We start from the raw sequence: 72,089 nt of genomic DNA on the forward strand, positions 1-72,089 counted from the left end.
TAACCAAGCCCATTTACAAATGACAAACATATATCACTGGTAGAATAAATAAAATTTATTACAAACCATGAATACTCTTGGTTAGGATTTTGTTTTAAAGAATTTACCATCTAAATATTTTCTCAACTTATCTAAATATAAACACTGAATTTTATTGGATTTTGAGGTATTTTTCAAGATAAAATTAGTCAGGGTTTGAAACTTCTGTGATTGAATAATACTATTTAAGGCAGTCTCCTGAAATGAACGAAAAACAAGTTTAATAAACTGATCATACTTTGTGACAACCATCAAATAACACTTTAAATTATTTCCTAGCATTTCACCTATTCACAAAATGAGTTCTTTAAAGATTGCCATATAGGGGAGAATTTTGTAATATTTGTTTAAATTAAATATATTTATTATTTGTACAGGCTTTTTTTATTTTTAGAAGGGAAAACATTTTATCAGAACACATTTATGATTCTCCGTTTATTTTGTGATATAGGTTAATAAATTAACCTTCCTTTCATATCTGGAGGTGGATGTTTAGGCAACTTAAATTTTAATGTTACTTGCTTCCTGTTTTATGTCCTATTAATGGGGTCTTGTAAATATTAAAGCCTTTATTTTTTAACATGGTTTCTAGGATATGCTATTTCCTCATACCATAATTCTAACCATGTGGACTTACCATGGCAAATCCTTTTAACATTCCCTAACAATATCTTAAGTAGTGGAGCATAACAAAAATTTGCTGCTAGGGAAATGCTCACTTTCTGGCATGAGTATATAGGAAGGATTTTCTTTTCTGTGACTTTTTCCAGCATTTATAAGTATGGTTATCCTGGTTCAATTAATTTGAATGATGATGGACTTAAAGTCCAATGAAACATTTTTCTCCTGAAAGAATTCAAGTAAGTTACTCACTTTCCAATCCATTTTGCCTATAGAATGCTGGTCTTTTAGAATTTTTTTGTACCAAAAGCAATACCTCTGTAATGCCCCAAATAGTGTTTGTTCAGTTCATGTTGATTGTGGATTAAACTCAATATTAGAATACTAAGTACTATTATAAATATAAGGATTTGGCTTATGGAGGAATTAGGGAAGTACAAGAAGAAACACCTTTATCTCAAAATAAATACTTCTAACAGCAATATTTTCTAATGGGATATGGACTGTATGATAATCCTATAATACAAGTGTTACCCTGGAAAGTAGAAATCTGTGCTGCTGAGTCAGTACATTGCCATATGTTTGAATCTAATAAAGGCACAGTTTGTTCAAATATATATGAGTATTTAAGACATAGCCTATATAATCAATAGCCTGAGTGATGTCAAATAATCATTGTACATTACTTCTCCTTTGGCTCTGATATCTTGTGTTAACATTATAAATTCAGATAATCTCAGAGATGGATACCCGTTTACTGGATAACACTCTTGATAAATTTAAATCAATTTCAAAATGATGAATATTATCCATTTGGATATTATTGTTAGGCCATTTATAAAATATCAAATTATGTTTATCTGACTTCAATAACTCTAATGCTTGCATATTAAGAAAGCAGTCAATGGAACGTTAATTCCCTCTGTGTTACATAATCAAAATTAAAACATTTGTGTATTCCCTCAATTTCCATCATGCTCAAGTGTGAACTAAGCTGACATTACAAAGTGCTTTAATCCCTTTAGAATAACATTTTGAATAAAAGTCTAAAATTCTTAAAAGTATTCACGAGGGATTATATTTCTAATAGTGGAAGCTAAATTGCTTAGGTGAAAGCAAAAATAGTATGCTGTATTAAATATAAAATAGCTGGGTGCCTGGGTGGCTTAGTTGGTTAAGTGTCTGACTTCTGCTCTGGTCATGATCTCGCAGTTTGTGAGTTGGAGCCCCACTGACATGCACTGACAATGAGGAGTCTGATTGGGATTCTCTCTCTCCCTCTCTCTCTGCCCCTCACCCTGTCTCTTTCTCTCTCTCTCTCTCTCAAAATAAACAGTAAAAAGTATATAAATTAGCAGATATTTGAGATCTTTAGTATTTTGAAAAAGATAGTAGGAAACCCCTGGGTGTTTTTTTTTTTTTTTTTTTTTTTTTTTTTGTCTTTTTTTAAATAAAACCTATAGTAAGAAAAGGGGGAAATAAACTGTTTACTAAAGATACATTTACCCCCATGGGGTGCCTGGCTGGCTCAATCAGTTAATTGTCTGACTGATGATTTCTGCTCAGGTCATGATCTCATGGTTTGTGGTTTTGAGCCTGCTTGGGATTCTCTCTCTCCCCCTCTCTCTGTTTCTTCCCTGTTTGTTCTCTCTCTCTCTCTCTCTCTCTCTTTCTCTCTTTCTCTCTCTCTTAAATAAATAAACTTTAAAAAAAAAGAGAGCGAGAGGGATACATTTGCCCTCATGGCATTTACCCATACTTCAATCATCTATATTTGGTTTGCTGGTTGAAGCAGAACAAAGATAGAGATTACAGTCCCAAATGTTGTCACTTTTCCTTACCCTGAGCTAAAGAGCTAATCTTCAAGTAAAAGTGAATATGTGTTGAGAAATGCAGGGAGAGTTTCCTTGCCACAAAGTGGAAAAGAAGAGAATAATAAAAAAAAATCGTCTTGGGGAATTTATGATCGCAGACTTGACCTTGTCTTGTATGAGTACGCTCAGCCTGGGTGAGTCAGGGACTTTTGCATCTTCAGTTTGGTTTAGGATTTTCTCAAACCTCTGGTAGCAGAAAAGAAGGAAAAGAGAGAGGGAACGGGCAACTCCCTTTGACTTCAGAGAATACTAATTATCATTTAAAGACAATGGCCAGTAAGCTATAAAATATTACAAAGGATACAAGGAAATAAGAAATGCCAAACCTGAGTGAGAATCAACAGAAAGTATATACCAGCCGTGCGTAGTCTACAGGTAATAGATTTATATGATGTGGTGGTTAAAATAATTCATTCTCCTCCTGTTTAAAGAAACATATTTTAAAAATATTGGAAGCTCTAAATAATGACATAGTGGATTTTCAAAAACAACCAAACAGACAAGTATAAACTTTAACTTCTAGCCTTGTTGGAGTACCTAGTACGAGACTTCTCATTTCTTTTTCATTTTTATTTTTTAAGCATTTTAATGTATTCTTTTTTCATCATGGTAAGTGTACTCTTTGATACTCATCCCCTGTTTCCCCCATCCATCCCCCCTACCACCCCTCCGGTAACCATCAGTTTGTTCACTAGGTTAAAACTCTGTTTCTTGGTTTGTCTCTCTCTATTTTTTTCCCTTTGCTCATTTGTTTTGTTTCTTAGATTCCACATATGAGTGGAATCATATGGTATTTGTCTTTCTCTGACTGACTTATTTCACTTAGCATAATACTCTCTAGCAACATTTGTTTTTGCAAATGGCAAGATTTAATTCTATTTTTATGGCTGAATAAAGAAGATACATATATCTTTATCCATTCATCTGTTGATGGACACTTGAGCTGCTTCCATAGTTTGGGTGTTGTAAACAATGCTGCAAAACAGCAATAAATATAGGGATGCACGTATCCCTTTTAATTAGTGTGTTTGTATTTTGGGGGTAAATACCCAGTAGGGTGATTACTGGATCTATTTTTAATCTTTTCTGTTTTCCAGGGAGGCTGCACCTAGTTGCATTCATTTCATTTTTAAATAGGAAGGATACTGAAAATATACAAGAAAATAGGAAAGCAAATAGCACAGGACTGTGCTCTGCAATTGATAGAAAACAAATGAAGTGAGCTTTAATACAACCTCAAGTGTCCTGTGAAAAGGCTTTCCTGGCAGGGTATAAAAATGAGTAACCCAAGCCAAGCACAACGACTAGAGTGAGTTGAACAAGAAATAAGAATTTTTGGTAGCTGAGGCAGCTGTGATTTGAAGGGAAAAATTACAAAACGGAGAGATATACCAAGAAAAAATTTACAAGTACATTCATGGCATCTCCTTTAGTCTCTTGTTGGATACCAATATTCATATTCATATGGTGAAAACCCAAAAGGTTGATGAACATATTTCAGAGACTACTCATAGCTGAGAGACTATGAATTCCTACTCCCCAAATATGGATATAAGATTCAACATATGTATTCAGCAGAGCCATCTAAAGGATAAGGATATACAGTAGGTCTTAAACTACTCTTGACGAAAGGCTACAACATAAAACTTAAAAGAAGCCTGAAAATGTTAGCTCTAGTTGTAGGTAAGTTACCTTTCCCAAATAATAATAATAATAATAATAATAATAATAATAATATTCTTTGAATGTAGAAAATAAAGTATGGATACTTGTGCAATAGAAAATGCCAAATTTCCAATTAAAAAAATACTAGACTTTAGAAGAAACAGATGAAATGACAGGAAAAAAAATAAATTCAGGTCCCAAAATGACAGACATGATAGATTAGCTGACAATTGCTGTAAAATAACTATGATAAATAAAATCGACCTTTTAAGGGAAAGCATGATTATAATGAGTAGAGAATTGGAAGCTGAACAATAGAGTCTCTGAAATGAAAAATTCACAAGCTCAACGTATGAGAAATTTAAATAATGTAAAATATCAGTGAACCTAAGGCATAATAACAATTATCTGGCAAGATTAAGAACAGTGTGGAGAAGAAGTATACAACAAATATGATCAATAAAAATGGGACAGGGTAGAAATGCTTCAGACAACAAGAAATAAGATTATATTGTCATAAATAATATATCCAATAAATTTGGAAGAACATGAGATAGAAAAAATTTTAGAAAAATATAATTCACCAAAACTACCTCAAAAAAATTAAAAACATATTCATGTTACTTTAAAATTAAACTATTTTATAATTATATATTTATACATGATATATACTTTAATTATAACTATTTATAATCTTATTTATAATCTTATTTATAATCTTATTTACATTATATTCCAAAATATAATTTATATATTTGCATTTATAAATTATTTATGAATAATAACTTATAAGTTATAAGTCATAAACCAAGTTATTAAATTAAATGTATATATGTATATTTTAAGTTTATTCTTTTGAGAGAGAACATGAACATGGGAGGGACAGAGAGAGAGGGAGAGAATAAATCCCTAGTAAGCTCCCTGCTCATATCTCAGAGCGTGACATGGGGCTTGAACTTACAAACTATGAGATAATGACCTGAGCTGCAACCAAGAGCCAGATGCTTAAATGACTGAGCTTCCCAGGTGCCTCAATATTTAAATATAATTTTTAAAAACTATTCTCAAAAAATATGATTGTGTACCCAGAGATTTCATAAATGTCTGCATATAAACGATTAGAATTATGATTTTGACAAAGTCACTAGATATATTATTATACAAAATTTAGTTGCCTTTTGATATTCTAGAAGCATAATAATATTTTAGATTGATACAATTTAGAATAACACCAAAAATATGAAATATCTGTGTAAACCTAAATGATGATGTGTAAAAGTTATATGGAAAATGTAAAATTCCACTAGGTATGTTAAAGGAGATATAATGTATTTTGTATAGCATATTTACAGTTTTAATACATTTAATACATATTTAACCATTTTAGAAATTGTAAAGATATCAGTTGCTATCAAATTATTTAATAGATTCATTTGGAAACCAACAACCAAAAATTGTTATGGAAATTGGCAAGCATCCTCTAACATATATTGAGATATAAGGAGTGAGTATAGTGAAGACTATAATATAAGACTGAGGATTTGGGGTTATATATGTGTGTTACAAAACTGTAATAAAGCTTCAGTATTCATATATATAATATATTGGTATAGGAATAGAAATATATATACTTGAGTTTCAACTATTGTATTGCTTGAGGTTCATAAATTTTAAAACTTCGATTACTTTTTTAAGATATTTTTCATTTTCCAACTCTGTACCTTAAAGGACCAGTTCAAAGTGAAGCCTTATTCTCTAATAGTTGCCAAAACCAAATTCAGGCTAAAACATGAATCCAATTTGAAGGAAGCCATGTATTTCATTTTAGTTGCATATATACAAAGTTATATAAAAATACAAAGACATTCTTTTACAGTTGTTCCTTGACTTACATGGATTTATATTTGAAAGAATGCTCATCCTTAACAAAACAAATACAAGGTTTGGCAATCCCATTAGTAGAACAGGGGTTATTTCAAAGTTGAAGTGAAAAAAAAAAATGGAAATCATTTTACTAGCCCCGCTCTTACTGATTTATTTCAAGATTAACATTCTCTAAGACACTATAGGTTTAGAATTCATAATTCCTTCTCAAATAATTCTCAATCAGACCTCTTACTAAATGCAAACCATTGGACAAGTCCATGTAAAAATCTAATCTGACAATATAGGTGATACAGATACTGGCAGGAGAGCACACAATATTTATTTACTTAAAGTTACTTGATTAATTCCCCCTACCTCCCCCCACATTTTATACATATTTGAAGGAAAAAATAATAGTAGCAAAAATGAAAGTAGACACTAATGTTAAATAGGCTAGCAGAAATCAGATATCTATGACTAAGAGACATGTAGGTTTAACAAGAAAGACATAAACAATTTTTAATAAAAGACAAGAAAAATCTGTTACAATACTAGGTGCCATTTAAGGTGAGGTTTTGGGTGTTTGGATTGGGGGGAGGTAGAAGTGTCAGCAATAATTCTTGTGGTTCACTACAATTAAGCCAACCATGTATCTTCTCTCTCCCTCGCATTTAGAAAGGAGGAGGTGTAGGAAAGAGTTCATGTTTACAGACCATTCCTGCCTGTTTCTGTAGCTATTCCATTCCATCTGTAAACTAATTTCTTCAGGTAGTTTGCAGCAGCATGTGGCTGGAAAATACTTTTCGGTGACTCGTTTAGCAGGTTGAAAATGGGGGTTATCACCTGAACACATCAAGATTGCATGCTCTGTCTAGCTTCTGCAGCATGTGTCCGGGTGGCCACATGCCTTTCCTTGCCGTTTTTCTATTTTATTTAAATATCTATATAATCAATTCCAAAGCAAAGATTATTATCAGTTGTAAAGATGACAAAATCAGCTTTTTATTATCTGATAATATATACTCTTCTGTAAGTAAATATGGCTGGGACCTAAGGTATTATCATACTACTATTTTACACCAAAAATAATTCTTTTGACATTGTGAAGTAGCTTTTTTAATAGACTGAGTAAAGTAAAAAAGCATTTTTATTATGTGAGTGTCATCTTCCAGAAACTATTGTAATTTTTCACTTTTATATACCTTTAGTCTTGTATAGAAGGATATGTTATGACATAAACCTCTTTGACTGAAATCTAATTCAAGTTTACATTTAGTACTTATCTCAGATACATAGCACTGTAGAGTATGTGACAACTTTCCTTATTTAAACAAGATTCTGTCAAATGTCAGCACACAAAGTACAGATGTGGATTTATCTGCAGTAGGTGCCATCTTCTGCTTCAGTGTGCAGTCTTTTTTTTTCTTTGTTCCTGTTTTTAGATAGCTTCATAGTTTTGTGGGGTGTCTGGGTGGCTCAGCCAGTTAAGTGTCTGGCTCTTGATCTCGGCTCAGGTCATGATCTCACAGTTCGTGGGTTTGAGCCCTGCATCGAGCTCTGTGCTGACAGGCCAGAGCCTGCTTGGGATTCTCAATCTCTCTCTCTCTCTCTCTCTCTCTCTCTCTCTCTGCCCCTCCTCTGCTGTCTCTCTATTTCAAAATAAATAAATAAATGTTAGATACCTTCATAGTTTTGCAACTATTAGTCACAGAATTGAGGAAAGAACGTGAACTCAGAGATCTGGGCTCAAAGCTTTGTGTGTGGTTGAACATGACATTTCTCCGTTTTATAATTTTTTAACCTTTGTTCTTGCATCTAACAAATATATAGGAAATTACACATATAATCAATTAATGTTTAGCTCACTAAATTTACACAAACTGAATGCCCCAGTGTAGCCAGCATGCAGATCAATAAACAGAAGATTGCTAGTGCCACTGTGACCTCCATTGCTCCTTCTCAGTCTCTAAATACTCCCTCCAGGATATGAATACTTACTTGTAACATCATGGAATAGTCTTGGCTATTTTTATATTCTATATAAAGAAAATCATATATTATTAATCATTTATATCTGACTTCTTTATTTTTTAAAGATTTAAAAAAATTAATGTTTATTTATTTTGAGAGAGAGAGAGAGGGAGAGAGAGCGCAAGTGTGAGTGGGGGAGGGGGAGAGAGAGAATCCCAAGCTGACATGATGCTGTCATCACAGAGCCTTCAGCATGAAGCCCAACACAGGCTCAACCAAGGGTTCGACCTCACAAACCATGAGATCATGACCTGAGCTGAAATCAAGAGACGGACACTTAACCCACTGAGCCACCCAGGTGCCCCAAGATTTGTCTTTTAAAATGTAGTTTGCTCATTCATAGCACTATCATGGTGTAGTCTTTTTTACGGTTTTCCTTCTTACGTTAAAATTGTTTTAAACAATTAGTTCCTTAGCCAGGCAAGCAAGGTGTATTTTGCTTAGGCTGAAGATTTGCAGGCCCGTCTCCTTGAAGGAAGCACTGAATTGCAGAAAGAACAGTGATGTTTCCAGACATACTATAATTAAAACCTATCTGAGAAATTATCAGGACACCAATGTGCATGAATTTGTTCTACTTCATGAAAGAGTCTTATGTCTACCAACCTCAACACATAGATTTGTGGGGCTTATATTAAATGGGATATCATGTGAAAGACCTCCATAATCTGATTTGTAATGCTCTCTTAAAATAAGCAGTTAGCTCCTCACATGTCTTCCAGAATGTTCCTATCTCATTTGCCATATCAGGATACTTCAGAACAATGAGTGGATGATGCTTTAAATCTCTCCATGTCTTTGTTCATGCTATCTCATATTTCTCGTATATAATTCTTGATTTCGCGGGGAATTAAGGAGGCTGGCAAATTCATGGTCTTTTTTTTTAATTTGTTTTAATGTTTATTTATTATTGAGAGACAAAGACAGAGCACAAGCAGGAGAGGGGCAGAGAGAGAAGGAGACACAGAATCCTAAGCAGGCTCCAGGCTCTGAGCTGTCAGCACAGAGCCCGACACGGGGCTGGAACCCACAGACCATGCAGTCATGACCTGAGCCGAAGTCGAATGCTTAACTGATTGAGCCACCCAGGCGCCCCTCATATTTTTTGATCAAAGAATAACTCAGTGTCATTTCTTTTGCGATTTTATAATTTGTTGTTAGTAATGAAGTTTTTTTATTGAAGTATAGTTGACATACAATATTAATTTTTGGTATACAACATAGTGACTTGACATTTATATATGTTACAAAATGATCAGCATGATAAGACAGTTACCATCCATCACCATACAAACCTATTACAATATTTTGGACTATATTCCCTATGCTGTACTATACATCCCAGTGATTTATTTATTTACAGCCACAGTCTTTGTTCCATGCAGTTTTGCTCATTTTCCATGTTCTACATAACTAGCAGCTTCTGATTCACAACTGTGTCCAAAATTTAAAAAAAGGGAATAATTACACTAGCCTATTAGTTCATCATATACAGAAGAATGAATTTATTTAACTCTAGGACAGAAGTACTTACCAATATGTCTGGCACCTTATAAGTTCAATATATATGTAATTAAAAATTGACAATATTTTACTGATTGACCTAATGAATAAATTAATGAGTGGGTTATTGAATTTTATATTAATTTAGAAGTTAGAAAAAAGTGATTTGAAAATATATTACTTTGGGGCACCTGGGTGGCTCAGTTGGTCGAGTGTCTGACTCTTGGTTTCGGCTTAGATCATGATCCCAGGGTCATGGGATTGAGTCCTGCATCAGGCTCTTCACTGAGCATGGACCCTGGTTAAGTTTCTTTCTCTCTCTTCCTGTGCCCCTCTCCTCAGCTCTGTCTCTCTAAAATAATTTTTAAAAATGTATTACATAACCATATTCAATGTAAAATGTTATCATTTATCTATAGAGCTTAATGCTTTCTTCTTAAATCCATAATAATTTGCATTGGTTATATGTTCACTTAGGATAACTATTCCATTCTTAAATACTTGAATCGTGATTGAAAGTTAGTTTAATTTGGTGGACTGATTCATGGGACAAAAATTCATTGGGCACTAATATATTCAGTGTGGTATCAAGCAATAATGGGCAAATAATTTAGTTTAATCATTGCATCCCATGTATCTCTCTAGATACTATAATAACTGGTTCCTAGTGTTTAAATGATAAAATATTTTGTTCATTAGAATATATTTCTGATTTAATGTTGAAGTGATATGAGGGGCACCTGGGTGGCTCAGTCGGTTAAGCGTCCGACGTCATCTCAGGTCATGTTCTCACAGCTTGTGAGTTTGTGCCCCACATCAGGCCTTGTGCTAGCAGCTCAGAACCTGGAGCCTGCTTTAGATTCTGTGTCTCCCTCTCTCTCTGCCCCTCCCCCATTCACACTCTGTCTCTGTCTCTCTCTCTCTCTCCCTCAAAAATAAACAAACATTTTAAAAAGTCTTTAAAAATAAAAATAAAAAAAGAAAGTGATATGAAAGCCATAAATGCTATATTGAATTTTATAATAGCTAATTTTTTTTGCAAGAAGTATGGGATGTGTATATCTAAAAGTATTTTAAGGCCATCTACTTAATATCACTGTTATTTTTACTTAAAACCTGACCAAAAATAGGTTCAATTATATGCAAATATCTCCATATTTGATCTTTAGAAATTTTAACATATCCCAAGATAAACAGATTTAAGCAAAGAATATTGCTTACTTTTAAAATATTCATAAGGCATGAGACATTTCTTGTGAACTATGGATATAGGAGTTTTTAAAAAAGAATACCTTCCAGCAGAATTGCAATGCATTTTTCAAACATCTAGTTTCTTATGACAGCAGCTACCTTCACGATGAGCCAAAGGGATTTCCAAATCAGAGATAGGAGTCTGACACTTCAGTTAAAGCTTCTATTTGTAATGCAGTTTTAGATCACATTTGGGGTTTGATAATCCTCCAGAACGTCAAGTTTCTATATGCTTTGTGTTCATCTGAATTCAAGTGAAAAAATAAAACCTTTTAATGGAAAAAATACTAATGAGAAACATGGAAGTAATTCACTTTGAATCTTTTGGAGAATGTAAGTTTTTTATTTGGGTTAATTTTCATCAAGCATCAGTTTGAACAAAGATAATTTTGCCATCGTTGCATACACTTAAAATTATCATTTCATATCATTCACTTTTATTTATACTTTATATATCTTCTGTCCTTATTTTTTAATAAATTATATTCCATACGAAGTAAGCCTTTTTTTCTAGATTTATAAGTGAAATTGCATCCTTTGAAATTGTCTTCAAAATTATCAGTAAAACCCTCTTTGTTGCTATTACAGACATTGTACATGTTTGACCATTAGTGTCTAGTTTGGCCTCTCCACTGCAAAAATACTCTTTAAAGTCTTTGATTTATGCAAAAAGAGTCTTCTGAAATGACAGTCCAAATATATTTTGACAAGACTATTATCATTGCAAGGAATAAGTACTGTCTTCAAAGTAATTAAAGGAGATTTTGAGAGTTGTTTTATAAAGTTAGTTGTTTGTCCTATGTACTTTGTGGATTTGGCAAAGATACCAACTTCCATGAATTTTTTTAATGTTTACTTATATTTGAGAAAGGGGGGGGGGGAATGCATGGGTGGGGGAGGGGCAGAGAGAGACAGAGATGCAGAATCTGAAGAAGGCTCCTGGCTCTGAGCTGTCAGCACAGAGCCCGATGCGGGGCTCAAACCCAGGAGCAGTCAGATCATGACCTGAGGTGAAGTCGACCCTTAACCAACTGAGCCACACAGGTGCCCCAAAGATACCAACTTGTAAAACAAACAAAACAAACAAAAATCTGTAAGTATACACAAATGAACATTAGGTTTCACTGGAGACACAGCATGGAGATGGGGCAAGGGATACACTCTAGCATTATTAACAGGATTTTCTGTATTCATTGTACCTGGTCATATAATTAAGATATAAAATGAGAAGATATATGACACTTAGCATAAGTATTATATACAAGAATAAATATGTTGGCAGCATAGAGTTACTATAAAACCATGTTTGAGAAGAGTAGACTACCTAGGTTTTTCCAGGGAAGAAAATTGTTAAGAATAGATGCCAAAAAAATTAAATACGCTCTTCAGAACAAGGGAAAAGGATGGACATCCTGTAATAACTGTTGTTATTTTTAAAATTAAAGGACCAATGTATGGGGCGCCTGGGTGGATCACTCGGTTGAGCATCCGACTTTGGCTCAGGTCATGATCTCGCCGTCTGTGAGTTCAAGCCCCGTGTTGGGCTCTGTGCTGACAGCTCAGAGTCTGGACCCTGTTTCAGATTCTGTGTCTTCCTCTCTCTCTGCCCCTCCCCCGCTCATGCTCTGTCTCTCTCTCTCTGTCAAAAATAAATAAAGCATTAAATTTTTTTTTTTAAATAAAGAAAATTAAAGGACCAATGTAACAAATAGCTGATATTACACATATTTCCCACTTAAGTAGTACATTTCTTTTGTTGATAATAAAAACTTGTTTTCTAAAAGGTTTCCAGTAAGAAAATATGAAGATTTGCTGAAATTAACCCTTCACATTTCCCCAGTGATAATATTTATTGTTCTGCCATCCTATTAAAATTTATCTTGCCAGTGCAAATAGTAACGGTGCATTTCTTCAGTTTATTATTTGTTCATTTTGTCTTCACATTTTTATAGATTTATGGGAATGACTTAAATTATTTTTATTTTTTGTAATCTAAGCTTAAATATTCTAAAATTATTACTCCCAATTTGTATTTATAATCATTATTGCTTATTTGATCAATAAATATCACTAATATTTCATAACTTGTATTATAAAATATTTTCAGGTATAAAAATATTTTCGGATATTTGTGAGAGAAGTGAATGTCTTCAGCCCAGAACAGGTATTTTTCTAATCTGAATTCTTTTTCCTTTTTTTAATAGTCCCTTTTTTGGAAGAATGAGTGTACTCCACCTTATTTAGAAAATTCTGGATCGTGGGGTTCCTGGGTGGCTCAGTTAGTTTAGTGACCAGCTCTTGATTTTGGCTCAGGTCGATCTCATGGTTGGGGGATTGGACCCATGCTTGGAATACTCTCTCTCTCTCCCTCTACCCCTCTCCACTCATGCTGGCTCACATTCTCTCTCTCTCTCTCTCTCTCTCTCTCTCTCTCTCTCAATACAAACCAAAAAAAAAAAAAAAACACTAGAAAATTCTGGATCATTGATTGTTTAGGTTATTCATTGGTGTATTAAAAACTACATTGGAAGTTTGTGGTTTAAAGCAACAATGTAATTTTGCTTAACACTTTATGAGTCAGAAATTCAAGAAGGACTTCACTTGACACTTTATCTCTGTTCTATGTGGCATCAGATGAGGAGGCTGACTGAGGCGAGAGAATTTCCTGAATCTGGCTCACTCACAAAACTGGCAACTTTGTATTAGTTGTCAGCTCAGAGTTCAGCTTAGAAACTCAAGGACCTCTCCACTGGAATGCATAAACTTTCTCAGAGAATGGAAGCTGGGTTTCAACACCTAATAAGAGGTAGTAGGTTGCCATTCTCTTAAATCATGAGTCTAGAGATTGGCAATATTGTAACATCTTCCATGTTCTATTGGTCAAAGCATTCTTAGGACCCACTCAGATTCAAACAGAGGAGGCACAGATCTTACAGCTAATGGAAAGAATGTTAGATTCTGTCCAGTTTCATAGAGATCATACATGGATGAGAACCAACGTAATTCTCACATCATTCTGATTTCAAACAAAAAACTTGTGTCACCGGATATAAAAATATTTGAATGATCAGCAAAAAATTATTGAACATGTCTACCTTGCAACACTCTTTAAATTGGATCACTGACATCAATCAGTGACAGTGCCCTTGATGAAACTTCCTTTTTTTTCTCTTTTGGTGAGCCTTAGAGCACTTTTAAGATACATTAAAGCAGAGAGATCTAGACATAAGAGACATAAAAGAAGAATCAATGCCTGTGAAGAGAAACTGAGAATGCTAAAGAAGAAATACCTTCCTTTCTTCTTTATTGCTTAGAATGTTAACATATTTCTGAGACAGGACGAGACTTTTAACCCAAGACCTGAGCAGAGAGGTTAGCATTTAGACCATGCCTTCTGACCCAGAGAGACTAAATATGCATTTGGTAAGCTACTAGGTCTGTGGTAATTCATTACATAACAATATAAAATGAATATAGTGATATATTTCAATGAACAGTAGCTCTCATTTTCAACTCAGGTCAGTATATTTATGTTTTCCTTACTGTTAATGTTCTGTTCTGTTTAAGAAATTATTGGCTATTGCAAGATCCTGGAGATTTGTTACTATTCTCTTTTCTAGAAGATGTATTATTTTACCTTCTGCAAATTATCTATTTAGGATTGGTTTGGTGTATGGTAGATGGTAGAGTTCATAGTTTATTGTTTTTCATAGAACTATTTAGTTGATCCAATACCAGGGTTTAAAAAGGCTGTGCATTTTGCACTGCTCTGCATTGCTCTGCTCTGCTTTTTCAATGTATGAAGGCACATTTAAATAAGGATCTCTTTAGAATCCTGAATCTATTCCATTGGTTTAAATATATATCTTATAATATTAATATAATATTTTACATTAATTATAAATTAATATACAGCAAACGTCTTTAATTTTGTTTTCATTATTTCTCTGCTTTTCATGTCCATATTAATTTTAATATCATTTTGTCAATTTCTATACTCATACACATAATTTGAACACAATTTTCATTCATATGAATACACACACATGCACATACACACATATTGAGTGCATTTGGGCTGTTAACCCATCTAGACATTTGAAACTTCTAAACTTATTCAGGTCATTGTCAAAATCTCATTCTTAGGGATTTCAACTGCATGGCTGGGCTCTAGCTCTTTGCTGGATGTTTCCTGAAGGTTTTCCTCAAGTCCTAAGGCCATCTGGTTTATTGCGCATGGGCTTCCTCAACATGGCAGCTCACTTCATCAAGCCAGCAAAAGTGATGTATTCCACACTGCTTCAAGTGTCTTTTATAACTTAACATATTCACTGGAGTAACATCTTAACTCCATTGCCATGCATCCTAACCACAGGAATAATATCCTTTCTGCTTTGCTATATTATATTGGTTAAAAACAAGTTACAGCCTCTGCATACAATGGGAAGGGTCATCCAAAGCCATGGACACCAAGAAGTGGAGTAGTCATTGGGGGTTGCCTGAGAATCTGTCCACTGCAAACCTTAAGGAAATGAAAGTGCAGACTCTAGAGGGTGAGACAAATTTGCAATTATTACAATTGACAAGGAGATTATATCCAGGAAATACAAGTAATACCTACAAATGCATAGCAAAAAGATAGAGATCGTAAGGATACAGTGGGGAAAAGATTGACTGGAACAAAGAAATCATCAAAAGGAAAATACAATATAATTTATACATATGAAAGGTGCTCAGTGTATCACTTATGAAGGAAGTGAATTTATAATCACACTGAAAATCCACTATACAAAAACTAGAATGGCTATTTAAAAAAAAACAGATTGCAAGGATATAAATATTAGAATGCTCAAACTCTGCTAACAGGAGTAAAAATTTATATAACTACTGTTAGTCTGCATAACTGATCATAAAAAGCTTCCAATTGAGTGTATACACCCAAATAATTTGCATATATATTCATTACAAGTCTAATGTCAATATACTTTCATCAAATTATGGTCCCAGATGACTAGAAAGTGGTCAAATATTCCTCAAAAGTAATTTGAACAAACATATTGCATTATATGTATAAAGTAGAATCTCAAATAATGTTGAAAATAAGTGGAATATTGTTACATGCAATAATATAGGGTTGACTCACACATGCCAGAAACCAAAAAAGGATACATTAGATTATTTTCTTCACATAAATTTCAGAAGGATGAAAATGAACCCATGGAAGTATAATTAAACACTAATTACTTTAGAGAAGAAAGTAGTTAGGCTGTTGTAGTGTTGGTATTATTTTTTCTTAATTTTTATGTTGGTTATATAGTTGTATTAATTTTTTTGATAGTTCACTGAGATCATTACATAAGATTGGTACATTCTTCATTATGTTTCTTGTACTTCAACAAAATATTTTTAAAGTAATTATAATTCAAGATTATGCTCTCCAAGTTATTAAATAATGTTTTAGTTTATGTCACTATATTTAAAAAAAAAACTTCCAGGGGTCTAATGATTTATTTGTTGATATTTTAAATATGTTAATGAAAGCAACATGATTAATTTATAGAAATAACATTTATATTATTTTGGATAAGTAGACCCATGAGTTAATTTACAAAATATATTGGTGTCTTTTCAAAAACACCTGAATCTATCCCACTATGTTAAAAGCTATCCATATTATTTTTCCAGGAAGCCAATGCCATTACTTTATACATGCCTTTTTAGGTAAATAAATTACTCTTAAAGAAGGTTCCTGATGACAAAAGTACAGTGGAAATAATTTTTGTAGCAAAAGAATGCTAAAAAGAAGTAGAAGTTCCTAGATCTGATATATAATGAATAAATATGTGCAATTTACTTTGCTTTAGAAATTAAACTTAATAGTTGTTTTCAAAATTAATATCTACAAAGTTGATAATTAGAAACCCATGGGATTTTAACAGAAAGTTTTCAATAGATATATGGAAATGCCCTTTTATAATTAGTATCATAACTTCAAAGATGTAGTAATAAAATGCATTACTTTTAATATCATAGTTTTAAATTAAAATGTATATGAGTTTTAAGAAAAATTATTCATTTGTTCAGAAATTTCAAAAAGACAGATGTAAAAATTGGCTTCATATATAGTGCCTTTCTTTTTCAAAATTAACATGTATTGAATTTTTATTGACCTTGTATTTCAAATGTACTGACTCAGTTCTCATGACAACCCTATGAATTAGATGTTATGATTGTCCACATAGATGTAGAAACTAAGGCTTAGAGGAATTTAGTAACTTGCCCTAAGTTATACAGTTTAGGAATAGAACTGTTCTCTGAAGCCAGACTAACACTATATACTAGTGATCTTAATCATTCTACAACTTCCTTAGCTGGTAAACATCATTAATTATATATTCTTTGCATCCTGGTTTTCTATACTTGTGGGAGATTTCTGATATTCACAATAAAGAATATTCTTAAAATAATCTTAAAATAATATTCTCTGTTCTTAAATATACCACGTAAAATTAATAACTAATATAAGATAGAAAGGATTGTGCATTAACTCAGTCATATATGTGACTAGGTGAAGACAGCTTATTTTCATCTGGCTAGTTTCTATGAATCTAAATCTTAAACCAAATGCCAAGTTCTCTGATCACTTTTGCCACATTAGATGAGGTAAAGGAGATTGAAAATGTTTAGGGTTTGGCTTGGAAAGGCAAATACCTAGAATAATATTTGCAGGGGCGCCTGGGTGGCGCAGTCGGTTAAGCGTCCGACTTCAGCCAGGTCACGATCTCGCGGTCCGTGAGTTCGAGCCCCGCGTCGGGCTCTGGGCTGATGGCTCAGAGCCTGGAGCCTGTTTCCGATTCTGTCTCCCTCTCTCTCTGCCCCTCCCCCGTTCATGCTCTGTCTCTCTCTGTCCCAAAAATAAATAAACGTTGAAAAAAAAAAAAAAAAAAAGTCTAGCAGATTCTTAAAAAAAAAAAAAAAAAAAATATTTGCTAACATTGTTTGGCAGACTAATAAAGAGAATATGGTAAAATTATTAGTAGATCCATAAGACGGTATGGTAAGCAGAATAGTGTAGTGAATCCCACTTCCCCTCTGCCACCAAAAGAAGTTCATGCCCTAAGGATATGTGGTAATGTTATGTTACCTGGCCAAAAGACAATGCAGATGTGATCAAGGTTATGGATTTAAGATGAAGAGATTACTGTGGATTATCTGGGAGGAAGGGATCAATATAATCACATGAGTTCTTAAAAGTAGAGAATCTTTCCTTGGCCCTGAAGAGAGAGATAATGATAGAAAACTGGCCAGAGAAGTGGCAGCAAGATAAGGATTTGGCACCATGTTGATTAGGAGACTTAAGTGTTTTATAAAAGGAATGCAGAAGTTTGAAGGGCTCAAAGGTGGTCTCCAATAGATAGCCAGCAATGAAACAGAGACCTGAGCTCTGAAACCACACAGAAGTGAATTCGGTCAACACATGAATGAGCTTTGAATTTCTTTCTGCTAGAGCCTCCAGAAAATATCGGTGCTGCTGACCCCTTGACATTAGCCTGTTGAGATCCACGTGAGACTTCTGACCTCCAGAACTGTAAGATAATAAATTTGTGTTGTTATATGGTGCTATGTTTGGGGCAATTTTTTAAAGTAACTTAAATATATAGATATATATAAATAATAATATTAATTAATTAATTAATTTTGAGAGAGAACACAAGCAGGGGAGGGGCAGAGAGAGAGGGAAGGAGAGAATCCCAAGCAGTCTGCACACTGTCAACACAGAGCTCGATGTTGGGCTCAAGCTCACTGAAAGATCATGACCTGAACTGAAATCAAGAGTCGGATGACTCCCAGGCACCCCTGGGGAATTATTTTTTTATTGAAGCAATAGAAAACTAATATATTGGGCAATATAGTTTTCCAGGCATTATAAGCAAGGTACAGAATTGTGTATGTTCCTAGGGACATAAGATGGATGGTGAGATTGAACAAGGTGGATTACATTTATAAAAATGAATGGAAAGATGGCTGAAAAGTCTTCCAAAGGAAAAGACAAAAATGAATAAAAAGAACTCCACCATATTAATCTCAATTACATCCCTTGAATGGTAACAGCATTTGTTACTTCTAATTCATTTATTCCTCACAATGTTGTCGAATAAATATTCTCTATCTAAAATTAAAATTTTTCAAAACCATAGTGCTTTGCATTGACTGCGGTGAAATATGCATGGAATAGGTTCATTAAATACATTAGAATAGCAAACACTTTTGCTGCTTTACTTTTACCTTATAACAGAAACTTTTCCTCATTGTTGTGGCATCTACTCTCCACTTCTGTTTTTGTTCATTATATCTTCTTTCCTTTCATTCAAACAGTAATGTGATTTTGACCCAGTCTTTTTTATTGACAAAACATTATAACGTAGGGCTCATTTCAGTTCCTGAATCACTAGACACAATTAAACAGCAATAATGTTCAAATAAAATAATTGGAATTAGAAGTTCAAAAAGAGGGGCGCCTGGGTGGCGCAGTCGGTTAAGCGTCCGACTTCAGCCAGGTCACGATCTCGCGGTCCGTGAGTTCGAGCCCCGCATCAGGCTCTGGGCTGATGGCTCAGAGCCTGGAGACTGTTTCCGATTCTGTGTCTCCCTCTCTCTCTGCCCCTCCCCCGTTCATGCTCTGTCTCTCTCTGTCCCAAAAATAAATAAACGTTGAAAAAAAAAAAAAAAAAAGAAGTTCAAAAAGAAAATAATCATACTCAACTAAGTATATAACATTTTTGAAACCAGTTGGGCATTCATTATTGGAAAGAAATAGTCAACTTATGTGATAGTAAGTGATACATATGTGTGAACCCCCCCACGCACATTTACATTTACATATGTATATTCATATATGCAATTTATATATATACATATATATATATGTATATACACACATATGTGTACATATTTATTTTTATGTTTTTACTGAATTACCTAAAAGAAAACATAATTTTCAGTACCATTTTATACGAATGGTATCACAATTTGAAGATAATTTGGTAAATTGATTTATTTTCAAAATATGCCTAATACTCCATATATATGAGTGCATGTATTTTTCATCAATCATATAATACAATTTCTAGTGTCTTATACTATAATTATGTTTCATTGTTGCATATTCTAATTTATATTAAGGTTTATAATTTCTTTTCAACAGAAATATCGATTTTGGGTTATGTTGATTGGCCAAGTTAGTGATAAAAATGGGAAAAAAAGAATTCAAATTATTAAAAATATATTATTAATATTATTAAATTTTCACATTTTACTTAGCACTATTTAAGAATAATCTTACTCTCCACACACTTTGATTTGTCATTCACCCTTTGTGCTGAACATTAATAAGGGATAGCAGAATGGAGTGATACAGGTGGCAAAAAGTGTCAGGAGTATTTCAGTTCTTGTGAAAAGTAATTGTAAGAGAAGTATTTTTAAGATTTTAGACAATTAGATTTTATTCTTCAGTGATCACTCTTTGTCAATGCCATAAGAAAACCTATATAGAACAAAATTGATAACCCAGCATTTTTCCCAATTCTTCAACCATTTCTTCATGTCAACCCCGCATTTCCACAGTCTAAATACTTTAGGGATTAATTTTCTCTTCCAGTTCATAAATCCAAATTAAAGAAGCATCCCTTCAGAGGAAAACAGCTCTGTTAGAAATTCCAGCAGCAACCGATTTTATTGTTCATGTATTTGTCATGTGTCCTTTAATAGTTAGAAAGAAGAACTTGTGATGGGTCAGTAAGATGTTATATTGCTGTAATTGATTTATTACATTGTTATTACCTTGTTTCAATAAGTGCCCTTCTCTAATTGCCATAAACAGCATTCATTACCATTAATTTGAGATTATTCTTGGGTTCATGTGAATTATTGAAAAGAAAGAGATCTGGGTGTAGGGTTAAGAACACATAAAGCACTCTATTCTCAGATTTTATCTCTGTGGGATTTACGTAAAGTACATTGAACTTAGCACATAAGGTAAAAACCAAAATGGTACTTAGCCTTCAGCTAATAAAAAAAAAAAAAAAAATATCCTAGAAGATTTCTCAGTTAAAAATAAGGAGTTTGGACTTTCAAATCAGAGTAAGACAAACACATTTTCTCCACAAGATTCATATGATGCAATAGTGGCAGACTTTTAGACATGTTTTCAATGTTGGTATCAGTAGGCTATCAAATTAATGGACAGTGAAGATTATTTTCTATATTCACAATTTGCTGAAGGGCTTATATAGGGAAACTTTTGCAGATGGGATTTTAATAATCAGATAAGTATATTTATACAAGAAAGATTTATAAGTATGTATAAAGGGGTGAAGAGGCAATAGAGTCAAAAGTATTAACCATTCAACTTGAATACATAGAATAATGAAAACTGTTGGGTCAAAAAGACTTCAAATTTTCTTGGTTAGAACATCAAAGAAAGTCTGTTATTGCCTAATCAGGTGAAAAAAATTGTGAACCTGAATAAAATGTTTAGGGCATTAAGACCTCTATGTCAAGAGGTCTTTATTGGTCAAGAACCAATTCAATAAAGTGGAATTCAGACACAAGTGTAATTTTTGAGAAAAAAATTTTTTTTTCAAATGGGCAATAATATAGAGTATTTATCCAATGTTTTTCATTTTTATTGTCATATCTGATTAAAAATAATTATGGTTTAGGAGCTATAATTAATTTAACCCCACTTATCCAGAGTTATCCAGAACTTCTTGATCTGCATGGTCTCTTCCCTTGTAAGATTGTTTTAGATCAAATTTAGTCCAACATTTAGAAAACTAAATAAAAATAACTATTTCTATATTACTTAAAAAATTCTCTCAATAAGGAAATTAGGGGTAATATTTTTGTTTCCTTTTTAATGTGGCATTCAATTAAGAATCCTTTCATTTCTATATAATTCATCAGTTTAAGGAGCTGAACATCCTTAGTATGATGAGAGCACTACTTACTGTTCACAGGCTTGTTTTTCAATCTATTTTACTGAAGACAGGACAAAGAGATGAATAAAATGTACATTCAAAATAAATAATTCCTTCAGCTATATAAATGTGCCAAAATGCCATGGTGATTTTTATAATACAATTGCTGCAAAGGGTGCTGAGATTATTCTCCCCCCTTCTTTTTGTCCTACTCACATAGTCCTGTTCAATTTATTCTGTCAGCAAGTTAACAAAAATCAAATGAACAAGAACCTGATGTTCTGAAGAGAGCATTTAGAAAGAGACTGAAGGTTTTGCTGTCTCAGCTGGGAGGTGTGGCATATACCCTTCTCCAGTGATCTCTGACTGCATTTGGACTGTCAAGATAGTGGTGGAAGCCAGGAACATCTTCACCATCTGTGCTTGGCATCCGCTTTATAGAGTGACTGCCAAAGGAGAAACAGCTTCTTTTAGTACACACCTCAGTGCCATTTTCCTACCTTTTAACTCCCCATGAGGTTACATTACAGAAGACTTGGCAGCAGAGTAGTGCACCAATTGAAAATGTAAGAATTGTACAAAATTCAGCAAATCTCCATTTTAGAGGAAGTATTTGGTGTCTGGACACTTCCAGGCATAATCCATTTGCTAAACTTCATACATTTACCTAAATCAGATACTGTAGTTTGACAAAAATATTCTTTTCTTGAAATGCCGTGAATAAAATTTATGCATGAGAAGGGATAGGTTTAAAGCCTAAATTAGAAAAAAAAAATCTGAAATAGTCTGAATGCAACAATTTTAATAATTATGGGTACTGAATGGAAGGGACTGATTTCATTATATCATTTTGCTTTATTGGATAACTTCTAGTATTCTATAATGTAGATGGTGTACATAGAAATAGTGAATAAAAATGAGGAAAAAAAGCTAGATAAACCTTGAGGTAAGGAAGAACATAAAAGTATATAAATGAAAAAGCCTAAAGCCTATTTTTACCCTATATATATTCAAATCAAAATCTATTCATATGCACCTATGAATGTTTATGTAAATATATTAACATTGAATATTCACTGTGCTTAAGACATTGTGTCTGATGTTGCCATTGACACAAGCTCTCCTTGTACACACTTGAATGGGTCTATAGTCTGTGATGGGAGAAGCCTTTTGTATGAAATGATTACTGAAACATTATTTAGAGTTGTTTGCACCCATTGTGTGCTGGATAAATATTTTTGAACGACTATACATAAGTTGATAACTGCTCTCAGGTAGCTTACAACCTTATAAAGGAAATACATATATAAATAAACTTAACACAATCAACTTTTGAAAGTTATTACTAAATCACAAAAACTTCCTATTATGTTTTAAAAAGTTAGAAAATTCATATATACTTGAAGTAATCAGAAAGGTAGTATTTTAGATATAATTAAAGAATGTATTAGAAAAAGACAATAGGAAATATTGGGAGTATCTTGTGTACTGAAGGAATTAGAAATATTTAATAATAACTCGCCTGATTTGACTGATGCATTACATATGGTAATGCATTGGGGAATGGCAGTAAATAATACAGGGAAGCTAATGTTGTATTATACACTGTCCTCAGTACCTGGATTAGGAATTGTATATGATTAGATGAGGAAAGAAGGGACATAATGAATCAATAGCTGAACCAGAAAAGTATTATTAGTAGCACTTAAAGATTAAGTCATATATACAGGACAAATTGGAGAAAAGATACTGCATGCAGGAAGACTGATTGAAAGAGATAAAAGCAATGATAATGAGGGATCACACTAAGGTGGTGGCTTTGGGAATAAGGTGGATTCAATAGAAGTTATTTTGTAAGTGGAATAATACTGGATCCCCTTGAGGTCTTTCTTGTCCTACCAACATATCTAAGCACTTATATAATTCCAAAACTCTTGAATATTTTTTTGAGTTAACAGAAAAGGGAAATCACCCCATCAAAATAAAAATATTTAAAAATATGTTTTGGGGCTCCTGGGTGGCTTAATAGTTTAGGCGTACAACTCTTGATTTCTGTTCAGGTCATGATCTCACGGTTTGTGATCTAGAGCCCTGCACTGGACTCCGCACTGGCGGATTTGAGCCTGCTTGGGATTCTCTCTCCTTCTCTCTCTGCCCCTACCTGCTCATGCTTGCTCTCTCTCTCTCTCTCTCTCTCAAAATAAATAAATAAACTTAAAAAAATAAAAATCCTTTTTAAGCATCTTACCTTCCCTCTTATGTTTCACAGTACATATTTCTTTTATCTCTCTTCTTTCTTTACTGTTGTCAGATCATCTTTTTCCAAAAAAAAAAATATTGTTTTCACAAATAAAACTGTTTTAAAGGTATGTAACTTCAGGGGAAGTATAGTACTTTTATAGTTCTATTTGTCTCATGAAAAGAAACTTCTCCCTCCAATCCCTGATCCCAGAATTTTGGTGAATGAATTTCTACATTTACAAATATATAAGGGCAGCCTTCATATGAGGTTGATGCAAATAGAAAGGAAAATCTGTCACCTGTATAACCACTTGATTGTCTATATTACTCCACTCCAGTATCTAATGAATGAGCTACCAGGGTTATTGTGTTGCCAGATATTCTGATGAGTTGTATTTTAGGATTCAAAAAGTTATTGGACAAAGTTCAAAGCACATACTAAGTACTTAATAATTATTAACTATTATAACCATTTGAATTCCTTCTCTTATTGTTAGAGCCAATTCTCTTAACTAGCTTTTTCCAAATATGAAAGTAGTTAACTCTATGCTCATCTCCCTTCAGTTTATTTGCTGTAATATTTATTTGGTCTAATCCTGGAACTGTTTCCCTAAGAATTTTATTTGATGTTTTTATTTGTATTTTCCCCAAGAATTTTAAACAATGTTAGTAAGATGTTCAAATTGAAATGCCCGTAAATCAATAATATAAGAAAAACATGTAGAAAATTGCATAAGGAAAACTCAAAAGAGATATTGGCTGTGAAAGCATTTGCACAGACAGTGGGAGCAGTGGATGGGCTTGCCAGGGAAAGTGCAGCTACATGTAAAAGAAGGAGGGAGGGAGAGCTAACAAGTAGAGAGAATACTGAATTTTTGAAAATGTCTAGATTTGAGTAAAAAGAATGAAGCTAATGAGGAGAGTTATGATCAAAGGAAAACCAAGAAAGCACAGTGATTAGAGAACCTGGAGTAAAAATAGGTAGTTGTTATGATACATGGCAGAAGAGTGGATGGGAAAATAGATATATTGAGGAATATTGCTTTGATTTTTCCCCCACTATTATAGAGAGGTCTGAAACCGGATATCTATGAGTAAGTTAATTAAGAACTGAGCTGTAGGTTGTTGCTGCTATTTAAAGAGGTTAGGAAGCAGGTAAGAGGAACACTACCACGAGATGTGAGTTCCAAGTCACATGATTTAAGCCACACAGAATCTGCATTACCACTGATGAGGAGGAATAGAGGGCACTGGTCCAAACACAGGTGAGCTTTTAAACTACATGGCCTTTAATATTTTTCTTATCATAATACTGTATAATTCTATTCAATAAGGTCACAAGCTAAAAGTGTGAATATGTAGTAAGTTCAAAGGTCATGATGTTTCCCTGAAGTGTGTTCATTCTAGAAATACTTGCTATGGAAGAATTACTTGAGTCAGACTCTATTCAAGAAACTGTGAATATGGTGGCAAATAATATGAATAATGTATGTGTCTTAACGGAATTTACATGACAGTTGGGAGGCATTTCCAGAAAGAAAAGTAGTAAAATTACATATTAACAACATTTTGGATATCAATATGTGATATGAAGCACATGAAAACAACAGTATGACAAAAAAAAAAAAAGACTTGGATGAATAGAATCCTACTTTTATGTAGATAATTGAAAAATACCTTTGAAAAAGGTTTATTTTTGAGAAAGAGAACACATGTAAACAGGAGCAAGGTGGAGGGGGGAGGGGGGAGGGGGGTATTGAGAATCTGAAGCAGAGAAGCCCAATGCAGGGCTTGAACTCTGAGTCATCATGACATGAGCTGAAGTCAGATGCTTAACCCACCTGAAGTCGAATGCTTAACCCACTGAACCATCCAGGCGTGCCTAAAAAATGACTTTCTTGAATGGTGACCCCACGTAGAAACTTGAAGCTGGGAAGGGAGCTAGCTGTGAAAAGAGTTGTAGGAGGAGAGTTTCTATCTGTGTAATCTGCACATGGAATGACCCTGAGCTCGGTTTGTGGGAAATAGATAAGAGCCAATGCTGTGGATAGTCATAAGTAAAGGAGAAAGTGGTAGAATATTTGTATAGTACTGATTAGACCATTAAAGAGGAGAGATAGGAGATGTCTGCAAGGGTAGAAATAATTGATGAGAAAAATGCAAGAAAAAATCAGGTGGGTATTGAGTGAGACTAACCTTTAACCTATAAAGATATGAGGAACATTTAATTGATACAAAAGTGCTTTTGAAAGAAGGATTGAGGATTTGAAGATCAGTATTCATATCATAAACCCAGTTATATACCCAGTGGAATACCCAGTAAAATAGGGAGCAGTCTCTGAGAAGGAGGGGAATAAAGTGAGATTGGCTACCTAGAAAGGGAAAGTAAAACACATTTGGATCATTTTCTCAGAAAATGAAAAAGTAAATAAAAAGTTATATATTTCCATCACCAATTAAAATTAATTTGTACATTACATAAACACTTATTAAGCATTTGCTGTATATGAGATTAGGGATGAGACACTGGGAATATGAGAAATAATGTGACCCCTCCCATTGAAGTTCATACTTGGGTAAGAGATAGCACAGTCTGGAGTACCGTGAGTCTGTAGTAGATTCATCAACATAAATTTATAAATGTATCCCATAAGTCATAATCACATAAATAACAATAAATATCTTTGTTTCATTCTGTTCCACTAATAACAAAATCTTTAGTGTGTGCACTCTGGAATTTTGCATTAATAACAGTTTGGAGAGTAATACATAACCATAAATTGTCCTTAGGCCTGTAATTTGCTGTGTTGACAAACATAGAAACTGATAATGCAGAGTGAATCATAAACATTATCTTGAATTAATGCAGCTGCTTGCTTTGATATGCAATTATTTGTATTCAGTTATCTTACTAAGACCTATTAAAATATGTAGAAACATATGGAGTTTTCTTTGATCCTCAATGTCTATGTGTGCAATGCCAGTAAACACTAAATTAATGTACAGATAGATACATAGGACTAACTCTGAACTCTGATGTCTTAAGAAGTTGAGCTGTACTCTTTGTCAGCTAAGATGCAGTGATACTAAATGTCAAATATTTTGTGCAAAGTTGTATTACTGTTCATCCTTGGCTGGGTCAAGAGTAAATTGTTAGCCAACACCTTGTAGGGCCTCCTAATTAAATTCTTGAATTAATTAGTGTGCAGTAAAGATGTTGGTATTTCTGTATGAATCCATCACTACAATTTTGGCTTCCAATGTGCATTTTATTAAGTTATTTAAATATTTTAAAATATTGGAAATGGGCTTACATAGACTACACATATCCAACTAATTATGTCCAAAATAATCTTTTTCCCCAACATTTTTTTTCTTGCCAGATCCCTCTCTACCATTTGTTTATCCAAAACTATAAAGGCATAAGAGATTTAAAAAAACCAAAAAAACATTTTAAGCTTACTAAAAAGCAGTGAGTCTTTTGCCAAAATCCCAAATTTCTAGCTCCAGAATTTTCTCCTGTGGTTCAGTAGTTCCAATTTTCAGTTGGACACCAAGATGTTTATATCATGAAGCACTTTAAATTTGTCCTGTACAGAATCTGATTAAATTATCCCTTTACCCAATAAAACACAAAATATATAAAAGTCCTGATTTATCTCCTGTATATTCTTTCTTGTCAAACTTCTTATTAGGTAGCTACACAGCACATGCAACTACAAACCTAAAAGTCATTTCTATATTTTCTTTATTATATCTCATTCAACCAATTAATTGTCAAGGGGTTTGAATGTAGTTTCAAATGTTTACTCAAATGCCCTTTGCTTATAGGTACACTTGTCTCTATTTTAATGCAAACCCCAGGCCTTTTTGGATCCTGATGATAGCACCCTATCCTGTATCTTTTTTAGCTTCCAATCTCAGTCCTGTTTGATTATTAGTTTTATCTTATGAAAAAAAACTTAATTCTTGATTTAATAATTCCAAATTTTGCTTATAATAGTCAAGAGTCAACAATTCCCTTAATTATTAAATCCGAATTTGTCTACATGGATTTGTGTTACATTGGAAACCTAGTGTTTTGTACACTTACTATTGCAAATAAGATCAGTTTCTGGAAACTGATTTTCTTTCCTATGTAATTTTTGTTTTAATCTTCTGTTGATTCTTAGAAGGGTATGGAGACCATATAGGAACCATTTGGGGTAGGTTTGTCAAAAATAATACTTATATTACTTTATTCTTGTTGCTATAAAAAATTACCACAAACTTAATGGCTCAGAACAATACAGATATATTTCTACGGTGAGATTCCTAAAATCAACATGTTGGCAGGGCTGCATTTCTTTTGTTTTATTTATTTTTGAGAGAGAGTGCATGTGGGAGGGACAGAGAGAGAGAGAGAGAGAGAGAGAGAGAGAGAGAGAATACCAAGTGCAGAGCAAGAGAATACTGATAGTGCAGAGCCCATGTGGGGCTTAAGCTCACAAACCATGAGATCATGACCTGAGCCTAAATAAAGAGTCACTTTCTCAACTGCCTTAGGCACCCAAGTGCCCCAGAAGGGCTGCATTTCTTCTGGAGGCTCTACAGGAGAATCTGTGTCCTTGTCTTTTTCAGCTACTAGAAGCCACCTACATTACCTGTCTTCAAAGCCAGTAGTGTAAAAACCCCAAATCTTCTCTTCCTGTCAACCTTTCTTTCCCTCACTCTGTCTTTGTCTCTCCTTTCATCATCAATTTTTTTCCAACTCTGTCCACTCTGCCTACCTTTAATAAGGACATATGTGATTATATTATGTCCATCCAGATTATACAGGGCAGTTTTTCCATCTTAAAACCTTTAATCATATCTGCAAAGTACTTTTGACATGTAAAGTAACATAATCACTGGTTGCAAGGATTAGGACATAGGTAGCTTTGGAGAGGAAGCATTATTCTAATTTAAAAAACTATATTACAACACTCCAGTAATCAAAAGTCTGGTGCTGGCATAAAACCAGACATATAAATCAATGGAACTGGATAGAGAACCCAAATAGTCACAAATATATGGTCAGCTGAAGCCTTACAAGAGTGTCAAGAATTCACAATGGGGAAAATATAGTTTCTGATAAATAGTGTTGGATGAACTGAATATTCACATCAAAAAATTGAAACTGGACCCTTATTATACTACATATTTTATTTTTTTAAAGCATTTTTTTATAATTTTTTAACGTTTATTTATTTTTGGGACAGAGAGAGACAGAGCATGAACGGGGGAGGGGCAGAGAGAGAGGGAGACACAGAATCGGAAGCAGGCTCCAGGCTCTGAGCCATCAGCCCAGAGCCCGACGCGGGGCTCGAACTCACGGACCGTGAGATCGTGACCTGAGCTGAAGTCGGACGCTTAACCGACTGAGCCACCCAGGCGCCCCTATACTACATATTTTAAAAATGAATTCAAAATGGATAAAAGACTAAAAAGTAAAAGCTTAAACAATACAACTCTTAGAAGAAACGTGGCTTCTAGACACCAGATTTGGCAATGATTTCTTGGCTATAACACAAAAAGCATAGTTAAGAAAAGCAAAAATAGACAAATGAGACTATATCAAACTAAAAAGCTTCTGCACAACAAAGGAAACAGTCAACAAGATGAAAAGGCAACTTACAGCATGGGAGAAAATATTTGCAGGCCATATATCTGATAAGGAGTTAATATCCAAAATAAATAGAATCTCATCCAAATCAGTAAAAAAAAATAAAATAAATAAATAAAAATAAAAGAAAAAAAAACGATTAAAAAATGGGCAAAGGATCTGAACAGACATTTCACCAAAGAAATCTTCCAAATGTCCATCAGATTTTGAAAAGGTGCTCAGTATCACTGGTCATCGGGGAAATGTAAATCAAAACCACATGAGCTATTACTTCACACCTATTAAAATGACTGTTATCAAAGAGAGAGAGAAGTGTTGACAAGGATGTGGAGAAAGAGAAATCTTTGTGCACTGTTCGTGGGAAATTAAATTGGTGGAGCCACTATTGAAAACAGTATGGAGATTCCTCAAAAATTTTTAGATAGAATTACCATTCAATCCAGTAATCCCACTTCTGTCTACCAAAATGATCCTGAGGAATTCACTTCACACTATAGAATCAGACTCTGAATTTGAAACGCCAAATCTACATGTTAACCCTCCTATGACTCTTGAAGACTTAATCAAAAACATTTGAAAACAAGGATGAAAACTTGGAATATGCAAAAGAAAGAAAGAAAAGAAGAAAGGGAATCCTGATGGCATTCCAACATTTAATTTTAATTCATTTTAATGCATTTCTGGCATCTGGATACTTTTTAAAATGTCTATTTTTGAGAGAGAGAGAGAGAGAGAGAGAGAGAGAGAGAGAGAGAGAGAGAGAGAGATGGCCGGGGGGCAGAGAGAGAGAAAAGGATACAGAGAATCCCAAGCAGGCTCCACACTGTTAGCACCGACCCTGATGTGGGGCTCAAATTCATGAACCATGAGATCATGACCTGAACTGAGATCAAGAGTTGGACACTTAACAGACTGAGCCACTCAGGCACCCTGAGCATCTGGATATTTTGTAGAGCTGAGTTTTACAAACAAAAACTTGAAACTAATAAAAAACACTATAATTTCTCTTTAAACTAAATTTTCTACCATAATTTACTTTCTTCCTTTTCATTCAATCTATATTTAATCCATTTTGGATGTCTTGCCATACTGCAAAAATGCCATTCACTTTTATACATCCATACCTTTGTTCTTGTTAGAAGGCTATTCATTCAACTTGAAAATTTCTTTTTACCAATGCCATTTCAATGTCACTTTACTTTTGAGTATCTCCTAAATCCTCTGGAACATAAACAGTAGGCCCATTTTGTATTCTCTTATGTTTTTCTGTTGCCTTTAGTTCTCCAACAGAGTATCTTCTCAGGGTTTCTAATAGTTTCTATAACTTCTTCTATAAGAATATAGGATGTTTCTTTGCAGCTCTCCTTTTTTTTAATGTAAAAGATTAATACATACTTTTATTTTGAGAGGGAGTGAGAGAGGAGAGGTAGAGAGAGAGGAAGAGAGAGAATCCTAAGCAGGCTCTGCGCGGTCAGTGTGGTGCCTAACTCAGGGCTTGATCCCATGATCCATGGAAATCGTGATCTGGGCCAAAATGAAGAGTTGGACACTTAACCAACTGAGCCACCCAGGCGCCCCTCCCCTCTTTTCTTTGTGAACCCTCACCAGAACTTCCCTTAACGTCCATATTACCTGCATGCCCTTCAAAACTCCACTAGCCTCTACTCCATCCTAAAGCCACTTCCATATTTTTAGGCATTTTTTATAGCAGTACCTGGCTCTTGGTTCCAAAATCTGTGTTGGTCTGTGAGGGCTGCCACAGCAAAACAGACAAAAGCATAGACAAAAGTGGGTGAAGCAGCTTACGTCATCAAAATGTATTTTCTCACAGTTCTGGAGATTAAACATCCAAGAGTAGGGGTGCCAGCACTATTAGTTCTGGTGGGAGTTCTCTTCCTGGCTTGCAGACAACCACCTTCTTCCTGTGTCCTCACTTGGCCCTTCCTCAGAGTGTGTGCAGAGAGAGAAAGAGAGGATCTCTTTTTTTTCCTATAGGCCAAACGATCCTGTTGGATGAGGACCCTGCTTTTGTGACTTCATTTAACTTTACCTCTTAGAAGACCTCTAAATACAATCATGTTGGGGTTCAGGTGGGCATAATAGAGTCCACAGCATAATAAATACATCTCTCATGGCATATTAAATTTTTTAATATAATTAGTTAGCCTTGTACCTATCCTAGATTATGTGCTAAGAATTCTAGTTATCCCAGTTAATCCTTACAACTTATTTTCTTTGTGGTGGTCCTCAATTGAGGATCACTTAAATTATCCCATTCTATGAGTCATGCATTATTAACTTCATTTGGCAGCTTTAGATACTGAGATTTAGAAAGATTAAATTTTTCCATAGTCACATAGAAGGTATATAACAAAGCAACATATCAATCCAAATATCTGACACCAAAGCCCACCTCTTAAAAACTTGATCATACTGGAGAACAGAATGAATGATGCAGCCACAGGGTTCATATGAATACGTTTTATCTTTGACCACATTCAAATCACTGAGTCATATTTGCAAAAAATATCAATAAAGATAAATGATTGAAATAGTGTTAAAATGAATTCCTTTAAATGCCTGTGGAAAACCAAAGAATCTAATTTTGCAAATTAGAAGATTCAACAAAGATGGAGATATCTTTGCAGCATGTCAGGGATAATTCCACGTATGTATCCACCAAATACTCTATAAAGTAGTTTTCATATGTTGCATGGTTATATGAAAAAAGGAAAGATGAAATTGTTTTGCTTCAGAGCCAAACACGTAATTTTATATTATTATCTATGCATTCTCATTCATCTTCTCTGATTTAACCAAAGTTGAATGAAATATTAGCATGACAAAATGTATCACTACATAAATTACCACCTTGTTAATGAAGTATGCAAACAACTACGAGAAGATGTTTTATGACATTACTCACTTTACTCGTCAAGTAGCAAACATGTGGTCCACCCAGTTAGTTACAGTTAGAAGAAGAAAAGATAAGAAATCACCAAGTTGAGTTTTGGTAACAGATTATGGTTTCATACCTAGTAATATAGTGCCAGTGGCATTTTGTGACTCATCAAGCAGGAGATTTAAAAAAGGAAAACTTCTTTCTCAAAGGCTGATGGTATATGTTTATGTGTGTGTGTGTGTGTCGTGTGTGTGTGTGTGCATGCACACATGCATGAGTTTATTTTACTTTAACTTGTAAGATGAAGAAAAGTAATGCTTAAAAACAGTATGGATAAAAAAAGATGAGAATGATCGCAGATCTGAGAATGTGTTAAAAGGAAAGCAGTGTGGGGGCACCTGGATAGCTCAGTCAGTTAGACATCTGACTCTTGATCTCAGCTCAGGTCTTGATCTCAGGGTTGTGAGTTCAAGTCCTGCATTGGGCTCCACGGTGGGCGTGAAACCAACTTAAAAAAAATAGAAAGGAAAAGAAGAGAAAAGAAAAAAGAAAATAAAAGAATTGTGGTTTAGAGGCAGGAGGTGGTTGAGAGGCAAGACCAACCATTACAGATTGTAAAAACCTTATTGTGAGTCTAAACTTTCACTTTTATAAGATACTGGGATTTTCATACCTTCTGTAACTCTCAAAAGAGTGTCTTGAGACATGAATTAAAACAAGTAATGAGAACATTTTAAAACATATAAACCATAATAGAAGTGTAGGTAATGTAATTATTGTTTAACCAAAATAGTATGGTTAAGATCATGGACCCCAGGTTAACTGAGTTACTTTAACTGAATTAACTGAGGTTATTGAAGTTTAAATTTTGGCTCTGCCTCTTCCTAGCCTTCTCTTTCTTGCTTATATTTATGCTTATGTCTCCTCATCTATTAAATGGGGTCATGAGTGAAGCTGTCTCAGAAGCACCTGGTGAGGATTAATATTCTAAATAGATGTATATAGCACTTGTAATAATGCCTAGAAAATAATGAGAACTTTTGAAGTGTCTTAAGTAATCATTATTTGTTATCATGGCCCTGTTCTCTTTTGTTTCTGGATCACACTGAGTAACAGAAATAAAATTTTATTTTGCATATCTCATAAGCAAAATGAAACTTTAACTCTAAATCACAATTAATACAGTGTTATAAAAATTCAGAGATGGTTTTCTTTACATTATTTAGTAAAAGTCAGGAGATCTTTTTATACTAACATACTCTTTCTGTGACGAACTAAATTTCTTTGGAGAGGACATAGGTTATTTCAATTTATAGATTTATAAGTTTAAACAATAAAAATTAATAAACTAGTTGAATTACCAATTAGAGAAAACTCTTTTAAAATTTAGGAACATGTATATCATCCATAACACACAGTGTTGCATTTAAAATACTAATGTTCCATGTTTGTGCTCAATGAATTACAATCAAGAAACTATTAAAACCTACCAGCCAATTGATACCACATTGTTGAGGGAATGAATCATGGAAAATTTCCTACAAACTTAACAAAAGATGATTCCAGTTTCCGTACAGGGAAACATTTCTTAGAAGATGTAGCCTTTTATACACCAGCGATTAATTGCCTGAAGTATTTACATTTAATGAAATTTCCAATTTATCTAGTAATTTTTATCAGTATTAATTTATGTTAGAGAAATGAAGAGAAGATCTTCAAAGATATCTTGAATTAGATATTATCCCACTTACTTATTGCTGCGTAAACAGTCACCCCAAAATTCGATGGTTTAAAGAAACAACATATGTTTTACCCATGAATATGCAAGTTGGGAAGAAGCAAGCAGGGGTGGTTCCTCATTGCCTCATTCTGCAAGAGGCGAATTGCCTCAAAGGCTGGGACTAGAATCAGCGGACAGCATGGTTAGGGAGTCGATGCTGATTGTCAGTCGAAAGGCAGAAGATGCTAAAATGAAGATAATGACTTGTAGGCAACATTAAATCTAAGGCATTGTTCTCTCCCCTTGATTTGAGTGGTAACAATATGAAGCCTAGGTGATTAATCTAAAACCTTTAGCTAAGAACTCAGAAAGAACTAAGGCAGTACTGCATAGACTATTTCGAGTAGGAAAAAAAAGGCCCTTTAAGAAACTTAAGCCTCTCTGTTAAATCATAGGTCATCCAAATTGTAAGGACATTGCCCTACAGTAGCTTGACAGGGACTTAAGCAAGAGGTGGCTCATTTCAAGAAAATCTGTGGATGCGGTTTTCATCTAATTTTATACAATTGGAGGTGGGAGGGCTGAGTCAGAAAACTATGTCCTAAGGAGCAAACAAGCCAAAGGAATATTTTTGTGAGTAAAGATTCACAGGCACACTGCCACACTCATCCATTTATATACTGTCTTTGCCTGCATTTGCACAACCACTGAAGAGTTGAGTAGTTGTGATGGAGAACCACATGGCCGAAAAATGAAAAACATTTACTTTTTGGCCCTTTACAGAAAATAGTTTGCTAACCCCTAGTATAGAGCATTCATTAATTTGTAAGCAACCTAAATAGCCCTCAAAGGAATTGTATCAGCTTGAACTTAAAGGAGCAGGAACAGCACCAAGTGGACAGAGGCTTTTGGACCCTCCTACTCTGTGGACAATAAGACTGAAGAAACTACCTAACTACAGGCAAAGGGTGTTTTATGTAAAGGAAAGGTTTAACCAGAAGTTGAATAAAAGACTCATAGGGTTAAGCCAAGAACTGTAAAAAACGTCTTTCCTAGGTGTAATTTCCAGTGAAGCTATCCTATAATTAAATAAAGGACAACACATGCCTGACTGGATTTCAGAATTGCTATGGCTTAGTGATACTTATTTTCTCCCCTTGTCACTTGGGAGTATCTAGAGCACTTATCTTATATCTATTTCCCTGGTATATGGGGTGTGTGTGTGTGTGTGTGTGTGTGTGTACTCATATATAAAGCAGTAGTTAAATCAGGTGATACTGACTTGAAATCAGACTACTTTAGTTCAAATCTCTACACTTTCTTTTATAATTTGTGTGGCCCCTGGCCCCTCAGTTTCCCTTTTATAAAGTAATGATAATTCCAATTTTATCATTTGTCTTCAAGGATATTTAATGAAATAATCCATCTGAGGCACATAGAAAATTGATTGCAATGTAATAAAATCTTAGTAATTTTATATTCCTTTTTTTACCATCATTATATCATTATTATTTTGGAAAGATAATATTCTACATTCAGTCTTTCTATATAATAATAAAACTGATGAGGTTATATTTAGGATACTTTACAAAAGTACTGACATTATCTTGGTAATATGCACTTTAACTGTTATATTAAATTAATCATGAACATTCATATATATGTTAGCCTACTAGAAATCATATGCACATTGAGTTAACTAATAATTTTTTTACTTTGCCTCTGTGTAATCCAATCATAATGGGTTTATTAAACATCATGAATTGAAGATAATCACATATTTAGTTATACATTTATTCAGTGCTACTGATTTTAGCTTCAAAGTCATATTTTCTTTCTTATAGTCTTGACCTATTTTTTCTAAGTGTAATGTGCAAATCTAAAATTAAACTATTGTTAACTTACTGATTAGATTCTTTATTGAGGTACTTTTCTTCTATGGCCTTGTTTTTAAAAATCACAATCATTTTTTATACTGTTTTCATACATTTGGTACATCTTATTATTCACTTCATATCCCTATTTCATTCAGCATAAATTATGCTGCAGTAAATGATCCTATAATATCAATGGCTTATGACAAACAGTTTATTTCTTACTCATGTTGCATGTCCGTGGTGGGTCCACTGTCTTGGCTCCATGTCTGTTCACTCAGAGAGTTAGCTTAAGAGAGTAGTCACAATTTGGTTAAAACTTGTCTTGTGACAAAGAGAAAGTAACTTGTCATAGCCACAAGTTGGCACATTTAATTGACAGAGCAACTTATGTGGCACTTTTTGAGTTCAGTGGAAAGGTAATGTATCTCCTCTGGTATCACCACAATTCACACAATTACACCTAATTTTTATACATGGGTAGAGGGTGGGGCAGAATATTTTTTCACAGTTATTCAGTGTACCACTTCCCCTGTCTGCACACAAAGTACATACCATCCCTTCTCCAGGAGCACAACACAAAAGTGCCATCAGCATTCAGCATGGGATCAAAATCTGGGATCTCATGAATGGATATATATGTGTTTCCTCTAACTAGGCTAACTGTATCTTAGGAGGTAGGGTATATCAAACCAGAGTCATGGAATAATGAGTTACTTGCTACTTTCATTGTCCCATCCTTCAGTTTCAGATGCTTATTGTAAAGGTGGGGTTTTTTTTTGTTCGAATTTTGGTTTTGTTTTGTTTTGTTTTTCTGAATATAAGGATGTAGCCATGATAAAAGGAAGAGGATATAGCCGCATCACTCCATGATGTAGATATGCTGAGTAATATTCAGTGGATTATTTTTGGAAAGGTTTGTAAATAGAATCTGACTTGAAGAGTCCACTGTGCTCCTAGCCCGCAGCTCTTACCATCACATTAGCTCTGAGTTTTCAGTTTGCTGCCTTGGATGTCATAGTTGGAATCAGAGACAAACTGATGAATATTATAAGATCCTTGTTTTCATCATTCCTAGAAATTTGAATAGTTCACATTTTGTTCTTTAAAAATTTTATATTTATTTTCACACTACAACAGGTACTTTTTAGTCTTTTCCTTTGTATACCACTTCCACTTCTGTTTTCCAAAAAACAGTCAATGATATCTTATTCAAAGAGTAAACATTCCAGAATCCATCTCTTGCCTCAGACTTGCCTTAGAGTCTCAAGATGTTGTGCTATATATGCTACTTTATATGTGTAGAAATTCTTGGTTTCAGGCACAGGAATACGTTAGGATGATATATCAGGAAAATGAGGCAATTTAGTTTCATAGAAAGGAAGTGAGGTTTAGACCCAGACAGTCCAGAGTTTAAATTCTGATTCTAGTATTTCTGAACTGTGTGCCTGTCTCATGGACATTCCCTGCAGCATAGCAGGGATTTAATGTGCAAAAATAGTTATCGCCCTATCTTATAATAGAAGAATAGTTATTACCCTTGTGGATTTAGGTAAACAAAAGTAGCAATTATATAGGAACTTAGCAGAATGAGATAATGTAATTAAACAAGAAACACTGTACCTAAATTATCAAAAACACTTGACCTACTTGTCTATGCTGGCTTCTCCATAATATTCATATTTTTTCAGATGTGTGCATTTTCTCTGAGTCCAGATATTCCTATCTTCCTAGCATCATCGATGAAGTTCCCGAAATTAAACTTCTTTTATTAAGGAATTCACCCACATTAGTCTCCTAATCAGGTGATTCTAGTGAAGTTTTCTAAATTTCAAGTTGCAGTTTTATGGAAGTTGTTGCTGCTTCCCTAGATGAATGTCAGCTCCTCCTTCATTGGGTAGAAACCAGGTCTTGCAGCTACTCCTCAGTTGCTAACAAGTGGGGAAGAGTTGACAGTGCCATCAGCTGGATTGACATTAGGTCTTGACAGGGATGTAGAGAGTCTGGAATTTGTGCTGCTGACCTCTTGGCAGCAACAGTTTGCAGCAATTTACCCACATAGCACACAAGCTACACCTGATGACCAGGCTCAGGTTCTACTATCCCAACTTCTGAAGGATGCACAGCTAATGAAAGGAACAGGACTCCTTATCCAAGCCACAGAAGAGTTTAGTGACAACTACTCATGTCATTTTTTTAATGTATTTTGCTTAAGAAAATCACTCAACAAAGTCTGATGCTTCTGCCCTGAGGCCATTTCGCTTTGCTAACAGGTTCTCCCACAAGGGCAGTAGGGCACAAAATGGTGGTCATTTAATGGCAAACTGTAAGTTGTATCTTGGATGAGAGGGGCAATGGAAATTATTTGTGCTAAGAGGAATCAATAAGGCATCAACAAATAAGCTCCATGTATATAATCATTCATTTAATTGCTTCATTTGTTCTTTGAAACCCTTTATAGGGATATGAAGCTACCTTTGCCCGGGGAAAATAATGGCAAAAGGGTGAGAGACAAATTATTAATCATTTTGGCAAAAAATTCAGAACAGCTAAAAATAGTCTTAATTCAAGTACAAGAATATAGGTATCTGTAATTGGATAGCTAAGAAGATTTACCATTGGCAAATTCATCGAGGGTTCTATACAGCTAAGTGATGAGTTGGCAAGGCAAATGGTTTCCTGACTAATTAAACACTGAGCAGGGAGGGACCCAGAAGTGCCCCAAATTTGTGATAAAAGAAGCTTGGATCATAAAAATAAAAGAAGGACCAAAAAGGAAATATTTCCATGTATTCTAACATAGTACATAACCACATGAAAGAATATACTGCACACCTTGGATTATATCACCTTAGGACAGAACATTATGGCAAGCTGGAGCACTACCATTCCTACTGTCACAAAACCAACTTGGTCTACAAGGTGATCTAAACTGGCATAGAAAAACATGAATTTTTTTTAAATTAAAAATAAATGTACTTAGGGGCGCCTGGGTGGCTCAGTCGGTTAAGCGGCCGACTTCGGCTCAGGTCATGATCTCACGGTCTGTGAGTTCGAGCCCCACGTCGGGCTCTGTGCTGACAGCTCAGAGCCTGGAGCCTGTTTCAGATTCTGTGTCTCCCTCTCTCTGACCCTCCCCCGTTCATGCTCTGTCTCTTTCTGTCTCAAAAATAAATAAAACGTTAAAAATTAAAAAATAAATAAATAAATAAATGTACTTATTGGTTGGAAGTCTACATGGTCAAGGAAAAAAAAGGAGGTGTCATTAGGAGAATTCACAGCCCATATCCATTTATAATGTTTAGAGTTTGAAGCATTGTTTTTATATTAACTACCTGGTTGCTAAAGCAAAGTAGGAAATATGATCAAGTGATAAAATGTGTAAGATTTATATTGAGACTAGTAGACATTTAAAAAAATTAAAAAAAAAAAGGCGGGGGGCGCCTGAGTGGCTCAGTCAGTTAAGCATCTGACTTCAGCTTAGGTCATGATCTCACAGTTCCTGAGTTGGAGCCTTGCATCGTGCTCTGTGCTGAAGGCTCAGAGCCTGGAGCCTGCTTCAGAGTCTGTGTCTCCCTCTCTCTCTGCCCCTACCCCACTCATGCTCTGTCTCTCTCTGTCTCTCTCAAAAAATAATAATAAATAATAAAATAGTTTAAAAAAATTTAAAAAGAGTAATAGAAAAAAAACCCTCCATAAAGATTTATAAATTTCTCAGTAGATTAAAAGTGCTGTCCTTATTCTCTTCCTACACACACTCACTCACACACACACACACACACACACTCACACACACACAAATGTATGTTCTGTATAACTCACATGATTTTGTGCTAGACTCAAAATTCATGTAGTCTATTCAATAGAATGAAAATTACAAGATCCAGGCAATTTTGACATGGTGTTTAAAAAGTGATTTAAAACACCAAGTTTGTAGAAGTTGGTTTAAAAAGGTCAATTTATTAGATTCTCATCTCTTTTAAATGGGAAGTCTCATAAAAAACCCCACGGCAAAATGGCTCTACAAGGACATTATTACTTAGTGATAATGCATAGTCATGTATTAATTTATTTTTTCATTCATTCAGCATTAATTGTCAGTATGAAATATGCAGAGATTTATGCTCAAAATAAATTTATATGTATAACCATAAATTAGAAATGTGCCATTTTTAAAGATGGCCCTTTGGATGCAGGAGACTAGTAGAAAAAATTACAAGACTTTGTCATATGTGTTAGGATGAAAATATGGAGTTAGTTGTAGGGCCTGAGACTTGATACTTAGTCTGAGAATGAGGGAAAGATATTTGACAATGATCAATATATTAATGTGTTCTGTGTTTAACTTAGGATTCTTAAAGTTTAGCATTCAATTTGATTATTATATTAGTTCATATATTTTATTTTTATTAAGTATTTGTACTTTCTTCATAATGACTTTTACATGCTGTTAGGTTAAAATTTTTTTTGAAATTTTATTTTGTTTATTAAAGATTTTACGTGCAGTAACAAAATATAAAATAAAACAAAACAAATACTATCCCACTATTTCTTTAATCAATTCATGATTGCTTTCATTCAGTAAGTTTCTCAAGCTACAAAGGTGAACAGGGCTGGTCTTGAGTTGGATGGCAAAGGAAGAAAGGAAGGAGCCACTTGGTATAATCAGGGAGTTTTACATGGTTAGCAATGTTGAACCTTTAAAAGGAGTAAAAGTTTGCCAGATGACAAATGTAGAGAGTATGTTCCAGGAGAGTAAAGCCTTACAATAACATTATGTTTTCACCATAATCCCATTTTTCTTATTTATGACAGTGTTTTGACAAAGCTTTTTATTCAATACCTCATGATACTCTAGGGAACAGACGTACTGTATTAGCAAAGCTACCACTCTCATCTGCCTACACTGATGTAATGCTAACATGTTTCTATTTTTGAAAGATTTAATTAAGTTTAATTCATCTGAAAAATAAATAGTTTTTTTAAATGATAATCTTTCAAAGTAATATATCCATTTTACTGCTGCAAAGTAGATTGGTGGCTTCCTGTAATGATGACAAAATAAAGCACATCGAGGCTGTTGAATACATGATATTAAATGAGGTTGTATTTAAGCCCCGTGGGCTGGTGTTACTTTTAGGACTAGTGTAGATGTCAGCAAAATAACATTCTGAGGTTCCAATATTTCAAATATATCGTGGGACAGAAAAATCATACATAATGAAAACTAATGGAATTCTATATAACTGAAAACAAATTCTATATGTTTAACATTGGATATATAAATGTGTATATATATATATGTGTATAAATATGTATGTAAAATAAAACAGAAAACAAATACTATCCCACTATTTCTTTAATCAATTCATGATGTGTATAAATGTGTGTGTTTGTATATATATATATATACACATATAAATGAAATAAAAAGAAGAAGGGCTCTAAAATACGTAGTCATTAGGAGAGGGAACTGCTTAAAAAAAAGTTACAGAAGTGTTTCTTAGCTGTCCTACTGCTTCCTTGGGTAGAGAATATTTCAAAGCCAATTATTAGAAATAGTAGAGAGTATTTTCTACATATTTTGTGTGGATTCAGCATCACTTAAGTATTACTGAAAACTTGGGTAAAATGTTTTCAAACTTAGAAGAAAATGCTGTACATCCTAATTAATAATAGCTTATCATTATTAATGTATCTTTCCATTCTCCCCCTTTGTGGAAAATAATTTTTATCTGCTTTATTATTCAAAATAAAAACTTTGCCATTCACTAATACATCTTTCTTCCAGATGAATTGTATGTTGTATAAATTTTTTTTTCAATTTTATGGAAGAAGAAAAATATTTTTGGTCATGTTTATAAATCCATTTTGTCATGGAGTAAACACCTTTTTAACCTCTTTTAAATGTTTATTTACCTTTGAGAGAGAGGGGAGAGGCCGGAAGGGCAGAGAGAGAGAGGAAGACACAGACTCCAAAGCAGGCTCCAGGCTCTGAGCTGTCAGCACAGAGCCTGATGTGGGGCTCGAACCTACAAACTGTGAGATCATGACCTGAGCCGAAGTCAGAAGCTCAACCAGCTGAGCCACCCAGGCACCCCAAGTCATGACTTTTTAAATCTGAATATACAAGCCTAAAGTAAATGAAAGAGTAACAGTTAGTTTTCTACTAATATAATCTATATGTCATATATGACCTGTATATTCCATATGTCACCTTGCCTGGTAACTCCAAAAATTTGCAACTATGAAAAAAGCGGTGTAAGTATCTTTTAGTTTACCAGAAACTAAAGACATAATATAAACAATTTTGTCTAGACTTTGAACAAAAAGACAGCTCTAAAGTATATTTTGGGTGAAAATTGGTTCTGATATCTGACAACATATTATAATGTCTCATAATAAGATTTCTTTGTTTTATTGGATGTGGTTTTTTAATTACAATTGTAGTGAGTTCTGTCAAAAACATATTTAAGTTGTGGCATGTTGCCATGCTTGGAGTTGGTGTTTGCTACTTTCTTTCAAATAGTTCAGGAATATGTGTGTGTATATATATATATATATATATATATATATATGCATCAATATATGTATATATATACATACACACACTTTCATATGCATATATACATTTACCTGTGTGTACATACATGAACATATATCTGTATGTTCACAAATATTAAAATATATTAAACAAATATGACATAACATCGGCAAGTTAATTTATGTTTTGGGTGTGTTGGTCTTTACATTAGCACTCTTTCAACTTTTCTATATATTTAAAAATATTTCATAACAACAAAATCCAATGCTCTCACCACTGCCCACTGTATTTTCATGTGTCTCTTAACACTTTTCAATTTGATTTTTTTTATTTTAATTTTTGATTCTCATTTGCTTCAAAATATATCAAAGTGAGCCATGAAACCTAGCTTACTGAGACCCATTCTGTTTGGGAGCTACCTTCAAATTCATGGTGAATATCAATGTTTCAGGCACCACCTCCCACCGCTTTCACTTCCAGTAAAGAGCATGGCCTTGCCCATATTTTGACTGTCTCTTGTAACCATCCCTTTCTTCTAAAATTATGGGCAATAAAATAAAATAAAATAAAAAATAACTGATTGTTTTATTTTCCTGTACTTTCTACTGTAATTCTTGCTATTTTTCACCTCATTAAATATTATATTTAAAAAGTGGAAATTTTGGTTACCTCGTCCAGAATAGCTTCCCAAAGCTCAAAGTCTCAGGTTGTAAACAGATAACATAGAATGAATGATTTCCATACTTTTAACTTTGTTGTAGCTTGTTTTATGACTCATGATATACTGTACCATGATAAAACGTTCCATAGGTATAGATTTACTTTTCAGTTCATGCTTTCAAGGTATTTTTACTTCAGGATCTTCAATCTGACATCCCCACTTATCGAGGTTTATCTAAGCAGCGTTTCATTGTATAGATGCACCTCAACTTTTCACTAATGGGCATTATAACTATTTCACAATGTTGTCTACTGAATAAAGCTTCTGTGAACATTCACATACAGTTCTTTATATCCAAGCATGTTTTTATTGTCATTGGGTAAACTATTTTTAACTTTATAAGAAATGTTTTTTCCTATAAAAAAATCCCAAAATGTTTTTGAGTGGTTGCTGCACCATTTTATATGCCCACTTGAAAAGTTTGGAATTTGTTTCATAGTCTCTTCAACCCTTAGTACTTCCAGTCTTAAAATTAACCACTTTTGTGGGTATCTTGGGGTATCTCACGTTATTTGCATTATCCCGATGACTAACAATGTTAACGTATTTTTGTTTGCATTTCATCAATTGATACATCTCCTATAATTGCTTTACCAATTAGTATTTTAAGTATTTTATCCGACACATGAACTTTTCTGTACTATAAAGGCTCTTTGGACTTTAGCCCTTCGTATAATTAGAAATGGAATTTTATCATACATATATTTTCCCCTAACTTTCTGCAAGCAATTTTATTATCCAAGGTGATTGTGTTGAGAGAATTTTTTTTTTCCTGGATTCCTCAGTGTTCCTACATCACTAGGTGTTCTGAATAAAGAAAATTGCCAAGCTTTAATAAATATAGAGAGTATCTCTATCTTTACATCTGCAGGGTTGTAAAAACCTAGAAGATTTGTTTACATCATAGAAGTAAAGGTAAGTTTTCATTTTCTCCACCTCCAGAGTAGAATGATAGGGACAAATATGTTCACAGGTGGTATATGACCTATCTCAGACTTTTAGATTTCCTCCCCTGTGGTCTAAACTGAGTGTGCATGCACATGAAATTCTGGCTTTCAGCTGCATTGTGGGCAGTTGGGTGTCGTGAACAAATAAATGCAAGGTACTATTTTGGCTGGTTGTGTTTTGTTTTACTTTTTTATGAGTAATATGGTTTGTTCTCTGATCCAGACGGGAGAACTGACAGGTTAACTTCTTAGCTTGGAAGTAGGGTCAAATTTCAAAATCTTCACAGTCTCAGGCACAACTTTAGGCAACAAAGATGGAATATCCGAGACATGGTTGAAAAAAAAGTCAAGGATCACACAAATCATTAAATAAGTGTTGCATAGGATAAACTGAACAGACATGGTACTAGACAGTGTGGATTTCATTAATCAGAATGGTAGACAGAGTGGCATATGCCTGGGAAAATTTGCCAGGGACCAGAACCATGTAAGATCAAAAAGTGAATGTTTTGAGAGAAAATTCTTCTTGGGTTGTTTGTTATTCCTGAATATTCTACCCATTCTGGGCAAAGGAAATTAACAAGCTGTAATAAAGATGGAGAGCATCTCCCACCCACCTCCAGAAACATTTGCTTGCACTTCACAGTTGTGAAAAACTAGACATCTCCTCCTACCTTACCCAAGGATAACTTCTTTACATTATAGAAATTAAGATAAGGTTTTCTCTGTTATTTTCAGAGATGGACAGCGGGGGTAGCAGTACCCCTCTGTAATCTCTGAATCCCATAATTTTGGGGTTCATCTCCTGTGTGCAAACCCACTACATGTTTAGGTAAGCCTCTGATCCTCACTGTTGCTCTGTGGGAAATTTGCAGTGTAGGGAACTAACATAAAATTCTATCTTGTTTGCATTTTTTGTTCCATGTAGCAAGTATCTGCTTTTTGACAGAAACACTGGATCTCTGCATGAGAGAAGAGACCATTTATTACTCACAGCTAAAAACTAAAGTGTATATGTGGATGTGTGCATATGTGTGTTTATGTGTATGCACGTATTAATATATGTGTACACATGTATTTATGAATGCTAATAGAATTCAGACCAAACTCATGGTGTGAATGTTAGTAGATAGCATTGTCTTTGGGTTTCTTTTTTTTTTAATGTTTATTTATTTTTGAGACAGAGAGAGATAGAACATGAACAGGAAAGGGTCGGAGAGAGAGGGAGACACAGAATCTGAAACAGGCTCTAGGCTCTGAGCTGTCAGCACAGAGCCCAACGCAGGACTCGAACTCACGGACTGCGAGATCATGACCTGAGCTGAAGTCAGATGCTTAACCGACTGAGCCACCCAGGCGCCCCTGGGTTTCTTGAAATTATAGTTTAAAACTTTACATAAAGTATTCCCAGGTTAGTAGGTTTATAGTCCTTGAAAATGTAATTTTTTAAAACTTTTCACCAGAATGATAGCATAAGATCATTTATCATTTTTTTAGCTACAGTTCCCTGTTTTATTTGCAGTCTGCTTCAGATTCTGTCTCCCTCTCTCTCTGTCCCTCCCCCACTCATGCTCTTTCTCTGTCTTCCCAAAATGAATAAACATTAAAAAAATAAATTCAAATAAATTTGGCTACTTTGGTTATTTATTATAGCCTGGTAAAACATAAGTACAAATTAGGGGGGAAAAAACATTAAGTAAGCTACAAGGAAAATCAGATTCCTAATTATTCCAGATTTAGCCTAATTCCTGGTTTGTATTTTATTCAAAGTAAGTTCAATGTTTTCATACTTAAACATGTTTTTAGATTCTTCTTGGTAGGCCATTAGCTGTACAGAAACTATAAGATTCTTATAAAAATTGAGGGCACCTTTATTTATTTTCTTGAACCAATCCTAGTTATAATTAAGGCTTTAATATATTATTTCACATACAAATACTTTTTGCATAATTTTAAATTATATTACCTCTATCACTGCTCAAGGTCAAGCTGATTATTGCAGGGACTTGTTTTTTATTTCTTCTTAATTGAAGTCATTAAAAATAAGGAAAATAATGATAAAGGTTATTAGCTTCCAGAACCTCTTGTGCTTAGTGTACAAAAACTTTATTTCATGACATAATTATTTAAGATTACTAAACTAAATATTTTATACAATAAAATAATGCAATGACAAAGCTATTTAACTTCAAAGATCTTTAAGTATTCTCATTATATTTATCTACAAAGTCAATTATTGTCATATGTAAAATATCAGTTGCCGAATCCAACTTTTCAAAAATTATTTAATTTAATCTTTATTTTTGAGAAAGAAAGAGAGCATAAGGAGGGGAGGGGCTGAGTGAGAGAGGGAGACACAGAATCCAAAGTTGGCTCCAGGCTGTGAGCTGTCAGCATAGAGCCCAATGTGGGGCTCAAACTTATGGACTGCAGGATCATGACCTGAGCCGAAATCAGACTCAACTGACTGAGCCACCGAGGCACCCTGAAAAAATTATTTAATTTAAAACTTATTGCCAAGACACCTGGGTGGCTCAGTTGGTTGAGTGTCTGAGCCTTGATTTCGGCTCAGGACGTGATTTCAGGGTAGTGGAATCAAGCCAAGTGTTGGGCTCTGCACTGAGTATGGAGCCTGCTTAAGATTCTCTCTCTTTCTCTTTTTCTCTCGCTCTCTGTCCCTCTACCCCTCTCCCCCAGTTGCACACACATACACACTCTCTCTAATTACAAAAAAAAAAGTTACTAACGTATTGCAGAAAACATTTAGCAATATTTTTAAAAAGCTAAAATTGGGGCGCCTGGGTGGCGCAGTCGGTTAAGCGTCAGACTTCAGCCAGGTCACGATCTCGCCGTCCGTGAGTTCGAGCCCCACGTCGGGCTCTGGGCTGATGGATCAGAGCCTGGAGCCTGTTTCCCATTCTGTGTCTCCCTCTCTCTCTACCCCTCCCCCATTCATGCTCTGTCTCTCTCTGTTCCAAAAATAAACGTTGAAAAAAAAATTAAAAAAAAAAAAAAAAGCTAAAATTATAACTATTACATGATAAAACCATTGCACTCTTGGGTGTTTATCCTAGAAAAATAAAATGAAATAAAAGCTTATATTGACACAAATACCTACATATGAATACCTGTAGCACTTTTATTCATTAAAACCAGGAACTGGAATCTATCCTGCTGTCTTTCAACAAGGGAATGGCTGTGGAATCAGTGGTATATCCATACCATGGAATAGCACCAGCAGTAAAGAAAGGAAATAACTACTAATATGTGTACCAAAAGGATGACTCTCCAGAGAATTGTGCTGAGTGAATAAAGTCAATGCCAAAAAGTAGCATACTATATAATTTTGTTCACATAAAATGTTTGAAATAAATAGAGGCCTAGGAAATTAATTTGAAAGTTTTAGAAAAGGATAATCTGTTTTTAAGAATTTTCCAAAGTTGTTAATACTTGTGTAAATCCAAGGTGTGTGGGTGTAACAGTGATAGAGGAAGTAGCTCTGACAGTGATAACAGCAAAAGAAGCCTCAAAAATTAGTAATACAATAGTGATAATTATACCTATATTCAAGAGACTTATACTCCCTATATTCATTATCACTCATATTCCTAAAGCTAATTTTCATGTAATAAAATAAATTTTAATCATTCCAATAGATCAATATCAGAAAAGATTCTCACTTACTATTTTTAAAATTAATTACCCTTCTCCTTTTCTATTTTGGTCCCTCTGATGATTAATACTATATAAAAGAGAACTTCCCTGAATATTTCCAAAAAACAGGTGGGAAATATGTTGGCTTTCCTTGCTTACCGAATTTCCTATTGAGTGTGAAATTGGCAGTAATATCCCAAATTATTAAACATCCTTTCATGATTATAGGAAATTACCAATTTTAGGGAGTCCTAGAATAACTATATCTCTTCTAATTTAATTTTAACAGTATCAGTTTCCAGGCCTCAAAAATGTAATCCCGATTTTAATTAAATTATTTCGGTTATATAATATATTTGAGGATTAAACAGACATAATTTATTTCTAAATCTTCATGTAACCACAATGAATTAAAAACTTAGAACTCTTCAAAAAAGAATCAAAACAATAAACTTATTGCAAATTTGATAATCAGGTTGGATTTGAGGATGGTCCAAATTGATTCAATAGTCTTTGGAATTAGACCTTTTTAAGGGAAACTTGTGAATTGAAGAAGGAAATATTATTTACCATTTCTCCCATTAAGGAGTGGGGTTTATTTTCACTCTCCCTAATTCTGGGCTTGACCTGTGACATGCTTTGATCAACAGAATTTGGCAAAAGTGATATCGCTTAACGTCTGAGACGAGACCTTAAAAAATCAGGAGCTTCCACTTTTGCAAGCTTGGAACTCCCCTACCAAGCTAAGAGAAACTCAAAATACTTGGCGAAGGTACAAGAAAACACGAATCTCTGGTCAATAGCTCTTGCTCATTTCTAAGCCAATGTCTAGTTAGCATTGCTTGCCAGATGTGTGCAGTGGTCATTTTGAACATTCCAGCACAGTTGAGCCTTCAGATGACTGTAGCCTCATTAAACATCGCATGAAGGAAAATAATTGCCCAACTGTGCCCAATTAACCTACAGAATCATTAGAAATAATAAATGGTTCTGGTTTTAGCCTACTAAATTTTAGGGTGGATTGTCATGCAGCAATAAGTAACTGGAACTGGAGAAAACAGATTTTCTGAATTCCAATAGCTCATTTTACATAATTAGATACATACTTGGTTAATTTGGATCATAGAGTTTCCTAGTATGCAAACGTAAGAAAAAAAAAACCAGAATATGAAATAAACAGTTTAAGAAGCCACCTTTCTGGTGAAAAGATTAAAGGAAAAAGATGTTTAATCTTCCTCACGGGAGGAAGGAAGGTAATGGAAAAACCAGATAGGTTTAGCGGCCTGTAATCCTTTTCTCCTAACATCCTGTGTAAAGGCAACAGAATGACACTAATGGAGAGAGATTTCTACAGGCATGGAAATGGTGCTGTTGTTGTACAGGAAAACAACATGGTTCTGCATGCCCCCGGGGGAGGTATCGGAGGAGCTAAGAGGGCTGATGAACAAGCCTGGAGTCAGATAATAGAGGTTACAGCAGGTTGGATATCATCACCAAGAACTCCAGACTAGGGAAGAGCAGATGCAAGTGCATATACAGAAACTGGATGGAACTGCTAATTATCATCAACAGACTCAATTAGGACATAACAAAGTTCAGAGAAGCAAGGATGAGAAAGCACCACATTATTAACAGAAAGGACCTGTGAACAAGAAGCATTTCCTCTTTTCATCATTGCTATTATGAAGGCCTAGCGCCATCTCGTACACACAGAGTATGTCAAGGGACAAGTTCTCTAAAAGACTATTCGTTCGATTCTCTAATGGATGAATTTAGCATAAGGATTCTATTGACTTGACAAAGATGGCAGTGCCTTATGCTAAGCCTTGTCCATAACTGTTGTATATTAGATATTGCATAAAAAGTTGAACCCAGAATAATATAACTGTGGCACAATATTGGATTTGCATAACCAGAGGTAGATCCTTGACATCTCACACGTCCTATTCCAGTTTATTGGCAGAAAAGGCAGAGAGCTTCTAGCAATCACTCTTTCTTGCCTTGGGATTGCTTACTCACCATGGATTTTACTGATCATTAAAATAGAAAAACACCTAGGAAGACAACCACAAACCTTGTACACTCCATTGTTTATATAGCTTTGTCTTACATCTTCGAACTGCTTGTCAGCTAGTTTATGATAAATCATAACAAAAATAATTTAATCCAAGTATATGTCATCATTTTCTATGATTTTTGAAGGCAGATTAACTCTATGGTTTGGTTAAGTTGTACTTTTATTTGTTAGGGAGAAATACTACTTACTATTGAATAAATTGGGAACTCTTCAAGAAGTAAAAGGAATGAGAAATTCCACATTTATTGGCACATATGACTTGTTTTGTGTAATCTTACATCCTTATCATATAAGCATGAAAATAAATTGCCATACAAAATAATCTTTAAGTTTTGCAAGTGGCATGATATTTATATTATAATGTAGACAGTACAATTGTATAAAACATACAAGGTTATGGGGAGCCTGGGTGGCTCAATCGTTTGAGCCTCTGACTGTTGGTTTCAGCTCAGGTCATGATCTTGAGGTGCATGGATTCAAGCCCCGCATGGGGCTTCATGCTGCCTGCTGCAGATATGGAGCCTGCTTGAGATTCTCTCTGTCTCCCTCCCTCCCCCGCCCCTTTGCTCTCTCTCTCTCAAAAATAAATTTTAAAAAAAAGTTAAAAAAAAACAAAGTTAAATGTCACAAAGCTAAAATTCACAAATCTACATTCTTGAGTTGTGATTATGGGTTGTTTCCTGCTATGAAAATACAGGTCAGGATGCCCGTTCTGCTTCTCCATCGGTAATGGTGGCATTTGAATGAGATAACTGATTAAAGCGACCTTCAGATAATCTTAGATAGGAGGTAGAGAGCAAGAGATTCAGGAAGCAGAATGTTGAAGAAGCCAGGAGACATGAAGAAGGATGATATACCTAAGAGACTACGGAGAGATTTCTCAGCAATGAGACATTGTTAAATCAAGTGGAGAGTAAAGAAGACATTAGTAGTTGAATCACTGAGGGCACAAAGCATAGCCATGAGTAAACTAACTTGCAATTATGACAGTTTATTGATGTGGTATCACAAAGAGAAATCTAGTTCTCTAGGATATCTGAAGTTTTCATTAGCAAAACAGTTTCCCTCACTCTTTTCTCTTTTTCAGTACCTTCAAAATAAGTGTTCCTCAAGTGTCTGACAACCTGAGCATGTCTCCTACCTGCAACTGCAAGAATCAAATTGCAAAAATTTAGTAACTTGAGGGCACAGAAATGTATAAGTTATAAACAGTTTGACAAATTACTTTGTCTTTGATTCAAAAACTAGTTCAAACTCATAAGAAAATTGTTAGTTCTATATTTTGAATTACCTGGTTTCACTTTTAATGTGAATACTCCAAGCCATAAAGGGATTTATTAATAGGACTTCTGATGTGAATATGACCTTTTAGTCATCATCTTTTATCTTGACAAAACAACAAAGGGGAATGACAAAATAAAAGAAAATTTGAGATTTCATTTTTAGTAACCCTAGAAGACAAATAAAATCCAAGACTCCAGGTTATGGTAAAGGTTAAGTGTTAAGATTAGGTAGAATCTAAGAAGGAAGAAGTAGAGAAATGTGAAGGAGTGTCAAAACGAGTCCCAAGGTAAGGAATTTTAGGAAGAACCAGTAAAATATTCTTTATGAAGATAAAAGCTTGTCATGAAATGATTGAAGAAAAACAATCCCTTTCCTTGAAATAAGTCAGAGAGTGACATGAGCCTGAACTTTTGAACTTCCCTAGCACCTTCTTTGGTCAGAACAGAGGCTGCACGTTTGTAGAAGAATGACCCAGATAAGACAACTCAGAGAAAACAATCTGGTTAAGTCTATAATTTGGAAAAGGTGTACTTTTGAGTTGTTAATACTGACAGACAACTCCGGGTCTTCGTCTTCATGATTATCCCAAACTGGCTTCAAATAGGTGTTCTGGAAAAACCTATTGTATTCAATAATTAGGAATAGATAAAATAAATGAGCATGCATAGATATGATGGTACTATAAGGGAAATACAGAAAAAAAATCAAGAGATCATGAACATACAACAGAAAAATGTTGAAATAATTCCATAAAGTGTTTAGATTTTGTTAAAACAGGTTACCATTTCTTCAAAAACAGTTAATGATATAATTTTCTCTGTGAAGGAAAATTATGAAGTAGAACTATATGGAGACAGGAGTCAGTGAGACAAAAGCAGATTATAAGTAAGAAAGACTGAAGTAGTAGAAGGGGGAAAAAAACCCTTGAGATACTATCTTAAGAAGGACAAGGAAGAGTACAACTATGAGAAGATCTTGAGAGACATGAAGATATAAAAGAGAAGAGTTATCAAAAGCATGTGGATAAAATGAGATTGTTAAATAGGATTAGAAGTTTCACTTCAGTCAGCAGTGGACCAGTTGTTCCAGTGTAGTGTTCTTGTTAGAGAGTTAGAGACACGTCAAATGCCAGACGAGAAGAAGCAGATGAAGAAGAAGAAGCTAAAGAGGGAGGGGGAAAAAAAAAAGGAAAAGGAGAAGAAGAAAGTGGAGGAGGAGGAAAAGCAGACGCAGAAAAAGAAACAGAAGATCAACAAAACAGCAACACAGAGACAGCACTGACAGAGCATTACAATGAACGCTACAGATTTTCATACCAAATGTCCAGCACTCAAAGAAAAAAAAACATGTAAAAGAAGAGTTACTTGACCAAAACACTAGAGAATACTATAAAACTAAAAAAACATAGAAGATAAAGATATTGATATGACCAGACATGCACATTAAATAACCATGATTCAAGGATTTGCAAAAAAAAAGTTAGAGAATATAAGCAAAGAACAGGACATTATTTAAAGAGTAAAATGGATCTTTTCAAATAGAAATTAATAATTATATAAATGAGATTAACATAAGTTAGAAAATAATTATAAGGAAATTCACGATGTGGAATCTAGAAAAAAAGATCCGTATCTACACACACAGTGATACTAAAACAAATAAATATTATAAAAGATATATGAAATACAGTTGAAAAGAGAGAACAGAATAGGGAGAATAGAGAGAATAGGAAAGAAACAAATAGCTAAACAGATTAGGGGTGAAAATTCCCAATACTGTTAAAAATCATCCATCTGCAGATACAGTAGTCTATGAATTCACCCTGTCCTAGTAAGGATAAATATAAAGAAAATAATTTCGGGATATGTAAAAGGAAATGAGTAACATACAAAGACAATGAAAAATCTTATAAACGGTTAGAAAATACAAGAGGAAAAAAGTTCAATAAAAAGAAAAAATGATGACAATTTTACAGAAACAATGTGTATTAATTTTTTCTGAGATTTTATATATGCAACTTTCACAATTTGGGTGGCTGATTGCAACCATTCTGTATTGGCCTTATAGGTCAGCTGCGTTTCAGAGGGTTTACCATCTGGGAAAGTCTGAACTGCAGACTTCCAGTCTGGTAAGATTTCCTTCATATCTTCATTCTAGAGCCCTGTCATGCACAACAGCAGCTACATGAAGCATGTTCTTCCTATGATGGATCAAGCACAAGAGGCCATGACAAATCACACAAGCACATTTACAGGCTTACTTTTAGTCTTATAGATGAATAAATATCCAATTGGCCAGAGCACTACCAGCAAAATGGTGGGAAAGTATACTCTGTCTAGTTGGAAGGAATTATAAAATCGCCTGCCACAGGTCATTCTCTACAGGGAGTGAGTAATGTATTGAGAATAGTTTTCCAAGCTACTTCATAATGGAATCTATTCAACAATGATATTATATCTTTAAAATGCTAAAAGAGCTTCCAATTTACATTTATATATCCAGAGAAAACTCCAAGAATATTATACATGAACTTTTCGTGAAGAAATTATTCCAGAAATAGATCAAGCAACTAATCATGACTAAGCATAATACAAAATACTGGTTTTGATTACTGTATGTATTTAGCTGAATATATTTAAGTGTGACATAATGTGGGAATTAAAGTGACAGAGCAGACATGCAAATATTTAAGCCATAAAAATTAAAAAAAAAATGGGGTAAGGGGGAAGTAATCTGGGAGTTTTATAGTTGTCCACTTCAAATAACTGCATGTCAAAAACATGTTTAAAGTGGACAAATAAGGCAGCAACATTACCATATAGAATAGCAAAAAGAAAAGAAGGAAAATAGTAGTTGCAAAACATAGGTGACAGAGGAGAATGTAAGTATCCTTTGTGATAATTACAAATTGCATCTATATAGACATACTATTAAAGGTGTCATGCAACTTGGTGATAATAAAGATAACCATAAGAACCAAACTTTATTAAGTATCAGAGGAAAAATTGTATACTGCAAAATGAAACAAAGAGAACAGTTCAGAAAGAAAGATTTAAAGAAAATATAGGACAAAAAATGGCATAATATAATATGATAAACCCTAGTGTAATCATATGTCATGTTGATAAATATAAATAGGTTAATTTCATCTTTAAAAAAAAAAACAGTTTAACTCATGGAACAGAGCAAACTTGCGGTTCTCCAATTTTTCCTTTCCTGTAGTCCTCACATGTATGGCTGACACCTCACAAAGTAACCTAAAAAGCCACATTTTTCAGCTCATAAATGAATGTAGGTAATATATCCTCTTTACAAATAGTGCTAACATAGTCACGAAAATTGTCCAGTTATTCCTATTTATGAATATCTTTATTCACTACACCAGAAAAACTATATGTGGTGTCCAAAAAAAAAAAAAAAAGACAGTATTGTCTAACACAGCTTCATGAAAATAATTTACTTAGAGATTTATGAAATATGTTTTGACTGCTTCAGTAAGCAGATAAAAATGCACAGACCTTTCATAATTGTAACGTCACAAAACAGGCATTTTAATTTCCTGAAAACAAGAGAAAATGTTTTTATGTACAAACTATAGGAGCTTTTTAGTGGATCATTGACTGGAGCATATACTGAGAGCAAGTTTTCCAAGACCAGAGATTAATAGTTTATGATCATGTGCAAAGATCAAAATAATGCTATAATATTATATTTCTAAGATCCAGATAGTAAAATAGATTCAGTACTCACCAATACCTTGATTGTCTTTACACTATTAGGTTCTAAAGACAGTTTATACATGGGTTTGTGTTTTAACAGACTAAAAGTTACTTGGATCACATCACTGGATTCTACACAGTATTATCAAATCCAATACGTCAGTCATTCCTAGACTTTTGGCAACAATGTAAATAGTGTCTCGATTAATTTGTTTTAAAGTATGCATATATTAATAAAAATATAAAGGCAATATAAGAAAAAATACCATAAGGAATTGAAATTTCTTGTCTCTGGGAAGGGAGCTCAGGACAAGTAAAGATAAGAGGTGTTTATTTTTTCTTTTAAAAGTCTTTTAAAACTAAGAGACTGTTTCAGATATGTTCAATGATGGAAAATAAAAACTAACTTACAAAACAAAATTCAAAAAATTACAATATTTTATCCTTAATCTTGCATTCTCTGGCACATACTTGAATTAGAAGTCTGACTCCTCACCTCGTTAGCTATCTGTACATGGACATAAAATTTATCTTCTCTGTGGTTCAATTATCTTAATTATGCAATCACAATAATAATAGTGCCTACCTCAAAGGACCTCATGCTTGAGTTAATATATGTAAGTGATTTGGGCATTGTTCTGCACATCATTAAGTTCTCAATAATTATTAAAAATTTAAATGTTGATGTTTATAGTTATATGTAATGTCTTTCTCTTATAATTATGGTTTCTAGAGAAAAAAAAATACCTTGAAGACCCATTTAGAAGCCACATCTCTCTGTAATAACTTTCTTCATCTTCATGTGAAAGTGATCTCTCCAAAGACAATTTATCTGTATTTATATACTAACAGGCATAATTAGACCAGTATTGTTAAGAGAGATATGCAAGCCTAGGCGATTCAAAGGATCAGCACACCTTGTCCCTGGTGTAGGAATAGTCAAGAGCGAGGTATGTTTGCAGTCTGAGAACATTTTAAAAACTTTCATTTCACTCACTATTTTTGTCCAACAAACTACAGAATGTAAAGTTTGACAATACTGTTTAGAAGATAGACTGAAAAATCACTAGGGGAAGGTGTCACAAGTTTTTTAAAAAGTGTGTTAAGGAATGCCTGGGTAGCTTAGTCAGTTAAGCATCCGACTTCAGCTCAGGTCATGATCTTGTGGTTCCTGGTTCAAGCCCTGCTTTGGGCTCTGTGGTGACAGCTCAGAAAATGGAGCCTGCTTCGGATTCTGTGTCTCCCTCTGTCTGTGGCCTCCCCTGCTTGCGCTCTTTCTGTCTCAAAACTAAATAAAAAAACATTAAAACAAATAAATACGTACATACATAGTGTGTTAAAATGAGCTAGCGCTGTTTCAGTATGACCCTTATGCTCCTTAAACATTGATATATCGTTTCCCGAAGTTAATGTAAAGACCGTTAAATCAATGTTTATAAGTTAATCATATATTAATTCCATAATAAATTAATATACAGCTAATTAAGTTACTATGTTGTAAATATTGTCATTCTATGGTAATCAGAATTAATGTTGTACATATCACATGAATGCATTATTTGATTAATCACATTTAGATAGGTTTCTGTACAATCTTTGAAAGTAGTAAAAATCTTTTTTTACATAGAAAGAGATATTTAACTAACGGAAGCAATAGAAAAGTGAGCTAAATGCAAAAGATGGGACATGACTTTAGAAAAGAAAAGACTCACCTTAATCACTATAGTGCTAATTATACTCCATGATTTAATTAGCATAGCAAAAGTAGGATAAAATATATTTTATAATTACTGTCTTGGAAATGAAAAATTGCACATTGTCCAATTTTGTCTTAGGGGACACACAAACTGGTTTAAGCTCGGTTGAAACTATTTTATAACAAAATTACTGTTTTAGACAGCCTTTATTTCTCTCATTGAAATTAAAAAAGCAATAAGATCTATTTAAATTTCAGAATGTCTCTATATGTTGATTGTACTATATATCTTTAGTAAGACTGTGTAAGAAATGCCATGATACAGCTGTCATTTCTAACAATGTTTTGTTTATATACATTTTATTGCTGTTATTGCCTGTGGTGGAAAGGGCCAAACTTATTAAATTGTAATTCACTTCCAGAATGATCTATCAAAAAGTCACGACTATAACATATGTGATGAATGAAAGTTTGTTTTTGTAAAAATAGTATTTGATAATGACTCTAATTGGATTAAAGTCTGACGCAAGTGCAGTTAGAAATGGATAACCTTAGAAATGCATTATAACTTAAAGAGATTGAACTCTTTCTATAAATAGCAAAGGACAAGTGGGGATGGGAATATCTAAAACTCTCATTTTCCTAAGTAGACCGATTAGTGTTTCATAAAATATTTGTGGAAAATGGGATTAGGTCTTTCTATCAACAACTTTGAGAAAGAACGTAATTTCAAGTCACTGAATATGATACCAAGGCCAGAAGAGGCATCACAATGATGAAAATTAAATAATTATATGAAAATAAATGTCATTTTAGAAACATTTAGGAAAAAGAAGGCCATGAGTTCTATTATTAATAGGACCTTTAATCCATATATCTTTGTTCCTTCAGCAATTGAAAAAGTGAAATGCTTCACTCTCACTGTCTTTACCTTCTCAAGAAACTGCCTAGGAAACTTTCCCCATGTTTTAGTGCTTTGAAATTAAATATATATGTACTTAGCTATTGAATCATGTAATGTAAATTTTAAACATTATCACTTCTATTAACTTTGAATACTTAAGCATTCAATTACAACAGTGTGAAGGTTAGGAGTGTTGACCCCCATGTAGTTGAAAATCCAAGTGTTAATTTTTGACTACCCCCAAATTTAACTACTAATAAGCTACTATTGACTGGAAGCCTTACTGCTAATATAAACAGTCCATTAACACATATTTTTGTGAGTTATGTGTATTATATACTATTTTCTTGCAACAAATAAAGTAACCTAGAGAAAAGAAAATGTTGCTGAGAAAATCATGAGAGAAAATAAATTTACAGTACTGTGCTGTAAAAAATCCAAGTATAAGTGGATTCCCACACAGTTGAAACTGGTGCTGTTCAAGGATCAACTGTATATAATAAGTATCTTTTTTTTTTTTTTCTGAAAGCAGAACTCAATCTTAAGGTTAAATTCACTCTTTAATGTCTGCATGGATTTAGTGTGAAGATGTCTCCCAAAAGCTGCCTAGAAGAGAAAAATCACAGGAATAATGAATACATTATTCTGAAAAGTATCTAGATTATCTAGAATGGAGCTTAACTTTCTTCACTATTGGAATATAATCAGTATGTTAGAATACATGGATGTGACAGAATCACACAGTAGGGTATTTACCAGGCTATATTTCCATAAGATCTAACAACACTGAAAAAAAGGCTCTGATCAATGACTACTATGAAAATTAAAATGATCTGGACCAGCATTTTTAATTGCCACACTTTTTTTTTTTTTAATGTTTTATTTATTCTTTTGGGGACAGAGAGAGACAGAGCATGAGCGGGGGAGGGGCAGAGAGAGAGGGAGACACAGAATCGGAAACAGGCTCCAGGCTCTGAGCCATCAGCCCAGAGCCTGACGCGGGCTCGAACTCACGGACCACGAGATCGTGACCTGGTTGAAGTCGGACGCTTAACCGACTGCGCCACCCAGGTGGCCCATAATTGCCACACTTTTTAAATGTGACTATAAGTTTCAAAAGACTGGAACTCCTTTTTTAATGAATATAACCATAACATTTTGTTATAGAGAGGGTGTTTTGAATGAATTAGCAATTTGCAGCATTGGGAATCTTTGCCAAATAATCAACTCAAGAATAAAACTTACTTTAATAAAGATGGCATTAAAAGACTGATTGACATTTTCCAATGGTATTAAGTTTTGTTTTGTTTTTAATAAAGGGAAGATAAATAATAGGTTTCAAGTAGAAATACCAGCGTAACAAAGAAATAAATAAAATTAAATATTTATTCTAAATATCTGATTCTATTATCAAAATTCCCAAGGGCTTATCTAGCAGTTTTGCTGTTCTGAAAACTTTAAGTAATCTTCTGAAGCATTGGAACTTCAATAGATTTGTTAACTATGACCTGGCCCATCAGGTAGGGATGTTATTCTTACTCCATTTACCCATTTGTTTCAAACAAGGTCAGTGGGCATACCAAGACTTTGATTATAGTTCAAGTAGAGTTCCATGAATAGAAAGAACGTGTTACAAAACATTGGTTTAATATTAATTACTCTTCCAGTTGAAAAATAATAAAAATCAAAATTCAAAATAAATTAAGCAAAGTGAAAATATTGGCTAACATAAATAAGAAAACCAAAACTAGAAAGTTTCCATCTCTTGCCTCTGAAATTTTCTTTGCCATGCCTGCATTTTCTCTTATCACAAACCCATTTTCTCCACATGGCAATTTAGATGCTCTTTTACAGTCACTGATTCCCATATGCACCGTTTTGTTACTCCAGGGGTAAGACACTTCCATTGATTACAAATGCAATAATCCAGGGAGAAGAATACCTTTGAATCAATTTCTCTGACCAGGATATTAATGTAATATGTTCATTTGTATGTGAATTACATAAATCAATCTGGAACAAAGAATAGGGATATTATGATTGCCAGCCCCACCCCAAACGAGCATAAAGGGAAATGTTCTGGAAAAAGAAAACAATGAATTGCTATATGAGATAGGTATACTCATTATCAGTCATTACTTTCTACTATACTTGATAATAGAGAAACAAATAAACTTTTATAGATTTAAAAATTATAGCAGCACTTTTAGGAACAGGAGCTATTCTTTATACATTCATTCATCTGTTTCAGTCTAAACCAATGTGAGATGAAAGGTCCTATTTTTTTTTAACATTATAGTGCTAGAGCTATATAATAGAATTTTTACATATTTTGTAATGTTGATATATGTGATTTATTTTAAACAAATAATAAAACTGAAAAAAATGACAGCTATTAGCAATAACCAATGTAAACTATAATACCTCACTAGAGATTTAAAAGAAGATCTGAATATGTAAACAAGCTGAAGTTTAAATCATTATTATTTTCATTTCTTAAATATACAGATTGAGTATTATAAATATGTAATTTTCTGCATCAATATGAAATACCCAAAGGAGTATTTTTTGAAAGTAGGATAATGACTAACTGATATGCCAAAAAAAATTCTAAAGAATATTAGAAATTACTCTGAGAAATAGGGCAAAAATGTTATTTCTACTACATCTACAAAAAACATTCTTACTACTAACTCTCATGAAAAAATATGTAGATAATTAAACAAAATAGATTTTAGAAATAAAGATAGCCACTACTAAGTCGAATAGGAAAAATCAAAACAAAAATCCTTCCTTATTTCCTATTATTGTAGATCAAAGGGCCTTGCTTCTAGCAAAAGCTACTCTCTCCTCTTGTAAACTAGATCTCATACTCCCTTTTTTGAAGAATTGCTCTAGCAGTACTCCATACGTGTCCTGAAGCATCAATTTTTTTTTCAATTAAGACATAGACCGAGTGTTCACAGTTGCCCATTTCACAGGTTCACAGTTACCCACCGCTTTGTTTTGACCAAACTTTAGGTTGTCTCTTTCCTACAGGCTTCTGAACTCTTCTCCAAACCTGAGAAAGCAAAAAAAAAAAAAAAAAAAAAAAAAAAAAATGGAATATGTCCCCTCATAAGGTTCTCCCCTAAGAATCAGCTGACCACAGGGAAACCCTTTTCCTGTCAGATAGTGTTACCTAACTTTTTACCTCAATACCCCGGGTTCGTTGTCTCGTTGCTTTGAAGAATGAAAAGGTGGACACAGAATAAAATGAGCAGCAGGCAAAAGTTTATTAGAGTATAAGATCAGAAAATAAGAATAGTACGAAAACTCTTTACAGAGAAGGGAGGCATTCAAAAGTGAATGCCTGCAACTATAGGCAAGGGACTTTGTTTTATAGGGTTTTTGTTGGCCCCTTTCCTTCACCCTTGTTCCTTCTCAGCTTCTACCCTTATTGGCTAGGTAACTCTAAATGCCTAGTCATTACTTTTTGATTGGTTCGTTTCCATCATATGAGGAGTGGTCTATGGCCGTACTATTCCTTGTGGGTCATACATTTTATGGTCTACTTATTTTTAGTCAGGTCTCCTGTCAAATTCATGAGGGAAACCTGAGGGAGGATAGATAGTGTCTGTCACATTCTCAAGAGGAACTTGATGTCTGAGGGAGTTTGTTAGAGGTTAGATGTTCCCAAAAGAAATGTTTTCAAAAAGTGTTTTTCCCCACCCAGGGACTTTCAAGCCTTAGTCTCTCCCTTTTTACGTACTGAATCCTATCTTTCCCTGTCATATGAGCACTGGTCCCTGTGCTGGTCCAGCTTCCCCTCAAAGATTCTCCTTATCTCAGTTTACTACCTCCTTTACCTCATAAACAAAAATTCTCTGAGATGATTGCAGATTTCTGAAATTAGGGTGCTCTCCCTATTATTATAGTAGCTTTTTTCCCCTGACAGTTATGTTTTCTTTATACACACACACACACACACACACACACACACACACACATATTTTCTTTATATACATATGTTTTCTTTATATATGTATATATACACACACACACACACACACACACACACATACATAATTTGTTGTCAAATTAGCTAACATGCAGTGTATACAGTGTGCTCTTGGTTTTGGAGATAGATTCCCATGATTCATTGCTTACATACCACACCCAGCGCTCATCCCAACAAGTGCCCTCCTCAATGCCCATCACCCACTTACCCCCATCCCCTGTCTACCCCATCAACCCTCAGTTTGGTCTCTGTATTTAAGAGTCTCTTATGGTTTGCCTCCCCCAGTTGGAAACTATTTTTTTCCCCTTTCCTTCCCCCATGGTCTTCTGTTAAGTTCCTCAAGCTCCATATATGAGTGAAAACATGGTATCTGTATTTCTCTGACTGACTTATTTCACTTAGCATAATACCCTCCAGTTCCATCCATGTTGTTGCAAATGGCAGGATTTTATTCTTCCTCATTGCCAAGTAGTATTCCATTGTACATATAAACCACATCTTCTTTATCAATTCATCAGTTGATCTTTATCAGTTCATCCATAATTTGGCTATTGTTGAAAGAGCTGCTATAAACATTGGGGCACATGTGCCCCTATGAATCAGCACTCCTGTATCCTTTGGATAAATTCCTAGTAGCGTTATTGCTGGGTCTTAGGGTAGTTATGTATTTAATGTTTTGAGGAACCTCCACACTGTAGTTTTTCAATCTAATTAAAATGTTTTCCTAGCTAGATTCCACATTTGTTTTTATTTGACAACGTATGCTATTATTCAACCCATTTTTAAATTTTTTTTAATGTTTATTTATTTTTGAGAGAGAGACAGAGACAGAGTGTGAGTGGGGGTAGAGTAGAGAGAGAGGGAGACATAGAATCTGAAGCAGGCTCCAGGCTCTGAGCTGTCAGCACAGAGCCCGACATGGGACTTAAACTTATGAACCCCAGAAGATCAGGACCTGAGCCAAGGTCTGATCCTTAACTGACTGAGCCACTCAGACGCTCCTTCAACCCATTTTTTTTTTTAATTTTTTTTTTCAACGTTTATTTATTTTTGGGACAGAGAGAGACAGAGCGTAAACGGGGGAGGGGCAGCGAGAGAGGGAGACACAGAATCGGAAGCAGGCTCCAGGCTGTGAGCCATCAGCCCAGAGCCCGACGCGGGGCTCGAACTCATGGACCGCGAGAGCGAGACCTGGCTGAAGTTGGACGCTTCACCGACTGCGCCACCCAGGCGCCCCGGCCTTCAACCCATTTTTAAAGAATTCTGTCTTGACACTAAAATCAGTCTAGCTCCTGCACCAGCTCTCTTTTCAAAATAAAACTCTTTATAATGACATGTTTCTTCTTCCATTTAAAATGAAATTGCTTTATTTTCAATATCTCCAGTATCACTCTTTCCACACTGTCTACCCCTTCACAAATATCAACCGTTCCAACATCCACATATGAACACAAACTAGGTATTTTTTCAAAATCCTGTGCCATATACAATATGCATTCCTTAACCACTTAATATGTACAACACTGAGTCTTTTCTTTATTTAATTTCTGTATATATTTTTATATGTCATTGATGAAGGTTTTTAGTCCTGTTTCTGTTTGTTTTTTGTTTTTGCTTTTTTTTTGTCCTATGTTCTTAACATCTTTTTTCATCTTTTTTTGTATGGAATGGTGTTTTTTATAGATACAGATTTTAACCTGAAAATAAACAGCTATAATAATGCTTACTTGAGACTAAAGAATTGCAATTCAGGGAGCACAGATTCTAGTAGAAACCCAAGTAGTATTCTGCTTGTAGGAGGAAAGCAGAGGGTTTTCTGAGGTAAAAGAAGGGTACAATTACATAATTTGAGGAGAAGGGAAAATTTTTTCTATGGTTGTTAACAAGATAAGCCAACCTGGATCATACATTGACTGACTACTGATTCTGTCTTTAGAAAGTCCACAACCATCAATTTCATGATCAGGATGTCCATTCCCCCTCTGACTTCTCAACCAGTTGTTTAAAATAATTGCCATACAGGGGCGCCTGGGTGGCTCAGTCGGTTAGGCGTCCGACTTCGGATCAGGTCACGGTCTCGCGGTCCGTGAGTTCGAGCCCTGCATCGGGCTCTGGGCTGATGGCTCAGAGCCTGAAGCCTGCTTCAGATTCTGTGTCTCCCTCTCTCTCTGTCCCTCCCCCATTCATGCTCTGTCTCTCTCTGTCTCAAAAATAAATAAACGTTAAAAAAAAATTAAAAAAAAAATAATTGCCATATTGCCCATTCTGAAAGTTTTGGCCCACTTCAAGCAGAGACTAGTTAAGGGAGTAGCTCTGCATTGATCTCTTCAACTTTATTTTAAAATGGCTTCAGTCAAGTCTCTTCACAGTGGGACTGGCTGCACACACACACACACACAGCCAGTTATTTCAGTATATAGATATATGAATCTTTTCAATTCTGGAAAAAATTAATTATCAATTTATTTCAAGAAGAGTCCTATTATGTTTTTGTTTTCTCTTTTTAGAGAAATATATCCAGGAAGTTAAAGTTAAACAACTATCTCTCTGAAAAATAAAAATTAATTAGTGATAATTAAATGCAAACAAAATTAAAAAAAGAATTTGAACATTGTAGTAAGTACCATTGAAAATTTTATAATCTTTGTAAAGTAATTTGTCAAAATACTCTAAGAAATGTAAATAGTTTATTTAAAGTTGAATAGAATTCCTTCTGGGAATTTAACCTATGATATTATAATGCATATGACTTATTTAACACATTCATTATGCATCAAATGTGATTTGATATTTTAAATATAATGCCTACCATCCAGGAAAGGTCTTCAATTTTGAGCTTAAGTGATACTTTTAAGCAGGGAAATGTTTCCAAGGTCATACAGCTAGTCAAGAACTGAGAACTTAAGCTTAGATTTGTTTAATTTCATTGCTTATTCTTTTCCTCCCTTTGTGACTACACCATGTTTTATTTAAAGGTTTGATTCAATAACTCAAATGGTATATTTTATTACAATGTTTTCTGTAATATTAAAAATCAGAAAAGCTGAACATCTAATATTACAGAAATAACTTGATAAATTTTTAAATATTAAAATGGCTTCTAAGATTATACCTTGTGCACACAGTATAGAAATCTTAAAATTGTTTATGCTACAGTAAAGATAAAGATGGAAATATTAGCTTTACCCTACAGACTCTACTGAAGCATAAAATCATTAAACAAATTGCAAATGTAAAAAGCTACAAATAGTTGGTACTATAGAAGATTTTAAAACCAGTATTGTGAGGGAAGGGATTCATTTTTCAAGACCAATAACCTGGAAGCTGGCCTTTGCAAAGCTCCATGGAAACCAGCCAGAGCTGACTTCTAAAAGCAAGGAAACCTGATAAAGGTTTGAGGTAGAGAATAAACTCACCCACTCACCGTGTCATAAGAGATATCATCACAAATGTAGACTTTCCCATTCCGCATCACATTCTAAGGAGTCATAGAAATCTAGCAGGGGTGGCTGTCGTATTCCTGGAGAGGGACTCTGAATTTTGGACCAAGTGACTTTTAAGATGCTAGTGATTATATTATAATGCTTGTTTTACATGTGCATGTGTGTGTGTGTGTGTGTGTGTATGTTAATATATATTAATATATAATATAGTTAATATTTGTAGTATTTTTACCTTAAATAAAAATTCTTCTCAAAAGGGTTAATGTTTGAATAACTATAATAGACAGATGATAAACTGAGGTTAGTCGTAATTGCCTTGGAAATATAACTGAAATTCTCCTTCACTATGGACACATGCAAATGCACAAAATAAGATTTGGATTATATATAAGAGTTTAAATTATGCTTTAGTCTGAACTTTTAAAGTGAAATTATTTTGAAACTGAGAATTATTTTAGAACTGGTTTCTTATTAATTCATATATTACAGTTCATATGTTAAAATTTTAAAATTAGTTTAAATTTCATAGACTACACATGGTAAGCCCTGCTAGTATTTAAATTTAATACCAAAATAATTCTTGTCAAATATGCAGCCTGGTAGAAAGGAATGCAGATGGCTTTATATGAAAATCTGTGTCATTAGAGAAATGTTCCAGATTGACAGTAAAATGTGTTGATAGAGTCATAACCAGAGTCGACTAACTTTACTGAAAAACCAGGAAAATGATGGTAGTTAGGCTGAGGACTGAGAAGAACTTTCATTATTTATTAACTTTTTTTGGCATAGGGTGTTAATGAGTGACAGCTTTTTGCATATACGAATGTGCAAGAACACACATAAGCATGTATGTTTTATCACTACAGAAAGAAGAAACATTTATGACTCCTTTACAGGTATGAATGATTTATTTAACTTGTCCTTGCTTCTAAGACATGAGCATTTCCCCTAATCATAAAACGGTATTGATATCCCAGAGATTGCAGTTTATCATGTTCAAAAGTGTAATAATAACTCTGGGTATTTTGGGGGATTAAGTTGTATGACAACTATAGTTCTGGAGTTATGCAAGCCCCAACCATAAATTAACCTCAGGGCTAGATTGTGGCATCAGTTTTCTCCTAATAAGTTTGATGTTTGTTGCTATTTTGAGTCAAGGATATTTGGAATTGAAACTCAATGCGTCCTTTTCTAATTTTATGTAAATGTGATGAGAGTTTTGTCTGGACGAAGGTAGAAGCATCAACAACAACAATACAACAGCAACAATAGCAAAAACTGCATGAAATCTATGAAATAAATATTTTCACACATTGGGAAAATGTCGTTTATATTCTGAAATCAATGAGAGGAATAATCAAACAAGGTGAATTTTACAAACACCCTGTCTTTCTTACTGGAAGCCTTCTCCAAATCGCAGTGCACAGGTGGGGAAATGTGCAAAACAGGGAAGATTTCTGACTAGATACAGAAGTCAAATGCAAGGATGCTAAGGTGTCCAGAACCAGCAGGCCGAATACTGGACAGAAGGGAACTACTCCAAGAAATGGCTTGAAAGATCTTTGTAGAGAATCACTTGAGTCGTTGGCTGAATACTGACTGTACAGGTATAAGGCAAGATTCTTGGAGGGTACCAGAAACAGCTACTGAGCAAAGATAACAACTAAGGAGCTATCATCTGAAGAATCAATTCCCAGATGACACCCAGAACAGGAACAATCAAGTTCTGATCAGCCAGGGTGGAGAGGTTTTGATGATAACTGAAATTTTCAGTAGAAACCTGAGAAAGCTCATATAAATAATGGTACAAATCGGTCTTAATGTTAAATCTAATCTGTCTAGTCTTTGGAGGTTTCCAATATAAGATTCAATCATCTGCAAACAGATAGTTTTTCTTTTTCCTTTCCTGTTTGGATGCCTTTTATTTCTTTATTGGAAATAATAAGTACAATGAGGTTAAAGGATACAAAATCAACATATAAAAATCAATTCTGTGGGTGCCTGCATGGCTCAGTCAGTTAAGTCTCTGACTTGATCTTGGCTCAGGTCATGATTTGTGAGATTAGCCTCACAATTGAGCTCTGCACTGACAGCGTGGAGCCTGCTTGAGATTCTCTCAAAAAAAAAAATACATAAGCTTAAAAAAAATCAATTGTGTTTGTACATAATAACAATAGAAATTAAGAGACAATCCTATTTACAATAGCATCAGAAAGAATAAAATGTTTAGGAGTAAATTTAACAAAGGAGGTTGAAAGACTTGTATGATGAAAACTACAAAATGCTGATGAAAGAAATTAAAGAAAACCCAATTATATGGAAACTTATTACATGTTCATGAATTGAAAGACTCAGTATTGTTAAAATGCCTGTACTACATAAAGCTTTCTACAAATTCAGTGTAATCTCTGTCAAATTCACAATGACATTTTTTACAGAACAAATAAAAAAACCCTAAGTCCATATGGAATTACAAAGGACCCTGGATAGCCAAAACAATCTTGAGAAAAAGGACTTAGATAGAAGCATCATATAACCTCATTTCAAAATACATTTTAAGACTATAGGAATCAAAACAGTATGGTATTGTCATAAACACAGATATATAGACCAATAGAACACAATAGAGAGCCCCAAATAAATGCATGCATATACAGCTAACTGATCTTTGACAAGGATGCCAAGAATACACAATAGAGAAAGGATAGTCTTCAACAAATGGTGTTAGGAAAACTGGATATCCACCTGAAAAATAATGAAATTGAATGCTTATCATACATCATACACAAAAGTCAATTCAGAATGGATTAAAGGCTCAAACATAAAAACTGAAACTGGATATCCTAGAAAAAAAAACACAGGGATAAGCTTTATGACACTGGTCATAGCATTGGCTTTTGTGTATATCACCAAAAGCACAGGCAAGAACAACAAAAGTTAGAAAAGTGGGACTACATAAAAATAAAATATTTCTGCTGCAGAGAAAAGGAAATAATCAACATAATGAAATGTAACTGACACAATAGGAGAGAATATTTGCAAACTATGTATCTGGTAAGGGTTTAATATCCAAAATATATAAGGGACTCCTATATGCAATAATAAAAAAAAATAATAATTCAATTAAAATGGGTAAAAGACTTGAATAGACAATTCTCCCAAGAAGACATACAAATGGCCCAAAGGTATGTAAAATGAGGCTCAACATAACTAATCATTAGGGGAATACAAATCAAAATCACAATGAGACATCATTTTACACCTGTTAGGATAGCTAATTATATTATTATTTGTTAAGTGTTAGCAAGAATGTGGAGAAAATGAAACCCTTATATACTATTGGTGGAAATGTAAAATGTTATTGATATAGGTGAATTTGCTTCTGCCATTTCGATTTCTGTCTTTTCTGTGTGTCATGTCTATTTTATTCCTCTCTTCTTCCTCTCTTCTATGTTTTCTTAAAAGAATAATTACTAGTATAATGTTTTAATTCCTTGAATTATATTTATACTATATTTGTTTGAATCTTTTTCTTAGTGATTGTTTGATTTTTGGTTTAATAGATAACTTCTTAATTTATCAGATTATGTTTTAGATCTATACTAACATAACCAGTATAGTGTAGAAGTGTTATTCCTACATGGCTGTATCCCCTCTTTCCTTTTTGTTGTACTAATATTATTATGTGTCTTCTAAATTTCCTGCAAACTCAAAACCATATTTTTATAATTGTTACTTTATATCATTTTATGTCATTCAAGACACATTAGAAAAGATGCTTTGTTATATTAGCTTTCTTACTTACTCTTCTCTGTTTCTTCTCTTAATTGCTTCCTGTATAATTCAGTCACCATCTGTTGTATTTCCTTATTCTAATAGTTTTCAAATCCATGGTATTTGTGCTTTGTTATTTGACAATAACAATTATCAAGTTTTGTTATTATTTGACAACTTGTTATTGTCAAATATATTACATGTCTATATATTATAGACCCAACAATATAATTATATACATACTAATTTTTACAATTTTTTGAATCCGTTAAAGAAAGAAAGAAGTATACATTTATACTGTCTTCTTTAATTACCTAATTTCATTTACCACTGTTCTGTTGCTTTTTTTTTTTTCCATATGGAATTACTTTATAGTCTTAAATCACTTTATTTGCCCAAAAGAATTTTGTGTGGTATTTTTTGTAAGTCACATCAGCTGGCAAAAAATTCTGAGGATGTCTTTATTTTGTCTTCATTTTTGAAATATAGTTTTCCACGATATAAGATTTTTGGTTGCCAATTTGTTTTTTATACTTTGTATGTGTCAACTCACAACCTTCTAGCCTCCATTCTTTGGTGTGTGTGTGTGTGTGTGTGTGTGTGTGTGTGTGTGTGTTGTTGTTGTTGTTGTTGTTTTGTTTTGTTTTTTGTTTTTTGTTAGAGAGCATAATCAGGGTAAGGGCAGAGAGAAAGAGGGAGAGAGAGAGAATCCCAAACATGTTCTGTACTGTCAGCATAGAGCTCGAGGCCAGGCTTGATTACAGGAACCCAGAGATCATGACCTGAGCTGAAATCAAGAGTTGAACGCTTAACTGACTAAACCACCCATGTGCCCCAGCCTCCATTATTTCTGATGAGGTGTCAGTTGTTAACTTTATTGGGTTTCCTTGTATATGATCAGTCATTTTTTTATTTGATGCTTTTTTAAAGTTTATTTATTTTTGAAAAGAGAGAGAACAAGTGAGCAGGAGAGGGGCAGGGCAGAGAGAGAGAGAGAGAGAGAGAGAGAGAGAGAATCCCAAGCAGGCTTTATGCCATTAGCACAGAGCCCCCACACAGGGCTTGAATTCATGAACTGTGAGATTGTGACCTGAGCTGAAACCAAGAGTCAGATGTTCAACTGACTGAGCCACCCAGACATCTTTTTACTTGATACTTTTAAGATTTTGCCTTTCTCTTTAAGCAGTTTTTCCCCTATAATAAATCTAGATATGGATTTCTGTGCCTTCTTAGAGATCATTGACCTACTTGGTATTTTTTAAAAAAATTTGTTAACGTTTATTTATTTTTGAGAAAGAGACAGACAGAGCATGAGTGGGGGAGGGGAAGAGAGGTACTGAGACACAGAATCTGAAGCAGGTTCCAGGCTCCAAGCTGTCAGGACAGAGCCTTACGGCAGGGCTTGAACCCGTGAGTCGTGAGATCATGAGCTGAGCCAAAGTTGACCATTCAACCGGCTCAACCACCCAGGTGCCCTGAGCTACTTCAGTATTAGATTTAATGTTTTTAATCAGATTTATAAGTTTTCAACCATTTTTTCTTTGAATATTTTTTTTTTTTGGTTCCTTACACTGTCTTCTTTTTTCCTGGAACTCCAGTTAAACTTATGTTACTGTGCTTAATGAAATTCCGCATTTCTCAAAGGTTCTGTTCAGTTTTCTTAATTTATTTTTCCATTTGATTCTGAGACGCATGGGGGCACCTGGGTGGTTCAGTTGGTTTAGTGTCCGACTTCCGCTCAGTTCATAATCTTGCAGTTCATGAGTTCAAACCCCACATTGGGCTCTGTGCAGATAGCTCAGAGCATGGATCCTGCTTCAGATTCTGTGTCTCCCTCTGTCTCTGCCCCTCCCCCATGTCTCTCTTAAAAATACATAAACATTAAAAAAATTTAAAAATATATATGATTCTGAGATGCATGATTCCTATTAATTGATCTTCAAGTTTGATTATCCTTCCACTAGCTCAGTTTTACTATTTAGCATCTCTAGTATTTTTTTAATTGTGCTTTTTGTGTTATTCCACTCCAAGATTTCATGGTAGCTCTTTTTTTATTTTTATGTCTTTATTAATATGCTTTTTTTGGTTGCACATTGTCATTGTGCCATTTTTTACTTTTTAAGTATGACTCCTTTTAGTTCTTTTAGCTTGATTATAATAGCTTATTTAAGGTAATCATTCATCTTCTAAGTATGACATATAGGTACTCTCAATGGCAATTATTTTTGCCTGTTGTTTTCTTGTGTATGGCTTACACTTTCCACTTTTGCTGCATTTGTCATAAAAGTTTTGTTGACAGTCAAACACTTTAATTATACTTTGTAACAATTCTGGATTGTTCTCTATGCTGCCTTTGTTCTTGCCTACATTGACCTAAAGTAGAGGTTTATCATGCTGAGCTATGGAGGAAAACAACAGGTCTTGTCTCAAAAGATACAGACACTGGCCGATCTTATCCACATGTAATAGATTTTCTTGAATAAATATTTCTTCATTTGTTGTATCACAATAAGAAAATTCTCAAAAATTTTAATTAGATTTTTATTCTATTCACATGTATTATGGTTGTTTCCTTGGAGAGATATTCCATGCAGTTTATCATGATATCAATCTAGAAGTCATTCTCAGATAAAGTATTTTTAATATGTTAATACCATCCACCTGAAAACAGGGATTTTTCTTTTTGAGACTGACAAACTGATCTAAAATTTATGTGTAAAATTCTAGAAACAAGTCGAGTAGCAAACAGAAAACGAAAGAACTTTTTTTAGGAAAAAAAAGGGTAAGTTGGAAGAATTACATTAGTTAATTTCAAGACTTTCAAAGAAGTTGCAGTACTCAAGGTGGCATGTTTTTGGCATAAGCATAGATGCATATTAATAAAAGATAGTATGTAGCAATAGACCCACAATGTACAAACAATAGATAATTCATGGATACACCAAGGTAAATATTTTCAACAAAACCACTAGAACAAATTAACACCCATATGGAAAAAAAAGTGAATGTCAATTTTTATTTCACAATACACAAAAATTGTTTTTAAATTCCCATAGATCTCAATGTACATACTAAAATCATATACCTTCTAGAATACTACATAGGAAAAAATCTTA

At 34.0% G+C, this 72,089-nt stretch overlaps 1 long non-coding RNA gene across 1 annotated transcript; it reads right to left on the reverse strand.

Moving 5' to 3' along the window:
* Positions 1 to 10,916: 10,916 nt before the first annotated feature.
* LOC123593489 lies at positions 10,917 to 32,815 on the reverse strand. Its single transcript, XR_006710414.1, has 4 exons — positions 32,750 to 32,815; positions 22,103 to 22,275; positions 19,137 to 19,299; positions 10,917 to 11,094 (listed from the first exon to the last, which is right to left on the reverse strand). It is a non-coding gene; the product is annotated as an uncharacterized LOC123593489 (long non-coding RNA).
* Between the last annotated feature and the right edge of the window lie 39,274 nt (positions 32,816 to 72,089).

The sequence above is a fragment of the Leopardus geoffroyi genome, chromosome A1 (assembly GCF_018350155.1).
Source record: "Leopardus geoffroyi isolate Oge1 chromosome A1, O.geoffroyi_Oge1_pat1.0, whole genome shotgun sequence".
Lineage (NCBI taxonomy): Eukaryota > Metazoa > Chordata > Mammalia > Carnivora > Felidae > Leopardus > Leopardus geoffroyi.